This window comes from Puma concolor, chromosome C2, assembly GCF_028749965.1.
Source record: "Puma concolor isolate L17-30 chromosome C2, mPumCon1.1.hap2, whole genome shotgun sequence".
Taxonomy (NCBI): Eukaryota; Metazoa; Chordata; class Mammalia; order Carnivora; family Felidae; genus Puma; species Puma concolor.
Window position 1 is genome coordinate 100,697,714 of NC_141675.1, and position 72,089 is coordinate 100,769,802.

The 72,089-nt window shown below is 40.0% G+C and overlaps 1 long non-coding RNA gene and 1 pseudogene across 1 annotated transcript; one reads left to right on the forward strand and one right to left on the reverse strand.

Annotated features, from left to right (window-relative positions):
- Positions 1-24,146: 24,146 nt before the first annotated feature.
- On the reverse strand, positions 24,147-45,318 carry LOC112849305 (uncharacterized). The gene is made up of 2 exons (XR_003222620.2): positions 45,089-45,318; positions 24,147-26,550 (listed from the first exon to the last, which is right to left on the reverse strand). It is a non-coding gene; the product is annotated as an uncharacterized LOC112849305 (long non-coding RNA).
- Positions 45,319-57,025: 11,707 nt separating this feature from the next.
- LOC147577455 (histone H3.3A-like) lies at positions 57,026-57,549 on the forward strand (annotated as a pseudogene).
- The last annotated feature ends 14,540 nt before the right edge of the window (positions 57,550-72,089 follow it).

Below are 72,089 nucleotides of genomic sequence, written 5' to 3' on the forward strand. Positions count from 1 at the left end.
AAAAAAAAAAAAAAAAAAGTTCACAGTGTGTTCTGCCCTAAAACATCTCTCCTACCTAAAATACAAAAACCCCACACACAGACAGCCACAGATATAGATTTCCTTTTCCAGTTATGTCCTCTACCTTGAAGTTCCCATACATTGAGGAGAGAGCTCCGTAGAGTATGGCAATCACTAGAGAGGGGGGAAGTGATCATCTCTGCACAGGTAGTGGGGAGGCCATGGGACTAATCAAGACAATTTGAAAATTTAACAAGAGGGCGAGAAAAAAATGTACACAGTCTCCAAATCAGAAGAAATTAATTTAAACAAGATACACTAAAACAAAAAGATTTGTGAAGGCCCACCAAATGTTAAGATTCTTTAGGAGCAGAGAAATGAATCGCTTTCCAAATTGCTGTTGTGATTTGCCTGTTAATAAGAATGTGATCCTCCTGGGAAAATGAGGTTATTTATGACATTAATTATTTACTCTTGTGCCTTAACATGATGAAAATGCTTGAGTACATCACATCTTGTTAGTTTCTTTTTTTATAATTTTTAATAATTTTTAAAAATGTTTTTATTTTATTTTTGAGACAGAGAGACCAGAGCACAAATGGTGGAGGGACAGAGAGAGAGGGAGACACAGAGTCCAAAGCAGGCTCCTAGCTCTAAGCTGTCAACACAGAACCCAACATGGGGCTCGAACCCATGAACCATGAGATCATGACCTGAGCTGAAGTTGGACACTTAACCAACTGAGCTTGCCCCCTTGCTAGTTTCTCTTGTATCTCATTACCTTTATGAAACACGTTATCTTTATGCAAAGAGAGAGCAACAGACCTATTGAGCAGGGTGGTTTGTAGCTAACACACAAGTTTTACTATGTTTCTGAAGGGCATGTTGTCTACTCTGCTGCTTTCTGAGGCTCCATAGGGACCTCAGACCCTGAAGACAAAGCAGTTCTCCTTTATGGTTAGTGTGAAAATAGATCATGCAATTGTGAAGATTATTTTGTGTATTGCTAGCGATCATTGAAATGGACATAAGCATCTCTGTACACCTGGCTGAAGCCCTAGAGGCCAGACCAGGTTATGTATTTCATGTCTGACGACAGCAGCTTACAGTTTATTTACAGTTTATGCACTCCCAATTTGAGGCTTTTGGCCTGAGGACACCATCTACGACATAATACCTTAAAAGCAAAACAACAACAACAACAAAAACACCCAAAATGCTCTCTCACGGACTTTCCCGTATTCCATATTATGGAAAATCCCAACACAACACCATTTACAAGACATTTGAAAATGAAGGCGTGGCTCAAGATGTCTGCTCCAAGAAACTACAGTAAATGTCTTGGGACTAGAAAGAAAGATGAAACAACTAACATTCCAGCAAGAAGCATCTGTCTTTTGTAATTCTCTCCGAAGCAACATAAAATGTGCAGAGAAAGGCAGCCATTTCAATGGGGGCAAAGGAGGTCGGCTTTTTGTAACATTTTCCACCATTCCCTTGCAACTAAAACCCAAGTCCCATTACCTTCCAACTGCCTATCAAAGGAGGGTGTTTGCTGATGCAGCCCAAGGAGTCCTAATCACTATCCATGGCAGCCCCCGTGTCCTGGAGGATGATTAAATGGCGAAGCCTAGGGAGGAGCTGGATGTGAAACCTTATCTCTAAGCCAAACTCGCCTTGGGTATTTCAAATTTTTATTTTTATTTTATTTTATTTTTTTACTTTTTTTCAGATTCCTATCCAAAACATGCTTTCTTTGGCAGCCTCCCCAGAGGACTGTGAAGTCATAGCGCATAAACTATCCAACTCCTACCTCTGCAGGATGGTGAAACAGACTCGAGACTTGCCAAGTGCAGCTGTTCTTAGGCAAGGGCTCTCTTTGGCCAGCAGAAACCAGCAGATACACAGGCAGTGCGCACGCACGCACCTGGAGGACCACAGAGCGTCCATCTTCATGCTGTTGTCAAGCTTTCGGGAGACACCATCCATGTTCTCCCAGTCACTCCAGATCTTTAGTTAACTTCTCACAGTCAGCATTGTTCTTTACAAGGAGATTGAATTTATTACTGCATTTTTTAAATGTATGGATACCAGATTAAGATAGTTCCACCGTACCTTTTGAATCTGATCTTCCACTGACTTGACTCCTCTTATTCCTATGTACATTGCCACTATCCAGCTTTTCCAGAAATTTGAAATTTCTCCTCATCCTTCATGGCTGCATTTTCTGCCTGGCTTGTGCTGTTCTTCCTGTGATGAAGACGTTTACCTCTCCCTGCCTTTAGAAAGACCGCTGTCTCTTCAATGCTACTGCATCTGTGAAACGTTACCATAGGTCATGTTCTGAACTAGACATTGCCCCACCATAGTACTTTTTTTTATAGTACTTTGTGGATTTTTAAGACCCTTGGCTTTACACATATTTGGGTACATGTGTCCCCACCACTGAAGTATGAGATCCATGAGGGCAGATGTCCAGTCTCAACTATTTTTATATTTTCCAAAGGGCCTAGCACATCGTCTTTTACAGAGTGAGTACTCAATAAATGTATGCTGAATTTGAATTTAAAAATTCAAAATAATAGGGGGAGGAGCCAAGATGGCGGAACAGCATGGAAGCTTTTTGTGTGTGTCTGGCCTCCATGAAATACAGTCAGACCAACACTAAAACATCCTACACACCTAGAAAACTGATTGGAAGATTAACACAACAATCTGCACAACCTGAGCCACAGAATTCAGCAGGTATGCGACACAAAGAGTTGAACTTGGGGAGCAAGAAGCCGTGAAAGGTAGGGAACCCCTTTTGCAGGCAGAGAGAGGACAGACACTGGGGAGGTGGGGAGCATATGGGAAAAGCACTCCTCCCCAAAAGCAGCTGGAGAGAAAGTGGAAAATTGGAAACAGCCACAGGGACTAAACTAAAAAGGGAGAAAGGAGAAAGGAGAGGTTTTAAATTCCATTAAGACTGTAAACAAGGGGAGTGCAAAGTCTGCAACTCTGCAGCTGGATACCCGGCGGTGCTCTGGTGGAAAAGGTGAATCCCCAGGAACAGAGTGGGATCCAGGAGGTTCTTTGGCCACACAGGGAAAAGTGGTTCCACTGCTGGAAGGACATTTGGTAGAGCCTGTTGAAGCCACCTGGTCCCAGCAGACCCCGGAAGGCAGCCACATTCACTGGTGCTGGAGCAAGGTCATTGAGGGTGAAGCTTGGTGCCAGATGTGTGTTGTGATTTTCCATAATCCCTGAAATGCTGATGCTACACTGTCTTGCAATCTTTTTTGGAGGTGAGCTGGCACCCGGCTGCAGTCTCAGGGCACCAGCAACAGCAGGGTCCAGCAGGCGTTGCTGGGTGCAGCTGACATTTGGCCATTGCTCATTTGGCCATTGCTCAGTGAGACTCTCCCTCAGAAGATCTGAACGGGTCAAAGCTGCAGTCCTTCGGAAGAGGCCAGGGAAAACAGCCACATCTGAGACAAAAGTTGGGAGAGAGGTATAGCCTGGGGCCTGGTCATGGAGAGTGGAAAAGCGGGGAGTGGATGAGAGCTGAAGACGGAGGACCGGTGTGCAATTGCTGATCCAGGAGAACACACTGGGTAGCTGGGTGGCGCCATTTTCACTGCTGCCGCGCATGCGTATGCGCACCTACAAGCACTGCAACAATCCACCCCAGTAGGCTAGCAGTGCCATCTAGTGGAGAGCAGAGCTGTTACACCGAGCCCCGCCCAACTGGGCCAACTTCACTCTTCAAGAGCACAAATGTCACCCCCAGCTTAATTTATAGACTGTAAAGAGGTACATGGACTGACCTCTAGGGGAAAATGAAACAATTTCAGTCCTACTTCAAACTGTTAGCAGGTTCGTCTATTCAATTTTTTTTCTCTTTTTCCTTTTTCTCTTTTACAATTCTTTCCTTTTTCTTAAATACAGAAAGAACAAAACCTCATTTTTATTTTCAGTTCTTGTTAAAAATATCTGTCTTTAATTTTTATTACTATATTTTTAAATTTTGTGTAAATTTTTTCAAATTCTACTTTACTTCCATCATATTATTTTAGTCTACTTCAGTGTACTCACCTTTTTAAATTTTCAAACAATTTCCTTTTTTTCTTTCTTTTTCTTTTTTTCTCTTTTTCATTTCTTTTCTGTTTCTTGAATGCAGAAAGAGAAAAACTTCATTTTTACTTTCAGTTTCTTTAAAAATATTTTTATTTAATTTTTATTACTATATTTTTTGCTTTTATGTCAATTTTTTCAAAGTCTATCTTACTCCCATCATTTTATTTCAGTCTACTACAGTGTATCCACGTTTTCAAATTTTCAAACGATTTCTTTTTTTCTTTTCTTTTTTTATCTTTTTTCTCTTTTTTGTTTCTTTTCTTTTTTCTTAAATACAGAAAATTAAAAAAAATCATATTTCTTTTTAATTTTTATTAAAATATTTTTCTTTAATTTTTTTCTACTATATTCTCTACTTTTGTGTATATTTTTTCAAATTCTATTTTACCCACATCATCTCATTTTAGTCTACTGTAATGTATTCATTTTTTCAATTTCTAAAATGATTTCCTTTTTTTTTCTTTTTTTTCCCTTCCACTTTTTTTTTTTTTTCATTTCTCTAATCTGACAAGCCACTTTCAACACCCAGACCAAAACACAGCTAGGATCTAGCATCATCTATTCAATTTGTGTGTGTGTGTGTGTGTGTGTGTGTGTGTGTTTAATTTTTAATTTTAATATTTTTTTAATTTGAATTTTTTTAATTTCAATTTTTCTACCTCATTAATGCCCTTTCTCCCTTCAAAATGACAAAATGAAAGAATTCACCCAAAAGAAAGAGCACGAAGAAATGACAGCCAGGGATTTAACAAACACAGATACAAACAAGACATCTGAACCAGAATTTAGAATCACAATAATAAGAATACTAGCTCGAGTCAAAAATAGATTAGAACACCCTTCTACAGAGATAAAAGAAGTAAAAAATAGCCAGAATGAAATTAAAAATGTTATAACTGAGCTGCAATCATGGATGGATGCAGCAGTGGCAAGGATGGATGAGACAAAGCAGATAATCAGTGATATAGAGGACAGACTTATGGAGAATAATGAAGCAGAAAAAAAAGAGGGAGATTAAGGCAAAAGAGCACGATTTAAGAATTAGAGAAATCAGTGACTCATTAAAAAGGAACAACATCAAAATCATAGGGGTCCCAGAGGAGGAAGAGAGAGAAATAGGGGTAGGAGGGTTATGTGATCAAATCATAGCAGAAAACTCCTAACCTGGGGAAAGACACAGACAACAAAATCCAGGAAGCACAGAGGACTCCCATTAGATTCAACAAAAACTGACCATCAACAAGGCATATCATAGTCAAATTCACAAAATACTCAGGCAAGGAGAGAATCATGAAAGCAGCAAGGGAAAAAAACTCCCTAACCTACAAAGGAAGACAGATCAGGTTTGCAGCAGACCTATCCACAGAAACTTGGCAGGCCAGAAAGGAGTGGCAGGATATATTCAGTGTGCTGAATAAGGAAAATATGCAGCCAAGAATTCTTTATCCAGCAAGGCTGTCATGCAAAATAGAAGGAGAGATAAAAAGTTTCCCAGACAAACAAAAATTAAGGAGTTTGTGACCACTAAACCAGCCCTGCAAGAAATTTTAAGGGGGACTCTGAGGGGAGAAAAGATTAAAATAAATATAAATATAAATATAAATATAAATATAAATATAAATATAAATATAAATATAAATATAAATATATTTATATTTATATTATATATATATACACACACAAATATATATATATATATATATATATATATATATATATATATATATAAAAGCAACAAAAAATTGGAAAGGACCAGAGAACACCACCAGAAACTCCATCTCTATAAACATCATAATGGCAATAAATTCATATCTTTCAGTACTTACTCTAAACATCAATGGACTCAATGCTCCAATCAAAAGACATAGGGTAACAGAATGGATAAGGAAATAAGATCCGTCTATATGCTGTTTACAAGAGACCCACTTTAGACCTAAAGACACCTACAGATTGAAAATAAAGGAATGGAGAACCATCTCTCATGCTAATGGTCAACAAAAGAAAGCCAGAGTAGCCATACTTATATCAAACAATCTAGACTTCAAAATAAAGTCTGTATCAAGAGATGCAGAATGGCATTATATCATAATCAAGGGGTTGATAGACCAAGAAGACCTAACAATTGTAAACATCTATGCACCAAATTTGAGAGCACGCAAATATATAAATCAATTAATCACAAACATAAAGAAACTCATTGATAGTAATACCATAATAGTAGGAGACTTCAACACCCCACACAGCAATGGACATATCATCTAATCAAAAAATCAACAAGGAAACAATGGCTTTGAATGACACATTGGACCAGATGGACTTAACATATATATTCAGAACATTTCATCCTAAAACAACAGAATATACATTCTTCTCCAGTGTACATGGAACGTTCTTCATAATAGACCATATACTAGGACACAAATCAGCCCTAAGTAAGTACAAAAAGATCGAGATCATACCGTGCATATTTTCAGACCACAATGCTATGGAACTCGAAATCAACCACAAGAAAAAATTTGGGAAGGTAACAAATACTTAGAGACTAAAGAACATCCTACTAAAGAATGAATGGGCTAACCAAGCAGTTAAAGGGGAAATTAAAAAGTATACGGAAGTCAATGAAAATGATAGTACCACAACCCAAAACCTCTGGGATGCAGCAAAGGCAGTCATAAGAGGAAAGTATATAGCAATCCAGGCCTTCCTAAAGAAGGAAGAAAGATCTCAGATACACAACCTAAACTTACACCTTAAGGAGCTGGAAAAAGAACAGCAAATAAAACCCAAAACCAGAAGAAGAAAGGAAATAATAAAGATTAGAACAGAAATTAATGCTATCAAAACCAAGAAAAACAGTAGAACAGATCAATGAAACCAGAAGCTGGTTCTTTGAAAGAATTAACAAAATTGATAAACCACTAGCCAGTTTGATCAAGAAGAAAAAGGAAAGGACCCAAATAAGTAAAATCAAGAATGAAAGAGGAGAGATCACAACCAACACAGCAGAAATACAAACAATAATAAGAGAATATTATGAGCAATTATATCCCAATAAAATGGGCAATCTGGAAGAAATGACAAATTCCTAGAAACATATACACTACCAAAACTGAAACAGGAAGAAATAGAACATTTGAACAGACCCATAACCAGTAAGGAAATGGAATTAGTAATCAAAAATCTGCCAAAACACAAGAGTCAAGGGCCAGATGGCTTTCCAGGGGAATTCTAACAAACATTTAAGGAAGAGTTAACACCTATTCTCTTGAAGCTGTTCCAAAAAATAGAACTGGAAGGAAAACTTCCAAACTCATCCTATGAAACCAGCATCACCTTGATTCCAAAACCAAATAGAGACTCCACTAAAAAGGAGAACTATAGACCAATTTCCCTGATGAACATGGATGCAAAATCCTCAACAAGATATTAGCCAACCGGATCCAACAATACATTAAAAAAATTATTCACCACGACCAAGTGGGATTTATACCTGGGATGAAGGGCTGGTTCAATATCTGCAAAACAATTAATGTGACTTATCACATCAATAAAAGAAAGGACAAGAACTATCTGATCCCCCCAATAGATGCAGAGAAAGCACTTGACAAAATACAGCATCCTTTCTTGGTAAAAACCCTCAAGAAAGTAGGGATAGAAGGAGCATATCTCGAGCTCATAAAAGCCATATATGAATGACCCAACGCTAATATCATCCTCAATGGGGAAAAACTGAGAGCTTCCTCCCCAAGGTCAGGAACAAGACAGGGATGTCCACTCTCACCACTGTTATTCAACATAGTATTGGAAATCAGCCTCTGCAATCACACAACACAAAGAAATAAAAGGCATCCAAATTGGCCAGGAGGAGGTCAAACTTTCACTCTTCGCAGATGACATGATTCTCTATATGGAAAACCCAAAATATTCCACCAAAAACTGCTAGAACTGATCCATGAATTCAGCAAACTTGCAGGATATAAAATCAACACACAGAAATAGGTTGCATTCCTATACACCAACAATGAAGCGACAGAAAGAGAAATCAAGGAATCGATCCCATTTACATTTGCACCAAAACCCATAAAATACCTAGGAATAAATGTAACCAAAGAGGTGAAAAATCTATACACTGAAAACTATAGAAAGCTTATGAAAGAAATTGAAGAAGACACAAAGAAATGGAAAAAGATTCCATGCTCCTGGATAAGAAGAAAAAATATTGTTAAAATGTCAATACCACCCAAAGCAATCTACATATTCAATGCAATCCCTATGAAAGTAACACCAGCATTCTTCACAGAGCTAGAACAAATAATTCTAAAATTTGTATGGAACCAGAAAAGACCTTGAATAGCCAAAGCGATCTTGAAAAAGAAAACCAAAGCAGGAGGCATCACAATCCTGGACTTCAAGCTATACTACAAAGCTGTAATCATCAAGACAGTATGGTACTGGCACAAGAACAGACACTCAGATCAATGGAACAGAATAGAGAACCCAGAAATGGACCCACAAACTTAGGGCCAACTAATCTTTGACAAAGCAGGAAAGAGTATCCAGTGGAATAAAGACAGTCTCCTCAGCACGTGGTGTTGGGAAAACAGTGACATGCAGGAGAATGAACCTGGACCACTTTCTTACACCATGCACAAAAATAAACTCAAAATGGACGAAACACCTCAATGTAAGACAGAAAGCCATCAAAATCCTCAAGGAGAAAGCAGGCAAAAACCTCTTTGATCTTGGCTGCAGCAACTTCTTACTCAACACGTCTCTGGAGGCAAGGGAAACAAAAGCAAAAAATGAACTACTGGGACCTCCTCAAAATAAAAACCTTCTGCACAACGAAGAAAACAATCAGCAAAACTCAAAGGTGACCAAAAGGATGGGAGAAGATATTTGCAAATGACACATCAGATAAAGGGTTAGTATCCAAAATCTACAAAGAACTTATCAAACTTAACACCCAAAAAAACAAATAATTCAGTGAAGAAATGGGCAAAAGACATGAATAGACACTTCTCCAAAGAAGACATCCAGATGGCCAGCCGACACATGAAAAAATGCTCAACATTACTCATCATCAGGGAAATACAAATCAAAACCACAATGAGATACTACCTTATACCTGTTAGAATGGCTAACATTAACAACTCAGGCAACAATGTATGTTGGCGAGGATGCAGAGAAAGAGGATCTCTTTTGCATTTTGGTGGCAATGCAAGCTGGTGCAGCCACTCTGGAAAACCGTATGAAGCGTCCTCAAAAAACTAAAAATAGAACTACCCTACAACCCAGCAATTGCACTACTAGGTATTTATCCAAGAGATACCGGTGTGCTGTTTTGAAGGGACACATGTACCCCCATGTTTATAGCAGCACTATCAACAATAGCCAAAGTATGGAAAGAGCCCAAATGTCCATCAATGGATGAATGGATAAAGAATATGTGGAGATATAGAATATATAATGGAGTATTACTTGGCAATCAAAAAGAATGAAATCTGCCATTTGCAGCTACGGGGATGGAACTGGAGGGTATTATGCTAAGTGAAATTAGTCAGTCAGAGAAAGACAAAAATCCTATGATTTCCCTCATATGAGGACTTTGAGACAAAACAGATGAACATAAGGGAAGGGAAACAAAAATAATACAAAAACAGGGAGGGGGACAAAACAGAAGAGACTCATAAATATGGAGAACAAACTGAGAGTTGCTGGGGGAGTTGTGGGAGGGGGGATGGGCTAAATGGGTAAGGGGAATTAAGGAATCTACTCCTGAAATCATTGCTTCACTATATGCTAACTAACTTGGATGTAAATATAAAAAAATAAAAACTAAATAAAAACTAAAAAAATAAAAAAAATTCAACATAATAAAGAAGGATAAAGGTATAATCATTAAAAGGATAAATAAGAATGAGAGGAAACATTTGCAACATATGTAAGACAAAATATTAGTTTCAGTACATTAGCTTCAACAAATCAAGAGAAAAGCAAGAAATCCCATAGAAATATGGGTAAAAGATATGAATAGCCATTTTATGAGATAGGAACTATAAATGTCTAATAAACATGTGAAACCATACTCAACGTAAGTGGTAAAGGGAAGAGCTATTTGCCAAAAAAAAAAAAAAAAGAAAAATCCAAGACTCCATTTTTTGGGGGTACATCAGATCAGTAAAACCAATAATTTTTGATAGTATTAACTAAGAGAGGTATGGGAAACAAACAGTTTCTGATGGATGTAAAGATCAGTACAGCTGTTTCAGACAGCAGTTTGCAAGGATGACCCAATATCTCTGTTTTTCAGCACCTACTCAAAGTACTATTGTTCATGTGCACAAGGAGGTAATATTACAACATGGTTTGCAACATCAAAAAATGGGAAACAAACTTCGCTATCCTTCTGAAGGGCAATTTCATGCTAGGCTACATAGGAGCTAAAAAGAATGAGGTTGCCTCTGTGGAGGAGACCTCTCTGACTGTCTAAAACAGCACCTCTGTTTCTATTCCTTTATCCCACTTTCTTTCTCCTTGTACCCATCACTCCATGTTATATTACTCACGCACATGCATATTTGACTATTGTCTTTCTTCCTTTCTAACATGTAAGCATAACAAGAATAGAGACTTAGTCTATTTCTCCATCGCTGTATATGCAGCCCCTGGCACATAATTGGGACTCAGTAAGTGGAAACTGAATGAATAATGCGGAGCTATATGTAACAACATGGAAATATTTTCAAGGCATACCGAATAAAGAAGAAAAAGCAAGTTATAGAATAATACATCTAGGATAATATAGTTTATGTACAGTAGGTAAAAAACCAACTTTTTAAAAATACCTTTCTAACAATTCCACTCTCTCCTCATCCCCTTTCATTTCAAGCTTGGCCATCTTAGGCTCATCATCTTAGCAGAAATGTATATTTGGACAGAAGGTAGGAATGTCACAAATATGTTTCTTCCTAACTCTCGCTTTCAACAGTGTAAATTCTCTTAGGGGAAGAAAGAGAATTCTGAGTCTTCTCCCTCCACCCTCTCCACAACCTAAACAAAGCAACAACCCACCTTGAGCTGAGAGGAGAAGGGAAAATGGGGCAAGTGATGAGAACATAGATTCCTTTGGGGGAACTATCTCACCCAGGCAGAGCTCAGGAGGTGAAAAGCAGAGGGGTTTGGGCAGAAGGGAACGGGGATGGCATTGCAGGGATTCTCTTATTTTAACAGGCACTACCAGGAGACTGATTCCTACTCTTCCCATGTTGACGTGGCGAAGGCAGACTCTAGTTCTAAGGAGCCAGGCTGAGGGAAACAAGGGTGTTCTCCACAGATGTCTGTGGGGCAGGTCACTTAGAGGACCAGATGCTTCTCTAACTGCCGCTAAATGTACCTTATTTTTATTTTATTTTATTTTATTTTATTTTATTTTATTTTATTTTATTTTATTTTATTTTGTTTTAATTAATTTGTAAAAATGGAGTGTAGTTGACACACAATGTTACATTAGTTCAGGTGCACAACATAGTGATTCAACAAATATAGACATTATGCTATGTTTCGTACAAGTGTAGCCACCATCTTTCACTGTACAACACTATTATAATATCATTGACTACATTCCCTATGTGGTGGCTTTTATTCCTGTGACTTCTTCATTCTATACCTGGAAGCCTGTATCTCCCACTCCTCTTCACCCATTTTTCCCGTCTCCCGCACACCTCTCTGTCTGGCAGCTGGCAGTTTGTTCTCTGTGTTTACACGTCTGATTCTACTTTTGTTTGTTTGTTTATCTTTTTTTTTTTTAGATTCTACATAAGATGAAATAATGTCTTCCTCAGTCTGACTAATTTCACTCAGGGTAATACTCTCTAATACTCTCTAGGTCCATGCATGTTTTCACAAATGGAATACTTGTGTACCCTGGGTGGGAATGTAAATTGGTACTGTGGAAAACAGGATGCTGGTTCCTCAAAACATTATGTATAGTAAGTACATACTCTCTGATGTAATAATTCTACTCCTGGGTATTTACTCAAATAAAAAACCCCACTAATTCAATATATGCACCCCTATGTTTACTGCAGCATTAGTTACAATAGTCAAGATATGGAAGCAATCTAAGAGTTGACCAATAAATGAATGGATAAGGAAGATGTAGCCTCTATATATAGTGGAATATTACACAGCCATAACCACCACCAAATTTAAATGCAGCCATGTCAAAAAAGAGGAAGGAAGGGGCTGATGGACTGGGAGCAAGGTTTTTCATGCTACCAGAATAAGTCCTCTAAATATTAATGATTTTTCTACATTCAGAGTAGAGGCTGAGCTTTACAGCTGTACCTGTGTAATGTAATAGGTGCATAGAGAAACATCTGGAAGTTTGCAAGCATGAACAGAGGACGTGAACTATGGTTAGTAGTGAAGAGAGGCTTTACCTTGATCTATAATTTTTGGACTTTATACCAAGAATGTGTTCAGGGTGTCTGGGTGTCTTAGTCGGTTAAGCATCTGACTTTGACCACATGGTTTGTGAGTTCAAGCCTGTGTTGGGCTCTGTGCTGACAGCTCAGAGCCTGGAGCCTGCTTCAGATTCTGTGTCTCCCTCTCTCTCTGCCCCTTCCCCTGCTTGCGCTCTGTGTCTCTGTCTCTCAAAAATAGCCATTAAAATTTTTTTTTTAAAAACAATGTGTTCATATACTCAGTGTAATTAAAAATAAGAATTTCCAAAAGATAAAAGAAAAAAAGACAACTCAATGGACTTCTTGCCAAAAGGTAGGGCAAGAGTTATTGGATTCAGTAAGGCTGTGCAGAAGAACTGAGTTTAGAGCTGATGGGCTTCCAAGGAGGAACCCAATAAGCCAGGGGTAGAGCTGGCTAAGTTCGACCTATAGGAAGATGTGATTCTGCACTTTTACTGATTCTTCATGTAGGTAATTCCTCTGGTCTCCCTACAGATTTGTCTACCAGCCTAAAAATACTAGAATTTATAAGAATTTGTAACTCAAGAATTAATCAAAGGTTTATGAGGAAAAAGATGAAACATTAAATCTAAGTTCTGTCATAGATATGCCTTTTTAATTGCTTGGGAAAACAATATAAAAATCTGATATTTATGACTGTCTCCTGCTTTTACAGCTGGTTTCAATTATGTTAAGTTGTGTATAGCTTAAATTTCATTTTCTACGTGCCCTTGCTTTATTTAACTAGTATGGCTTTAAAATTAATTGTGTTTTTCATTTCTTGATGCCTTCTGTTTCTTGAAGTTAATGACTTGGTTTGAAATAATTTTTAGTAAGCTAACATGTAATTATAAAACAACTGAAGTAGAAAAACGTGGACTTTGAAAAACATTTCATTTAAAAATCACTAGTGCACTGATGCCTACCCAAAATGATTTATCTTAAAGACACTGTGTCTGTTAACCCTTTTTTTTTTCCATATCATGATCCTTTTTCTTTCCATATCATGATTGTCAACTTGTTCCTGCCAATTAAATTGTTCCTTTCAAGACTGATTCAAGGATGAAGTCATCCTCTCTCTCAGGCAGTTCCTATCAACCTCGTGATATATCTGATGGTCTTGTGATTTCCACTGCATTGCCATGATGCAGCAGGCATAAAGTAAATGATGATTTAAGCACAAAAGAAATTTAGTAAGGAATATGCATAGCTCACAGAATATCTGTAAGCTGGAAAACCAGCACTGTGAAATGGGCAGTGTAATGAAGGGGAACACTGTTGCTGGACCACAATTGGTGCCATAGCTTACAATACCATTACTGTGAACAAGTGCACCTGACAAATCATGCCTGGGGCACTGGTCCAACAACTGCCAGATGGGCTGGCAAAGTAAGTATTCTGCATTTTCTGGGTCTGGAATGGAAGGAAGCCTCTACATCTCTCCTAAACTCAGAAGGTAGAAAACTCACAAACACAAGAAGGGAGTTCAAAGGCCACGGAATTGCAAAAAATCATAAATGTGTATCACAGGGATTAAGTGGAGCCTTTTTTCATTTCCTGACCCTGAGAAATTTATAAACACTGGATCTCTAAATATTGGGTATTAAATGCCTAATTAAGTGTATTAGCTTTCCTTTGCTACAAAACAAATTACACCAAAACTTAGTGGTTTAGGGGTGTCTAGGTGGCTCATTTGGTTAAGCATCTGACTTCAGTTCAGGTTATGATCTCACAGTTTTTGAGTTTGAGTTTCACGTCTAGCTCTGACAGCTCAAAGCCTGGAGCCTGCTTCGGATTCTGTGTCTCCCTCTCTCTCTGCCCCTTCCCTCCTTGTTCTCTCTCTCTCTCTCTCTCTCTCTCTCTCTCAAAAATAAATAAACATTAAAAAAAACTTAGCGGTTTAAAACAAAAAGAAGCACGTATTAATTTCACACAGTTTGTGTGGGTCAGAAACTTAGAGGCAACTGAACTGGGAAGTTCTGGCTTGGGAATCTCTCATAAGGTTGTAGTCAAGATGTCAGCTAGGACCGCAGTCTTCGGAAGGCTTGACTGGGGCTGGAGGATTCACCTCAAAAAGGGCTTACTCACAGGCTGACAGTTGATACCAGGGGTTGGCAGAAGAGCTCTGTTTCTCCCCATATAAACCTTCTACAGGGTTTGAGTGCTTTCATGACTTGGAAGCTGTTAGTAAGCCAGGAGAGAGCAAAGCCCAAGCTGTAATGTTTTCTATGATATTTCTGCAAAATATTCTACTGCTTATACAGGTTAGTGCTATTCAGTATAGGAAAAAACTACACTGGGGGCATGTAAATGAGGAGGAGAGGATCACTGGAGGCTGGACATCACACTAAACAAAATAGAAACTTGAAAACTCTTGAGTTAATTTCATAATCAAAATGGAAAATCAAATAGACTCACTATCCCTTTGACTCTGAGATATGTAGACACAAACTTGGAGTGAGGTTATCATAATTATTTGACTTGAAGGCCATAAACTTTCCTGAATCTATTAAGTTATGATTTAATGAAAGCCAGAAATTAAAAGTGTCTCACAAAATAAATTATAGAATTTTTTTCCATTGAAGCCAATTTAGAATTTCTTCATCAAAAGATACTTCCTGTTACTATTCCAAAACTGTCAGAATAAATAAGAAACTAGAAAATTAAGGGGATTTTTTCTCCTTGGTGCATTGTTTGGCTGGAATCCTACCTTATTGGAAGCTTCTTAAATTGTTTAAAAACATTAGATTCTTTTTACCTAGAATTATGAACAGTCATGTAGTTTTGGACATGGATGGTAAAAGATAAAGGTCATTATTTTCCATGCTAGGACATGTTCAAGACATTTTCTTGTTTAACTCTCACAAGCTTGACTTATTCCTTTCTTACCCTAGTGCTCCTACAAGATCAGTTGAGAAATGGAGAAAATTTTAACAAGTTTTCCTTTTTTGGCCCTAAGTGAAATTATTTGTATACATGTCCCTTTGGGTTTACATACATATCACTGTACTTAAGATGGTAAACAGAAGAAAGAAAGAAAGAAAGAAAGAAAGAAAGAAAGAAAGAAAGAAAGAAAGAAAGAAAGAAAGAAAAAGAAAAGGAAAGAAAAAAGAAAAGAGTAACTTCCCAATATTCCCAATAACCAGCTTCTCAAGGGTAGAGAGAATGTGTTACCATCCTCAGGAGGTGAGTGAATTCATATTCGAATCCTGGAAGGGCTGGGGAATTTACTCAGCTCAAGGGTATGCCAACCACTTTAGCATTGCAAATGGGCTAAAAACCGAAGGCATCCCTCAGCTGGAAGAGGACATCATAGACGGTCCTACGAAATTTGATAGTGTTTACAGAATACAGGGTGATACCCCCTCACCCCAAAAAAAGAAGCAACATTTGGCTAGAATCTGTGCCAGCCATGTGCTGGAGCCAGCACTTTCTAACTCGTAAGATCAAATACCAAATGTTCAGGAAATTTGTGAACTGATTGTTAAACTATTGGTAGCTGGTGGGAATGCTTACATCGTACAACTCCATGCTCTCTCTTCACTCCCCTGCACTTTGCCAAAGAACCAGTTGTTATGGGCTGAATTGTTTCTCCCCAAAATTTGTATCTTGAGACCTTAACCCCTAATACCTCAGAATATGATTGTATTTGGAGATAGGGCCTTTAAAGAGGCAGTTAAGTTAAAATGAGGCCATTATGGTGGGCTCTAATCCAATTGCACAGAGGAAAGACCATGTGAGGACACAGTGAAAAGTGGACATTGAAAGACAGGGAGAGAGGTCTCAGAAGTCAAATCTGCTGATCTTGATCTTAGAACTCCAGCTTCCAGAACTATGAGCAAATAAATTTCTGTTGTTTAAGCCACCTAGTCTGTGATATTTTTGTTATGGCAGGCTAGAAAACTAATTCACCAGTTTCCTGGGACCTGTAGGAGGTTTACAATGGGGTCCTTCAGAAAAGGTGGTACTATGATTTAGTTTACAACAGTAGGTGGTAGTGGTGGTGATGGTGATTAAAAAGCAGAGTTTTTTCTGGAAATAAAGCTGGTTGGTTCAAGTGAAGACAATGCTCACAGGAAAGAGAGAATTGGTCCAGGGACGTATTGAGGATCTAGAACCACGGAGGCTTTTAAAAAGTAAAGGTGACTGCAGATCAGCCAGGAGGGAGAACTTAAGGTTGTATTAGGAAAAGGAGACAGAAGCCAATACTGATAAGGACACTTGCTTTATGTGCCATAATCATTTCATCAATCTGCCCAAGAAGGCAGTTATTACTGGTTTTATGTATTTTACAGTCAAGAACATTGAGGCTCCAATTATTAAGTGGTGGAGAACCAAAGTTCTAACTCAGGGTTTCCCACGATACTATTACCTCCCAGACCTTCCTTTAGCAAATTGTGAACAGGAAAAGGAAGAGGTCTAATGGTTTAAGGGTGAGAAATCTTCCAGGAGCATGAAGGTATCTCCAAGTTCATGAAGAATGACAAGAAGTTTAAGGGATGAATATCTGAGCAGACAAAACCTTCCTCACTGAAAGGAGATAGGCCGACCTGTGAAATGGGCTTTGCATATAACCTTCTGCTGTACAGCCAGGAAACTATGTGCATGAATAGGAGAACTGCATTCTTGTAGAAGCCAAAGGAGCATTTTTATAAATCAGACCTGAGCCATCATACACAGTCGACAGGTCTATAGCCCTTACTGAACGGTCCAAAGGTAAGGATATGTCTTTGGCTTGGAACTGACCTCAAGGGGGAAAGCGCATGTCCTTCAACTTAACTTTACTCTGATGATCTTTTTTGAACCTCTAGTTCCTTAAACTGGTATTCTCTGTGCATAAAGAAGGGCACTGCGGAGTGAGACTTGTTGCTCTTCAAAAAAGATTATATGCTTCTGGAGGACAGGAAGTTTCTCTTCTTTGATATGTCTCTTGACAGCATGGCACACTGGGGGAAAATACTTTTCAATAAATGTGTTGAACAGACATCTGAAGTCTTTGCTGAAAACAAAATTGGCTTCAGGTTCTGTAGTTCTACCTCTGTGGTCTCACTGAACAAACATATGTTTTAGATCTGAAGCTATTCAAGACATGTGTTCCGACTTATTATTTATAACAAGCTGAAATGGAAAATGCAACCAGAAGGCTTAAAGAATTTGCCTGAGGACTACAAACACATGCAGGCTGTGAGATGGAAATCTGGGGACCCAGGAATAAGCAAGAATTATTCATTCAAGCTATGTGGCTCATGACCTTGTAATGGACTTTTCCCATCCTGCTGTGTAACTCACCCTGCAGAGGATCTGAAACCTTTAGCCCAAACTTTGTTAAAACCTCAAGCACTGTATTTTTGTGTGTTTTGTTGTTGTTGTTGTTTTCATTCTGGCTCAAAATCCAGAAGATATTGAGGCAAGGGCAAACTTTGTTCTCACTCCCCTCTGCCAGGAACTATTGAGGTAAAATTGGCAAATAAAATTGTGACATACTTAAAGTGTATGATGTGATGGTTAGATATACATATATAGATATACATATACATTAGATATACATATACATTTCCTCCCAAGTTAATTAACGCATACATCACCTCACATGTTAAGTTTTGTGTGTGTGTATTTGTGTGTGTGTGTGTGTGTGTGTGTGAGAGAGAGAGAGAGAGAGAGAGAGAGAGAGAGAGAGCATTTAAGTTCTACTCTCTTAGCAATTATATGATACAGTGTTATCACCTATAGTTACTATGTTGTACGTTAGATCCTAAGAGCTTATCTATCTTATAGTTGAAAATTTATATCCATTTACCTACGTCTTTGTATTTCCTCCATCACTTAGCCTCTGGAAACCACTTTTCTACTGTTTCTATGAGTTCAACTTCTCTTCTCTTCTCTTCTCTTCTCTTCTCTTCTCTTCTCTTCTCTTCTCTTCCCTTCCCTTCCCTTCCCTTCCCTTCCCTTCCCTTCCCTTCCCTTCCCTTCCCTTTCCTTCTCTGTTCTTTATTTCTTTTCCTTCCTTCCTTCCTTCCTTCCTTCCTTCCTTCCTTCCTTCCTTCCTTCCCTCTTTCTTTCTTTCTTTCTTTCTTTCTTTCTTTCTTTCTTTTTCTTTCTTTCTTCCTTTCCACATAGAAGTGATACTGCACAGTCTTTGTCTTACTCTATCTGGCTTATTTAGCAAAATGCCCTTCAGTTTCATCTATGTTGTCACAAGTGATAAGAATAGTTTTGGGGCACCTGGGTGGCTCAGTTGGTTGAGCGTCCAACTTCAGGTCAGGTCATGATCTTGTGGTCCGTGGGTTTGAGCCCCGCGTCAGGCTCTGTGCTGACAGCTCCGAGCCTGGAGCCTGCTTCTGATTCTGTGTGTGTGTGTCTCTCTCTGCCCCTCCCCTGTCATGCTCTGTCTCTCTCTGTCTCAAAACTAAATAAAAAAATAATAATAAAAAAATTTTAAAAAGAATAGTTTTTAAAGGCTGAATCATACTCCATTGCATGTATAGACCACATTTTCTTGATGCATTTATCCAGTGATGAACACTTAGCTTATCTCCATACTTTGAATAATGAATAATGGTTATTTCCATTCTTTGAGTTGTGAATAATGCTGCAATGAACATGGGAGTTCATTTTGTCTTAGATAATGATTTTGTTCCTGTTTTTATGTCCAGAAGTGGAATTGCTGGGTCATATGGTATTTCTGTTTTTAATTTCTTGAGGAATCTCTATACTTTTTTCCATGGTGACTACCAATTTATATTCCGAACAACAGTACAAGGGTTTCCTTTTCTCCACATCATTGCCAGCATTTTTTATCTATCTCTTGTCTTTTTGATAATGATCATCCTAACAGGTGTGAGGTGATATCTTATTGTTGTTTTGATTTTCATTTCCTAATGATTAGTGATGTTCAGCACTTTTCATGTATCAGTTGGCCATTTGTATGCCCTCTTTGTAAAAAAGTCTATTGAGGTCCTTTGCCCATTTTTAATTGGGTTATGTTTTTGCTATTGAGTTGTATGAGTTTCTGGTAAATTTTGGATATTAATCCCTTACTGGAAATGTGGTTTGAAATATTTTCTCCCATCTCAAAGGTTTCTTTTTTATTTTGTTTACAGTTTTCTTTGCTGAGCAGAAGGTTTTTAATTTGATTGTTTATTTTTGTTTATTTTTACTTTTTTTTTAATTTTTACTTTTTACTTTTTTACTTTTTTACTTTTGTTGCTTTTGCTTTTGGTATCAAATCCAAAAAATCATTACCAAGACCAGTGTCAAGGAGACTATCCTGTATGTTTTATTCTAATGGTTTCACAGTTTCAGGTATTATGCTTAAATCTTTAACCCATTTTGAGTAGATTTTTGTGTACAGTGTAAAATTAGAGTCCAGTTACATTCTTCTGCATGTGGCTATCCGGTTTTCTCAGTAACATTTAGTGAAAAGACTATCCTTTCTCCTTTGTATAGTCTTGGCTCCTTTGTCATAAATTAATTGGTCCTGGGCTTATTTCTGAGCTCTCTATTTTGTTTCATTGATCGGTGTGTCTGTTTTTATGTGAATATGATACTGTTTAAATTGTTGTAGATTTGTAATATAGTTTGAAATCAAGAATTGTGATGCATCCAGCTTTGCTTGTCTTTCTCAGGATTGCTTTAGCCATTGAGAGTATTTTGTGGCTCCATACGAATTTTAGGATTGTTTTTTCTATTTTTGTGAAAAATACCATTGGAATTTTGATAGGGATTGCATTGGACCCGTAGATTGCTTTGGGTAGCATGGACATTTTAATATATTAACTTTTCAAATCCATGCACATGTCATATTTTTCCATTTATTTGTCTCTTCTCAGTTTCTTTATCAATGTCTTACCATTTTCAATGTATAAATCTTTCACTTACTTGACATTATTCCTAAGTATTTTATTCTTTTGCATGCTACTGTAAATGGGATTGGTTTCTTAATTTCTCTTTCTGATAATTCATTGTTAGTGTATAGAAATGCAACTGATTTGTGTATATTGATTTTGTATACTGCAACTTTACTGAATTCATTTATTCTAACAGGTTTTTTTGTGAAATCTTTAGGGTTTTCTGTATACAATATCATGTCATCTGAAAACAGAGACCTGTCTAATTTGGAAGTCTTTCATTTTTATTTCTTTCACAGTTTCTCTGGCTGGACTTCCAGTGCTATGTTGAATAAATATGCAAGAATAAGGCATCTTTGTCTTGTTCTTGATCTTAGAGGAAAAGTATTCAGCTTTTCACCAGTGAGTATGATGGCTGTGGGCTTACGATAGATGGCTTTTATCATGTTGACTTATGTTCCCTCTATATCCATTTCATTGATAGTTTTTTATTAAGAAAGGGTGTCAAATTTTGTCAAATGCTTTTTCTGTACCAATTGAGATGATCATGTAATTTTTGTTCTTTATTTATTAACATGGTGTATTATATTGATTGATTTGCAGATGTTGAACCATCCTTGTATCCCTGAAATAAACTTAGTTGGTGATGATGTATGATTTTTTTAAATATATTGTTGAATTCTTGGTAATATTATGTTGAGAATTTTTGCATCTATGTTTATCAGGGTTATTGGACTGTAATTTTATTTTCTTGTAGTGTCTTTCTCTGGCTTTGGTATCAGAGTAATGCTGGTCTCATTAAATGAGTTTGAAAGTGTTCTCTTCTAATTATTTGGAAAATTTGGGAATAATTGGTATTAATTATTCTTTAAATGGTTAGTAGAATTCACTAGTGAAGTCATCTGGTCCTAGACTTTATTGTGGCGTTTTTGATTACTGATTCAGTCTCCTGACTAGTAATTGGTCTGTTCACTTTATCTATTTGTTCATAATTCAGTCTTGGCAGGTTGTATGTGTCTAGGAATTTATCGATTTCTTGTAGGTTGTCCAATACATTGGCATAAATTGTTCATTGTAGTTTCTTGTGATCCTTTGTATGTTGGTGGTATCGGTTGTAATGTCTCCTCATTTACTTATAATTTTATTTACTTGAGTCTTCTCTCTTTTTTTCTTGGTAAGTCTAGCTAAAGGCTTATCTATCTTGTTTACCTTTTCAAAGAACCAGCTCTTAGTTTCACTGTCCTTTTCTATTGTTTTGTTGGTCTCTATTTCATTTATTTATTTTCTGATCTTTGTAGTTTTTCATTCTTCTACTAATATTGGGCTTCATTTTTTTTTTTTCTATTTCTTTGATGTGTAAAGTCGTCCATTTGTGATTTCTCTTTTTTCTTACTATAGACATTTATCATTGTAAACCTCCCTCTTACAACCACTTTAGCTGAATCTGATGTTTTGATGTATTGTGTTTCAATTTTCATTTTTCTCAAGATATTTTTTTAAATTTTTATTTTTATCTTTGACCCATTGGTTATTCAGGAGCATGGTGTTTAATTTCCACATACTTGTGAATTTGCTAGTTTTTTTCTTTTAACTGATTTCCAGTTTCATACCAATGTGGTCAGAAAAGATAATTGATAAGATTTCAATGCTCTTAAATTTATTAAGACTTGGTTTGTAGCTTAACATATGGAGAACGTTCCATGTGGGCTTGAGAAGAATGTGTATTTTGCTGCTATTAGATGGAATGTTCTATAAATGCCTATAAGGTCCATGTAATCTAATGTGTAGTTTAGTTCCAACCTTTCTTTATTGATTTTCCATCTGGATAATCGATCCAATGTTGAAAGTGCGTTATTTTTTTTATTATTAATTTATTTATTTTGAGAGAGAGAGAGAGAGAGTGAGAGCTAGAGCAGGGGAGGGACAGAGAAAAAGGGACAGGGAGAGATTCCTGAGCAGGCTCCGCACTGTCAGCACAGAGCTCACTGAGGTGTTCGAACCCACGAACTGTGAGATTATGACCTGAGCCGAAACCAAGAGTCAGACGCTGAACCAACTCTGAGCCACCTTGGTGCCCTTAAAGTGGATTATTCAAGTCCTCTAGTATTATTGCATTTCTGTCTATTTAAGGGCAGTCTTAAATGCCTGTTTTTGCATAGTAGTTAAAAAAAATTTGAAGTTTGTGACACAGGTGAATCTGTTCTTGTCCATTGTTCAACCAAACAAAAGTGCTATCAGGTGAAAACAGAGAGCTGTTGAAATCCAGTGTTCATGCATTTCCCAGCTGAGAATATTAAAAACCAGGTTGTAAAAGATCCCGGTCAAGGGAAAAGTTTGAATCACCTGTTCCAGGGGAGTCCTTGTGATAGCCATGACTGTTCATTCCAAACATGTTTGCCTATCATTGCTTATAGATGCAACACTATTCATGAAATACTTGAGACACTCAGTAGGTGGACAGTATATAAGTATAATATATTGTTATAACTGAGAATTTTTCTACTCTTTTTGTCTTTTTCATAGAGTCAGTATATATATATATATATATATATATATATATATATATATGACTGTTGAGCTTTAACTTTCATATGTTTAGTATCAACTTTAACGATTTCAATTCCCTTTATTTTGTGAGTTAAGAGAATGGAAAAAAAATTATAAGTCTGGCAGTGGTTTCTCTATTTTTTTCCGCTTCTAGATGATAAGTAGGGATAAAACACTAGAATCTGCTTATGAAATGCTGCTATTACATAAATCTACATGGTTTAGTGCAAAGAATCCCAACTGAGAGCCTGTAGGCCTGTGTTCTAGTATCAGGTCATATGTATTTAGCTTTTCCATACTTCATTTTGCTCATGTGTAAAATAAGGAATTTAGATAGATAATTTTTTACTTAACCTAATTCCCCTCTAATATCCTAGGTTTCTGTGGCACCTAGGTATAATTGCAGGATTTTAGTTTAGAAGGAAAGGCACTGGAACCCAAAATCTGGGGTCTAGATCTGACATTGTACACTCTGTAGTTTTATTTCTTCATCTCTAAAAATAAAGAATAATAGCCATCAGTTGATCCCAGGTGTGACGCCTGATTAGATATTATCTTGCCTAAGAAATTTGCAGGTACAAAGGTCTGTATAAGAGGAGCTCCTCCCTAAAGGTTTAAAACATATTGAAAAGCTAGATTAAATACATGTGCCATCTTTGTAGGAAAGTGCAAGTAGATTAAAAGAATAAAATACGGAAAGAGCCGATGCATGCATTAGCAGGAGTTTAAGAGAAAATATAACCAATATATGTAGAAAAAATGCTCAATATTTCTACTAAATACAAATAAAGACAGCAATAAGATACCATTTTCCTGTCATTAAGTAAGATATTGAAATATTTTTATCAAATGTCGGTGAAAATATAGGGAAGTGGTTACCACAAAACAATGCTAGACAGAGTGTAAACCGTCATGGACGTCTTGAAAGATAAGTTGACAGTGTTATTATAATTTTAAATGTGTACGTCTTCTGATCGGTAATTACTTTTTTATATTTATTCATACGCCTAAGAATTGGTCGAATATATTTATTGCAGCAATATCTGTAAGAGCAACACATTTGAAATGACTCACCTGTAAGCCAATAGGTAAATGGTTAAGCAAATGATAACACATTCATACTGTGGAGTTCTACGTAACAGTTAAAAAGAATGAACCAGATATCTGCATACTGACATGGGACTACCTTTAATACACATTGTAGAGTAAAAGGTAGTTACAGGACAGTTTGCATTATTTACACACAAATACGCACTAATGAAACTGTGTTTCTATAAATACATTACATATTAAAGAAAAGGCAGGGAAAAGACTTAGAAAAAGATACACAATGAACTGATAATATAGTCACCTTTGAGAAGGGAAGTGGTGAGGAGAGGGATGTAAACTTTAAAAGGTTTAAATTTTTTTCAAGTAAGAATACATTCATGTATTATTTAGAAATTAAAGACAGGTTTGTTTGGGTTTTTTTCCCCTCCGACAATGAAAGAGGATAAATTAACTTAAGCATTTTCTGTTCAACTAAATCAAACCCAAGTTATTATCCTCTTGGCAATGTTTTACTTCCATGCATACCCCATTTTCTAGAATACCAACCAATTCACTGGGTCTGAATCCTTGACAAGCTCAGGATTTCATTAGCCTTATCCTTTGATTTATCCAACACTGCAGTCAACTGGCTGTAATATTCAGCTTGTAGAGTATTCAGAAATGAATATTCAGACACTTAGTTAAGGTAGTTCTGAAACTGAAATTATCATGAAATTATTGCATCTTACTGCATTTGAAAGCATAAGAGCACAGAAGGTGGTGGCATTTCCCCAGAGATGGATAATTATCTTAACCACTGCTCTTACTAATGTTCTATTAGTATTGCTAATTTGCCTTTGCATATGAAATGCTCCCTCAGAAAATTCCAGAAGTTAACTATGATTCTTCCACTGGATGTTTTTAAGGCTATCTGTTCCATTAGAAGTTAGTAATTTGAGAAAACTCAAATACACATTCAACAATGTTGTTACTTTTAGGAAGAGAATGAATGAAGAATCTGAAGGCTGGGGATACACAGAGACAAATTTTGCTCCCTCAGTGATCCTAGAAACTACAGAGAAGAGATATTATTATTATGCCCCATTCTGCACATTAAAAAAATAAGACTCAGAAAAGTTGAGCAATTTGCCCAAAGCAACACAGCAAGTAGTAAGTACAGTTTAGCTTTTTTTTCTTGACTCAAAGTTGAAAACTTTCCACGCCATTATCATCCCTGCCTTCTTGAAATTAGATTCTGAAATATGAAGACATCTATTCAGATTGATCTACTGGGTCAACTAATATTTCACCCAACATTTGTTGGGTGCTTGCTGTGGATCTGTTTCTGTTCCAGATTCTTCCATAATAATCACTTAAATGTTACTAGGACTCTGTGAGACACCTATTACTATCTCTGCTTTACAAATGAAGAAATGGTGGCCTAGAGATGAAACATTTGACTCTTGCCACATCACCAGGAAGTGGTAGAATAAAATTTGCAGTGCATAATTTCTGGCTCAAGAAAGTACTCTTCTCATCAACATTAGGATTTTAGTATTCCCAAGAAAGAGCTCTCATCAACAGACCACATGAACCTTGAACCAGGCTTGCCCCTAAATAGACACATGCCTTTCAGTCTAGTTAACTCCCTTTGTTGTGGGACACTTGTCAAGCAAATCAGTGTGGGGTAGAATGTTTTTATGTATGGCTTGGAACCATCTGGTGATATTAACAAAATAAGCTATTTCTAAATAATGTGTGTGAGCCAACAAGAGATCCATTCTTTCACTCCTTCTCAAGGGACCTCCCAGCCTCCTCTGTGAGAGTGAGTGTTAGGGCTCTCCTTACACTGGCCTAGAGTAATTTGTTTTAATAATGTCTGAGCTCTCTGAGGTAATGGTCTCATGATCTCAACCAGTGCTTTTAAGGAAGAAATAAATGTGAATAAATAGAACATTTCTATTTTTTTTAAGTTCAGAAATACCTAGAAAATTAACTATACCAACAATGAATTAGAATGCATGTTACCATAAACCTCAAGGAAGTGATTTGACTGAAAATATTTAATTACAGGGCGAATTTCAAAATGGCAGACATCTGGGAGAAAGTGACAGCAAGAGAACCAGAACAGATTTTCCTAGCCTGGTGATTTGTATAAATCATGACGACATTACTTATGAGTGTTTATTGCACACCAGGCACTTTGCATGTGGTAACTAATTATATCCTTATAAAAAGTCCATTGAGGTAGGTTATTAGTTCCATTTTACAGGTGAGGAAACTAAGGCTAGAAAGTGGCAAGGCTAGAATTCAAGCCCAAATCTCTGAAAGTCAATGTCCCTTCTACACCAGCTCTAGGCAGAGGACAAGAGCATGGAATCACATTCTTCCAGAATGGGGTCTTCTGAGTTATCTTCATTGTTTCATATGAGATGTAAGTTCTCAGGAACTCAGTCACAGCCATGATCGAACAAAGGCAGTGTGTTCCAAAGGTGATGAGCAGGCCCTTGCTTTGCTCATTGGGAGGGGAATGTTGATCACTGAAAAAAGTATGGAATGTTTGAAAAAAACAGAAGATGTAAATAGCATAAAAGAAACATCTCAGCCATCTCCCAGCTTATGAAATGAAACCTGACAAATAAACCCACTTAAAACTTTTTACGTAACCCACCCTGATTTCATTTCCTTCCTTCCCCTTCAGAGATAACCACTGTTCTGACTTTGGGGTGCATCATTGTCATGAAATTCTCTATAGCTTTCACATATGTTTGTATCCTTCTAAAATATATGATTTACTTTTACATATTTTAAATGTTATATAAATGGACTCATATTTATGTATTCTCATGAAATTTCTGTGTTTTACTTCTCATTACATCCACAATATTCATCCATGTTAATGCGTTTAGCTCTAGTTCATTCATTTTCACTGCTAAATAGTATTCCATCTTATGAGTATATCACAATTATTTAGACATTTTATAATTGATGTATTTCCCCTCATTTTGACTGTGACAAATAATGCAGCAATTTCTTCCATGTGTCTGTCTCATTATGTATATGTGGAGAGTTCTTCTGGGGATAATCCTCAAAAGGAAATTGTTAGGCAATAGGTTTACATTATCTAATTTTAGCAAATGCAAGCAATTGTTCTAATTGGTTGTGCCCATATACACACCAATAGTTTTATTTTTCTTTTTTTTTAATGTTTATTTATTTTTGAGACAGAGAGAGACAGAGCATGAACGGGGGAGGGTCAGAGAGAGGGAGACACAGAATCTGAAACAGGCTCCAGGCTCTGAGCCGTCAGCACAGAGCCCGACGCGGGGCTCGAACTCACAGACCGCAAGATCGTGACCTGAGCTGAAGTCGGACGCTTAACCAACTGAGCCACCCAGGCGCCCCAATAGTTTTCTTTTTCTACATTATCTTTAATACTTGCAATTGTTGCCTTTCACCTTTTGCTAATCTGAATGTTTGAAGAAATACCTCATGACTTTAAAATGCATATCTTTATTAGTGAGGTTAAAAGGCTTTTTCTCTGTTCATAAGCCATTTGTTTCTCTACTTGTTCCTTTTTTTTCCTATTGATTTATAGGTGTTTTCTGTATATTATGGATGTACATTTTTTTTTGTTTGTGTATGTATTGCAAATAACTTATCTGTGATTTATCTACTTGACCTTAGCACTGGTAATACCAAGCAGACAAAAACAATCACAATTTCACACTTTTTGGTGCTACCACTTTTACTTTCCAAGGACACTCAAATGAGCTCTATTATGCAGACTACTGTGATTTTAAGCCATCAATGTTACTGGTACTTGTAGCAAAATTTTCTATAGAGATCTTGCTTTTAGACACATTTGAACGTCCATGTAATTCTCCTTTAGGACAAAATAATCTTTATGTGATTAGCTCAGAAGTTTTTGGATGTGAATCATTTTTTATAATGCTTATTTATTTATTTTGAGGGGGTGTTTTGGGGAGGGGTGGGGGGGGGGGGAATCCCAAACAGTCTCCACACTGGCAATGCAGAGCCCTATGTGGGGCTCAATCTCATGAACAGTGAGATCATGACCTGAGCTGAAATCAAGAGTTAGACACTCAATTGACTGAGCCACCCAGGCGCCCCGTGAATCATTTTGATCTAACTTTATGTGGCTGGTTTGTTTTTTTTTTAATGTCCCAGGAGATGAAAAAAGTAGTGTTTCATGCAAGGCAATTAATTTTAGTACCTTTATTTTCCCCCCAGTGGACCGAGCTGAAAACTGGAAAAATACAGACTATGCTTATGGGTAAGAATTCCCCTCAAAGCAAAGATCAAGATTACAGGTGTCCTCTAACTTAGAGGGACAGCTGCTCATAGGTTGGTTCCTTGTTATCTAGTACCTACACCTACCTCTCCCATGTGGGTATCATTTCCTCCATATCAAATTGGGAGGCAGTGTGCTTAGTGGTTAAGACTTTGGGGTCAGAAAGACTTGAGCTGAGATCAGAAAGCTTCATCACTTTCTACAGTGCCTTTGTAAGTAAAATACTTAAAATGTCTGAACCCCAGTTCCTGTGTCTGAAAGTGTGACAAATGCTACTGTTGTTCTGAGCCTTCTTGGAGATTAAATGAGTTCATGTCTGTATGGTACTTGTGCTTAGTAAACATTCAATTAATGGTGGTTACTATTACATGGTCCTAATGAAACCCTCATTCCATTGAAAAAATGCTTTAAAAATGCTATAATTTCTCAAAGGAAACATACCTCTCCTCACCCCTCTTTAGAGGGCACTTTGAGGACTAAGAATCCTTCTGGAAAGGTACAATTCCTGTGAAGGGAACTGAACATTAGCTCGCCTTTCTCAGCTTCCCAAATGGAACTGTTCGTCTTATTGAACAACCCAAGAACAGAGTTTATTAGGCTGGACCTTCAAGGTCAATATAACCTGAAAATATAACCTGTTCATATTGAGATGATAGAAAGCTAACCATGTTGCCCCTGGCAGAACATTTTGTTTGGCCACAATGTTTTTCAGAGCTACAGAACACTCTAGTTGTTCTGTTGTATACAATGCACTCATTCTTTGGCTTTACCCAGCTCTATATTTAAGCTTATTTGTCTACCCCATGGATACTTGTAACACACACACACACACACACACACACACACACACACACACACACAATATACACACTAATGCTTAAATTGAGTGACCGTTCATAAACAGAACGCAACTTTTTGTAAAATAATTGACAGACTTGTTTAGACTTCCCTTGCCAATCTCTGCCAGAGACAGACAATTTACTTAGAATTTCAGAAGTACTTGTCTGGTTTTCCTAAGAAGGATTCAGCCTCTCTTCATGTTAGGAAGTTTCAGTCTTCTTCAAGCACCTATCTTAAAAGAACAAATAAAGCTAAAAATGTTTTGGAGAAATAGTCACCCCAAAAGGCTACAAATGGGTAAAGCTAACTGGAAATCCTAGCTTGCAGTCCTGGACTATATAATTTACTAGCTAGGGGACCTGAAATGAGTCATTTAATCCCTCTGACCCTCAGTTTACCTGATCTATAAAGTGAGGCCGCTGACAGAAATAAACTGGAGAGTAAGGGCTTGGACTGATGGTTACCCAATCAAAGTCAAAGGCAAAAAAATGTTCTCTGAAAAACATAACCTGTGATTTTCTAGAATACCTCTCTTAGTTTGTATATGAAGATCTATATCCTTTTAAACTTCTAAATTTGCCGTTCTCTCAAGAATAACAAGGGGTTTCAGGAGAACTGCTCCAAAGTCACATGCGAGGGCTTAACAGTCTCATGGGTGCCAAGGCAGGGCCTCAAGGTATCTGCTTCTGAGGATCATCTGCCATGTCACCGGGGCCCAGTAAAAGAGGGAAACAGCAACTTCACCTCATTTTCCCTACTCTGTGCTGTCTGTAAACAAGTGGCATGAGGGAAGTACAAGGTCTGCTCAGTGCCAGGGTCCTATTGCTTCTTCCTGACACAGAAAGCTATTTTCAAAGGCAGCTGCTCCTGGCAGCAGTCAGGTAGGGCAGAGCCTGCCTTTGGCTAACTAATCCAGAATTATTGCTGACGTTCTCCTGGAGGGCAGAGGCCGGGGCAGGAAAATATCTTCCTAAGGACTGTGTCCTCACAGGCACGTCTCCTCTTCCAGGGAGTGACCACAAGAACAACATCCCTGAACTCAGGATTTTCCCAAATGCATTGTGCTGTGAACTTGAGTGGACCCTGTCTGGAGAGAGACCACTACTCAGACCTGAGGAGTCCTAGAGGACCCATTTAAAAAGTTCCCTTCCTTTGAGTTAAAAATATTACTGTTTCTGCAGTGTCTTGTTAAATACATGTTGGAGTGCTTTGTTGAAACGTTAATTTGTATTTTCTTTTTGTGGTATGTTTTCCTATCCCTCTCCAAGAAAGGTAGCTTTACCCTCTGCGCTCCTGCCTTACCTCCAAGAGGTTTGTGTTATGGATGCAGGAAGCAAAAATGACTTATGGAAAGTATCAGAAGAGCTTCCTGGCTTTCACTTCTCCAGGGACTGATGTCCTTGAGAGGATGGTGCTAGGGAGGGGGAGGGAAGCGAGGGAACGGAGACTCCCCAAGAGTGGGGAGAATGAAACTCTGTGGAGAATCTTGCCTCATAAAACAGACACAGGCTGGAGGCAGGACTCAGGAATGCGGCACCAGAGGAGGCTGGACCCTAGCACAGGACTGCCTCAGCTACCATTTCCTGACACAGCAGAGGAAACTACGAGCCACAAGATTGCAGAGAGCAACACAACCTGAACAGTGTATATCAGCAGGTCAGGAGGGACTGACCATACTTTTCCCTCTATTTCGAGGAACCACATCAAGCTCCTAGATTATAACTGGAGCCTAAGAAGGAAAAGATTTCTCTCTACTAATAACAATAATGACAGAAGTAGAATTTTTCTCTAATTGCAGAAGAGAAGAGGCTCAAACTTGGATTTAATTTGAAGACAGTAAAGAAATGGCACCCACCCTTTCCTCATGCCCAAGTTTGTGGTATAAAGTTCATACAGGTTACAAATGCAAATGACCCAGGGAACTAAATTATATAAAATACACTCACTTATAACTAGTTATCAACAATTCAGTGAAGATTTGTTCGTTCATCAGAATAGAAAATTAGAACTTGTTCTCTAAAAGTGGGACAGATGAGAGGAAAATTTTGAAAAGTTGAAATGGATAGCAAGAGACAAAGCTCACTGCCAGCAGTTGATAAGAGCATTGGGCCATTTTTATGGGACTCTGGTAAATGACCCTTCCCGTACATCCACAGCTCAACTTGTCTCACGAGTTTCTTCTTCAAAACTAAGCAACTGTTAGCATTGGGGAAAACAAAACAAAAAGAAACAAATCTGATCAATGCTTAGGAATTCTTATGTGTGCTTGTCCTTTTTCTCAATCTTTAGGGAACAATAGTATGTGTAAAACTCTTCCTTTAAGATGGAGACCCCAAAGCTGGGGACCACAGGACACAACAGTAAGGGCATGAGTGATAGTTGGCAGAGGCATCCACACCTCCCCCAGGGGAGGACACCTGGGTCCATCTCCTCATCTCTAAAGCTGAGGGAACTGGACGTGATTATATCATTTAAGGGCTTATTTTATGAGCCCTCCAATTTATTGAACATGTTTCATTCAGCAAATAATGGCTATGATGGTTTCCTTCAGTCTAAGCGATCATACAAGACAGGATATTCCAAATATTTAACAGCCCATATGGATATCAATGAACCAGAACGGCCGATGGGTAAGGACGTCGCATCTGGTGCCAGATGAATATTAATCAGCTTGGTGAATATTAATCTGCTGTTTTACAGAGAAACAGACTCAGAGAGTAAACTGTGCTAAATAAACTGTATGTATTTGAACGACGAGGACAGCCTCAGTGTTGGGGAGAGATGGCATTTCTTCCACTGTCTGTGCATTGGCTCTCTGGGAGGGCGTGCTAAGCAGACCATTTCCTGCCCCCAAAGCACCCATCTTTTAGCCTGTGAAAAACCTAGGTGAAGCCTGTCTCTTAATGGGCTTTGAGAAGCAGCATCACATTTTCAAAATGTGTATGCCTTACGATCTGCAGCATTACATAAGGAAATAATATCTGCACATCCGTGTTGTCACCACTGACGGACATGACTTGCAGGCAGAATGGGTCCTGGCTGCTGCTGACGCCGAGGAGAGGAAATGAAGGCGGTGTGGACGGAGGGGGCTCATAAGTGCGTTCCCACACCACACTTGTCTCGGGGAGCATGACCCAGAGTAAATGCTGAAAATGTATTGTGCGCCTATGAATGTTTTGAGGATAAATGTTTAAACCATAGCTAGAATCATACACAATGGCACTAAAGTCATTAGCTTCGGGGAACCCCTTTCTGAAATGCGCAGCATCCATAAGCTACATTGTAATTCTAGTGATCCATATTGAACACACACCTACGTCTTTTTTTTTTTCCCTTATTTAAATGTGTAAAATGCCCTGAGCCCCTAGGCATTTGTACTGAGATACATTTCCGATCGCATGACGTGTAGTCCCTGCTGCATACGAATTAACTGCCCTCGATATTACTAGTAGGAACAGGCTGTGATATTTCTGTGTAATTTCCATTCATATCATATTAACATGTCCACAATACAAAAAATAAAAATAAGTACATAAAATAAAAAATAAAACTCAAAAAATTAAAAAAAATAGTAAAATAAAATAAAATGGGCCTTCTATGACTGGGTGATAGCTAGGGTAAATTGGTTTTTGCCAGTTTTCTTTCCCTTTTCAAAAAACTTGTTTGTTCTTGCTACATCTTTACTAATATGTGGGTACCGTAAATACCTGATGGTGCTGTATGGAATCTGTTTCTCATCCCCTTGCTAACCTGAATGTCTATATATTTCCCTAAACTACTAGCAACAAGAGAATTATTTTGCAACATTTTATTTACCAAAATTCTGGTAAGGATGAAGGACGATAAGGTTTTCCTTATACACTCAACAGCAAACTCCTTTAAAGCATTGTTAAATATCTCTGTTCCCCAAAGTTCTCATTTTGGCTACTCAGTAAGCAGGGTGTTCTCCTTTTCTTTTTTCTTTTTTTCTTTTTTTCCCCAAACATGGTCCAGTTTCTGTTTTGCAGAGCAATTCAGTTCTCCTAAATTTGAGATCTTTCCTCAACTAGGTGCTTAACAAAGCAAAAAAGTCTACAGTGAATAGGACTCCTTCCCCATAGAAGGCAGTTTAGCAACTATTTATTACTACTTAAACATCAACTTGAATGTCTCACTCTGCCCTACTCTCATCTCATTCGCACAATGCAAGGATCACAGTGTATTTTCCCAGATTTATAGAGCAATATCTCTTAGAAGAGTTGTGATATAGTTTTCTCTACCTGATTACATATTATGACTTCCTGTCAGGGCCATTAGCTGTCAGAAAATTCCAGGAACACCAGGGTCAAGTGTCTCAGAACAGATGCTCCTTTCCTGAAGGTTGCCAGAAACTTTTAATTTTCTTAGATTCTAAAACAGTCTAAATAGCAGGAAGTAAAAGTAATTCTGAAATAATTCTGTTCTGCTTACTATTGTTGCATAATGAATTACCCCAAAACTTAGTGGCTTAAAGCAGCAATTTTATTTTGCTTATTATTATTATTATTATTTTGAGTCAGGAATTTGGGAAGAGGTTGGCTAGATGATTCTGGCTTGAGGTCTCTCAAGCAGTTGGAATCAGATGTTATTGGGGCTGCTATCATCTGAAGGCTAGATGGGGCTGGATGTTCAAGATAACTAACTCATAGGGTAGGCAGATGGTATTGACTGTTTGCTGGGAGTGTCACTGGGACTATTCGATATAGCACCTTCTTGTGGCTTTTCCATATGGTTTGGCTTCCTGACAGAATGGTGTCCTCATAGTAGTTGGACATCTTACATGGCAGTTCCATGCTCTATGTTTAAGTATTCTAGTGAACAAGAGAAAGCTACTTTGCCTTTAATGACCCAGCCTTGAAAATCATACAGTATCACTTCTCCCATACTTTACTAGTAGAAGCAGCCACAAGCCCTGCCCAGATTCAGACCAAGAGGATTTAGACTCCCTTCTTGATGGGAGAGTGACTAGAAGAGCAGGAAGAATAGGGGGGGGGATATTGTTGCAGCCATTTTGGAAAGTTCAAACTCTCTCGTTACATGAGAGTCACAGTTCAACCATGCTGCTTTTACAGACACAATGTGAGTGGATAAAAATGCAATGTGGAATGGAGTTATCAATATCTTTTCAGAAGAGTCAATTCCACAACCGTCTTTCATTGCCACCATCTTATACTAAATCACTCATGCACTGTCAGCAATGCATGTCTGAAGAGACATGATTTGAGTTCTGTCAGTAGAAACTCTATAGGCATCTAAGGATATACAATAGTTTTCTTCCTTGCAATTTAAGTTGGTAATTTTACATAGAAATGAGAGTTATTTTGTTTTAGTTAAAGCGATTGATTAGATCCAGCCCTATCTGGGCATGGACCTTGTATTCCGCTAGTTTGGCCCACCCAGGACCAAGGCAGTATTAGATCATTAATACTAATACTAGGGAGTCTATGGAAATCTGCACAATACAGCCATCCACCCTACCTTTAGTATTTTTCTCAAGCTACCCTGTGACCAAGCCCACAAAAGACCACATGCTCAGATTAAGCTAAACTAATTGTCTATCAGAAGAATGGTTTAGACTTGATTTTACAAAGCTTTTCTCCCCAGTTTGTCCCATGCTACAAAAAAGTATGTATAGTTCTTACTGGTTAATCCATTGAATAACTCTTCAGGCATTATTAATCATCAAGTAGACTCCATGGTTAGAATACAGAAAATGGCAAAATTTGTGTGTGTGTGTGTGTGTGTGTGTGTGTGTGCATGTGTGTGCGATCATTGCATATGTAATGCCTTTTTTTCCAGTGGGGAAATTTTAGAATTTCCTCTTCTATCATACCCAGATTTCTGAGTTATGGAGGTCAACACTGTTTAGTATTTGAACACTATTTTTTTCCTAAATGAAAATATAACTCCAAATCACATTGAGCAGTCTGTTTATATTTCTGCATAACTGAAGAGTTCAACTTTATTTAATGGGATCTTTGAGCTTAGCCTAGTGGGAAAAACAGGATACTGTCTCTGGCAAAGTTATGTGGCAGTTTTGCAAAATAAACTCCCGATAAGGCTGTAATCCCTTTGTTGGCTTAACCATGATTAGATGTGAGACTCTGGAAAAGTCCACACAGGACTTTCATGTAACATGGGTAATAAATGTATTACTCACATATTCAGAAGGGCACCAGAGGGAGAGATGATAGGGCCTTTGCTAAATGCATGATTTCAGCAAACCTTCAAAGTCGAAGTAGATGTACCTCTAATTCTAAGAAATCTGAACACCTTGCCCTCTTCCTACTCCTCTGAGGGACAAATGCATGCGGTTGGCACATCAATAAAGGAAGAGGTAGTGTATCTTCCAGGCCAACCTGAATTACGGGGCAAAGATGCACCCTCATGATGTAGTTGAGTTTAAGTTCAGATGGACTGAAAATCATGTCCAGGGAGCAAATAGCAGATTAGAGGGATTCATTCTTGGCCCACTAATCCTACCTATTGGTTGGTAGGAAAATGGAGAGGCTTCGATCAGTCTTTGTAGTTTTGACTCAAATCTGTGAGGTTTTATGTTACTGGAAAATATAGCACATGGGTGTGGTAGGGAGGACTCCCATCCTCGAGCTGTATCAGCACTTAAAGAAGTGATTTGTAGAGCCACAGGCAGCCCCACATGGCCAAGACCACATTCACTGGTACTCTGTAGAATCTTTTCTCCCCACCCCTGGGAATCCTTTGGTGTGCAGATAGGGAGTCTGGACCTCAGATGCGGCATTCCACAGCAGAGGGCCCCAGTTCTATCTACAGCAAGAAAAACCTAGAAGGAGTTTTAAGATCCTGATGCCTAGGTTACCTAACTCAATTAAATCAGAAATGCTGGGGGCCGGGGCCCAGGCATTAGTAGTTTTTCAAGCTGTCAAGAGGTTCCAATATGTAACTCAAGCTGAGAACACTGTTCTCAAGTGCTACATTCAATGTTGGAGAATCACCACTCTTGATCTCCTAACCTATGGCATGTGGACTTTGTTGGAAGGCCCCAATAAGATCTTCCAATAAGTTGGAAGGCTAATGTACTACGGGTAGGAGTTTGGGAACTTAAGATAGGGCTGAACTTTGTTGTAAATTCAATACAGCTGGCATCAGCTGAACTCACAAACCCCATCAATAACTTTCAGTTCACAGACGTTAGAAAATAACAAAAAAGTCCCCGTAGAGCGGAGTGTTGCCATTCTCTCTCCTGCCTTCTATAATGGTGTTCTATATCCTTCCATTCACCACTCAGCCCCAGATTGCTGTCTGGCTATGCTCTTATTTTTAGCTAAGAAAAATAAACTTGTGGGCTGCTCTGACTATTCTATGCCCCTCTGATAAGGCAGTCAGCAGCTGTATTCACAAAGATGTGGAAAGTGGGTCTGTTCTAATAATCAATCAAGGGCAATCATGCTTTGAGCTGTAAAGACTCACTGTGAAGGGGCCACTGAGTGAGGGTGATAAGGTCCATTGCATTTCCTTTTTGAAACTGGATGAAGGGATATAAAGAAAGGGAACAAGGATTCTTTTTTTTTTTTTCATTTTTTAACAATTATTCATTTTTGAAAGGCAGAGAGAGACAGAGCGTGGATGGGGGAGGGGCAGAGAGAGAGGGAGACACAGAAACAGAAGTAGGCTCCAGGTTCCGAGCTGTCAGTACAGAGCCCAAGGCGGGGGCTCGAACTCACGGACCGCAAGATCACGACCTGAGCCAAAGCTGGCCGCTTAACCGACTGAGCCACCCAGGCACCCCAGGGAACAAGGATTCCATAGAAAGTGATATACATAGTTTTATTACAACTTATCTCCTAAATCAGAGATAAAAAGCTCGGAGAACAAGGGCCTTTAGATTTGGAACCTTGGGGGGTGCCTGGGTGGCTCAGTACCAACTTCGGCTCAGGTCATGATCTCGTGGTTTATGAGTTTGAGCTCCATGTCGGGCTCTGTGCTAACAGCTCTGAGCCTGGAGTCTGCTTCAGATTCTGTCTCCCTCTCTCTGCCCCTCCCCTGCTCGTTCTCTCTCTCTCTCTCTCAAAAATAAATAAATAAATAAAAAATAGAGTTGGAAGTTCTTCGGTGCCCTCTCAGACTAGCTCCTTGAGGCTGGCCTCTGATAAGCTCGATAATGGGCAGAACTTGGGTCTTCAAGTGCCTTTGCAGTAGGTCCTGGAACACATTCATTATCCTTACATCCATTTCACCCGGGAAGTCAACTTTCTCACTTACAGAGGGAGAAAGAGTAAACAACCCAAGATCCAAAAAGTTTATATGCCACACAGGCTGAAAATCCTAGGCTAAGCAGGTGAGGCAGAGTTTCAAGTGGAAGCAGTTGCTAAGATTCTTACCTCTCCTCAGAAGCCTGGAGAAGGATTCTACTCTGTTCTTCTCCCCATGATAGTGTCAAAGGCATAAAACTGTGGTCCTTGGAAAACACACACACATAAATGTTTTCATACGTGGTTGAGGCATGTGCTGTTCTGATTAAATATGGAGTATGACATCTGCCTGGGGAAATAATTTCTTGAGTTGTGTTTAGCTTTGCAACTGTTTGTTCAAATTAATATTAGTATTGTTTGTTTAGGAAAACAGTTTCTTGTGCAAAATGATTCCAATAAATTGATGAAAATGGATTGGTATATATATCACAAGTATGAATTTTATAAAAGAGGGCAATATACATTCATTAAGAAAAAAGGCACAAAGGGTTTTTGTTTGAAATTTCTTAGGGATGATTATTAAAACAAGCAGAGTTTAAGATTTTTCTCAGTCCTTTGTTACTGTAACATCCTCTAGTCAATCTGATGCACTACAGGCTAGTGAAAGTTCTAATCCTGATTCTGTCACTTACTGGCCAGGTGACCTTGAACAGGGTATTCAGCTTTTCCAAGTCCCAAACTCCACACCTGTAAATAGGATTTAAAATAGTATTTACCTCAGGGCACCTGGGTGTCTCACTCGGATAAGCATCTGACTCTTGATTTCACCTCATGTCAGATCTCATGCCTTGTGGGTTTGAGCCCTGTGTTGGGCTCTGCACTGTCCATATGGAGCCTGCTTGGAATTCTCTCTCTCTTCCTCTGCCCCTCACTGACTCATTCTCTCTCTCTCCCTCCCTCCCTCCCTCCTTCTCTCTCTCTCTCTCTCTCTCTCTCTCAGAATAAATAAACATTAAAAAAAACCCACAAAACTTAAAAAAATTAGTATTTACCTCATAGGGCAGATGTGAAGATTAAACCAGATAATAGAAGTTAATATTGTTAGAATAATTTAAAGATCTCACTTCAGTTTAATGCAGAAACTACTTTTTATTTTTAGAAGGAATTTTGATTTGATTATAAAGACCAGTGTAGTGTTGACTGAACTTGGATTTTTCTTCAGGAGTATAATACATTAAATTTTACAACTGCTTTTGAAAATTAGAATGCACTATGTGTATGTGTTTCTTTGTGAGCACTAATTACAACATAGCACATCTTCCTGAAGAAAAATTGAGTGTTATCAACTGTTATATAATCCAACTCATGAATTTGGGGCTCCCCCCCCCATTTTGCTATAGATCTTAGAATCCTGGAGTGTTAGTGCTAAAAAAGGGGGGGATTTTTTTTTTCAGGTGTAGCTGCTGAGTCTGACATACTGAAGCCTTCAAAAGGAAGGAGTCCCATGAAGACATGACCTCTCTTGCTACCCCTCATTTCTGTCTCTGTTTCTCTTTTTCTCTCTCCTCAGACAATTCCACTCTTCAAAATGAGAGATTCCATTCCAAAATGAGAGATTTTATCTTCCTCCTTCCTACCGCTTTCCTGCACATTCTAGGTGCCTCAGTCTGGACTGGTTGCTGATGGAGACTCTACAAATCAGGTGAGGAGTTGACAATGTTTGGGTGAGGGTTTGGATTCTAGCTAGTCAGTGAGAGAAAGCAAAAGTGGGGCTCCATTTGATTTTGTTCTACCTATCACCTAGAATCCTGGCTTATTTTCTTATTGATTTGCCCTGGAAGCAAGCATACCTTCCGGAATGAACATTCATTTTAGGGGAAGACAATCTAACCTAAGCTCATCGGATCAAGATATTCCTGTTGATATCAGGGGTTTGACTCTGCCTTTTGTGAAAACTTTAATAACCTTGATAACATGATCTGCCAGCTGCAAGTGGCTGTCTTTGCAATTCTGGAGAGTCAGAAACAGCTCTAGAAGGACAAAGGGCAGGAATGAAAATTAATTTTCAGTTTTCCATAAAATGCATGGTTGACTAGCGTAAATTCTCACTAATCAGACTTAAAGGCTGAGAAACGGGGAAAAGGATGGTCATAAATGGCTTCGACCAACTATGGTTCCCCTCTGAAGCCGTGTGTAATGTCCGTATAAACAAGACAAGGTTTCAGATGATAATTAGGAGTGGGAAATGGAAAGTGGGTAGGCGGCTACCAGTCTGCCAGAGTCGAAGGTCTTCTGGATTCCTACTTGTCTTGCTTCTGGCTTCACAGCTTCAGAGCAGCTTGTAATCTTGGGGCTCGCTGAATTCGAACCTTCAGCCCATCTCTGTCAGATATTTCACTATTTGCTCATAACTTAGTTTCAATCACTAACACTTACACTTAACACACTGACCTTCCCTACCTGGGATGCTGTCTTCTAGTTCTGTTTACATAGAACTCACTGAGTAACCATCCAACACATATTTATTCTACATCTACCCTGTACCAGGCACTGTTCTAAGAAGTTGAAATACCTCAGTGAACAAAACTGGCAAACATCCTTAAGCCTCATAGAGCTTACATTCTGTCGAGGAGAGGCAAACAATAAAAAGTAAACAGTTTGTTAGAAGTAGGTAAGTGCTATGGGAAAAGCAAACAAACAAACACCCAGAGTGAAGTGAAGGGATTGGAAGTTCCAAGGCAGGGGTATTTGCAATTTTAAGTAGGATGTCCTGGGTAGGACTCTCATGCCTCATCTCATGCCTCATCTGACTTTACTGGCAAGGTTCTATTTGTTCTTTAAAAAAAAAGAAAAGAAAAAGCTGACCTTTCTCATTCTTTGGGATCTTCTCACTTCCCCTGGATCTAGGTAAAAGCCACCAGAGTGTTTTTGATTCAGAGTTTCTCTAACTTTCAAAAAGTAATAATTCTCTGTTCTCTGAAGCTAGAATTTATGTGTTATTTTGTTCTAGATTGCTGAAGATAGCATGTTAAACAGCTAAATCATTCAAGATTGTAAAAATAAATCTGCTTCCACCAGCAGTTTTAGAGTTCAATTAGTTTCTATCAACATATCCCTCATCAAAACATTTATGAATTAAATAGTTTTTTAAAATAGATATGCTAGAGTGAAATAGAGATATACCTTGAGCATTTCCAATGATGGACATCATCCTAATTTTATGCTTAACCACATAATTTTTCTGATCTGGAATTTTGGTCTTCTGAGTATAATTGTTTTCCCAAGAAGGTAGTATAGAGATGATTACTCAGTTGCAAGACTGAGTTTTTATGTGGATGTCCATCCCTTACCTATTATATTCCACTTCCTTTCATCGACTCTGACTGGGCCAGCCCTCACCTGGCATCCTGTTCCTCTCCAACCCAGTAGTCACACAGCTGCATCCAGAGCTAGGTTCCTAGCTGTTCTACCCTGTTCCTGTTCCTACCTGTTCTACCCTGAATAAGTAACCAGATGCTCCTCCTGAAGCAGAGTGGCCCAGGCTTGTAGGTAATGCATTTTTTTTTTTTCTGAGAACCTCAAGGGCCATTTTCATATAAATACAAAGCCATAGTGTTACCCCAACTGGCTTCATCCTCTATTTACTAAATACCATCTCATTTCTAAAAACACTCCCTCTTGGGATGCCTGGGTGGCTCAGTCAGTTGGGTGTCTGACTTTGGCTCAGGTCATGATCTCGTGGTCCGTGAGTTTGAGCCCCATGTTGGGCTCTGTGCTGACAGCTCAGAGCCTGGAGCCTGTTTCAGATTCTGTGTCTCCCTCTCTCTCTGACCTTCCCCCATTCATGCTCTGTCTCTCTCTGTCTCAAAAATGAATAAACATTAAAAAAATAAAAATAAAAAAATAAAAACACTCCCTCTCTTTCCTAGGACTTCTTATTAGGAATATTCTTCCTTCTATAACCTTTGTGGAAAGTTAGGAATACTTGTATGTTTTGAAGAAATCTGGAATTTGTGTGTAGAGATAAGAACCAACGTAATTCAAGTTCTGGTCTATTATTCTGGTGCTGGGTAATTTAAAAAATATTGGACTGCCCTCTGAGTCTTCAATCATCTATGTGGTGATAATAGAAAAAACCGTTGCTATTTCAATAGGTCATAGAGAAGATAGTTGAGGAATTCATTGGCAAGCTTTGGGTGTTGCTTTTTACAGTATTTAATTGTGAAATATAGGTGATTCATTGCCAGATTATTGCTACAAGACCACAATACTCTCAAAGAATTTTTATATAAGATTTCAAGTGGGGTTGTTAAAAACAGACTTCTAAAGAGAGACACACATAAATCAACAGTGTTCATATGCCATGTGGGGGAATCCTGGTATACCATTAATCCTTCTTGGAATGTGCTGAATTTATGGAATGTGGAACAATTTTGTTGGAGCCTGAGTATTCATTCCACATATGCCCCACGACCTGCCTGAGACTAGAGTTTCCTTCAATATTTAGTGTGAGACTATACTATTATCATGCAATACTCCATCATATGGATTGATAGCAGAGAAAAGCAATTAGCCAGCCAATGAAAAGGTTGAACATTTGTGCAAGGTTTATTGACAGAACGATTATGTGTCAAACACCGTGCCAGGTGCTGGGGATACGGATATGAATAAGCACAGTGCCTATTTTGAGAGGCTTGCAGTCCAGGCCAGGAATTGCATACGTGATACAGGAACACGCTACTCCTTCATGTAATATCCAGGGCAGATATGAAACTTTTTTCCTTCCAAGACTAGATGCTCAGCGGACATACTGTTCCACACAGCCCTCCAGGAAGCTGTCACCAAACTACTGGTGTTTGCATGTGAGGTAATACTAATACTATGTCATTACAAATGAGAGCTTAATAATGATGGGGACTGACTGTGCAGCCGGGTGCTACGCTATGCCCATGTATTACCTCATGCCGTTTCTACGACAGTTCCAACTGGCAGCTATTATTATTATTATTCCCATTTTTACAGATAAGAAAATTGAGTCTTAGAGAAACTAACTCACTTGCCACATTGATATGCCTGGTAAACATCAAAGTCACCATCTGAACCTAGGACGTCAGAATTAAATGTTTATACCATCTAATACTGCCTCTTATATTTCATCTCTGATTAAGCCCAACCACCGTTTTAATAGTAAATTCTTCTTACGTTTTTTTCTCTTCTTGAAACAGAAGAAATGAACTCTCTTTGCTATTTTATTTATTTATTTATTTATTTTTAAATATTTTTTTAATTTTTTAAATTTATTTTGAAAGATAGTGCGTGCCAAGGTGCACGCATACATGAGTGGGGGGCGGGGTGGGCAGAGAGGGAGAGAGAGAATCCCAAGCACCATGGAGACTGACACCGGGCTCAGTCTCACGGACCCATGAGATTACGACCTGAACCAAAATCAAGAGTTGGACGCTTAACTGATTAAGCCATCCAGGCGCCCTGAGTTCTATTTAGCTTTTTAGATTTTATTTTTCAAACCTGTAAGCCTGTTAGATATTTGTTTTATTCATGCATGCAAGAATTACAGAACAAGCACTAAGTTCCAAACTCTGGGCTAGATATTGGGAAACACCAGTGAATAAGGTGGAGGAGTTTCCCGCTAGGTGGCCCTGATGTTTTGTACCTGTCTGAATTAGCATCCTGCTCCTTACCTCTAGAACTCTGTCCTGGAAACTTCATTCTGTGAATTTTAGGAACAGGTCTATCCTGGGAACACTGCTATCAGGAGATCTGCTGCAGCAGGTTTGAGCTATGTGCCCACCACTGCCACTACCTCATTGTGCCAGGTGCCATGTCCCACAGCCTCAAAGAGAAGCTGGCTTTGACCATCATGACTGTGACTTCAGGCTGATGGGATCAGAAGAATAGTGGATCAGTTTATACTTTAGGATGTCTCAAAGACTGGGTATTGGAACTTCAAGACAAGACCAAGTCTTTAGAAGTATACACCTACAAATTTTTGAGTCTGGAGACAGGAGCTTCAGGCCACAATTATTATTGTCGTGAGGTCCATGAGGTCACTCTGAGCCTCAGTGAGACAGAAAGGAAGTTTCCTAGGCAGGTAGGCAGATAGAGAGTGAGGCCTCGGATACAATGACTCAGCCATGTGAAAAGGAGTTCTTAGGTAGGCAACTCCGAAGTGGCAGGAGTTTCCTGGAGCACAAGATAAAAATCCAGTTACCTGTGGTTCAGCTCCCTGGAAGCAAGTGTATTGTGAAATTTGGAAAAGATCAACCAAAGGCATTATGCACGAAGATGTACATAGGTTCATATATTCCTAGATTCATATGTGTGAAATAGGAGGTACAAAGGACAGCTGTCTCAGATGACCAAAAGTGACCAGCAGGCTTAAGAACCAGCAAAAATAGCATCTCCTGAGGCAGGGTTTTCAGTTTCCTGACATTTTAAAGGTAAATAGCATGGAAGTAAGTCAAGTATATACTCCTGGCCCTTAAGAGATAATATTAGGACCAAATCAAAGGTCTCACATAGGTGAAAAGTCAGCCCATATTCTGTGAAGATGGAGAGAAGACCGGGTAATGTAAAGGACTGGTATGTACTCCCTGTGAGGAAGGTGTTTCGTGGTCACTGACACTTCCTTTAGTCAATGTGGTGAATTTGGTTCCCTGGGACAGGAAGGAAAGGGATGAAACACTGTATGTAGGATATAGAATTCCTTGGATGGTATAAGTGACTCATTGGAACCATTCAAACTTTATACCCACATATCAGTTTAGTTCTCTTTTTATTAACTCCCCTTCAAGATCATTCCTTCTACTGTAATCCTGGGAACCCCAAGGTAAGAACAGGACCGTCAGAAAGACTGATCAGATGTGCAGTTAATGTTCATTATAAACCACAATCCTCACCACCACAGTACCGCCCAGGAACAAAGTTGGCTCCAAAGTGTGAAGCAGCACCTTTTGGACTGAGATTTAAAGGTTATCAGGCTCTAAGGGAGAGAAAGCAAGGTCATTGTAATGTGGATTGCTTTTCTATTCTGAAGTATAGTAGAGAGGCCAAGGTTCAACGGAGGTGAACTTTCCCAAATATGGTACTTCCAAATCAACAATAAAGGCAGTGATGAACAGCCATGACAAAGACAATCTGAAGCAAAGGGAAACAGGTTTATAATCCTGGGTTCTGCACCCAGGGGGCTAGATTAGCTGAGGGGACAAGTAGAGCCCAGTGGCTCACAAAATTTGTTAAGAGGAAGAATTGAAGGTATCTGTGTCAGTGGAATAGAATATCAGCCAATAGATGGGAGGGGATCAGGCTACCAGCAATATGCTTTTCACTTCTATGTACCTGGCATCCCCAGGGAGCCAGCATTCTAGGGCTCAGCTTGGTTAAATAGGCTTTGGACACGAACCCTGTCAAACTATCAAGAAGAGATGTTCTATGTACCTACCACAGCCCCACCTAGTGGAAGCATCCTCAGTTGGTACCCGCAAGAAATACATAGATGAGGTTCCCACATGTATCTATAGGGCACAGAATCAGAGTAAGCATGGCTGAGTCTGAAAAATGTGGATAACTGCTATTGTACCTTCGAACCTAAAAAACTGCAGTTAATCTTTTAAGGCTCTTTCCTCTGTAGTACTTGTTCATGGCTGCTGCTAAGTTTAGATTCTTAAAAAAAAAAAAAAAAGTTATATTGAGTGTGAGAAATAAAAGGCCACCTACCCAATCAAAGGAGGGACGCAGAGACTCCAAGCACAGTGAAGATAGGTTTAATCAACGTTCTTGCAAGAGCGGTTGTCTGACGGACAGGAACACTTGGGGCAGTTACAGCAGACAATTTATCTCCCAGCATGCAAGTCTCTTGCCTGATTCCTCATTGGTTGAGTACTACAGAGGTTATAGTCTTACCTTGAGGTCGCCTATACCCAAGTAAGGCAAAAAGTCATCTGATTGGAACAAATGTACATTTCCTGATGTGACTCAGTGACTTTCAGTCCTTCCTTTGTTTTTTGGCGCATGCTCATTGCAAAGCCCATGAAAATAAGCTCAGGAAACCAAGAGAGGAAGAACCAGTAAGTGAAGTGTCCAAGGGTTTGGGACTCCATTATGGGAGGGGAAGAGTTCCTATAGATTTCCAATAGGAAACAGTTGTAAACATACTGTTATCTAGACAGCACAGCTTTTATTTGGTATTTCTGAAAATGAATCATCTCTCTTATTTCTCACAGGGCATTTCCCCCAAATCAGACAGTAAGTTAGGTTCTATCACCTGTGTTCCCTCATTTACCCCTAACAACTCTGGGAAGCTGGTTCTATTTTCTTTAGTTTGCAAATGGGAGAATGGGTCTCACAGAAGTCAGGTAGCTTGAGTTCACAGACCTAGTAAGTGGGCAGCCTGGATGTGAACTATAACCTCTGATACTAACTCAGTGCACATGTAGGTGTTGGTAAAAAATGAAACAATCTTAGTGATGAGGGAACGTAAGGCAAACTGAGGGCAAAACACAAGCTAACAACACCCCCCTACCCCCACCCCCCAGGTGGGATATGTGTGATATTCCTCAGGCAAGCCTGGCTGCCCAAGAACAAAGGAAAGGAAAGAAAACAAATGGTTAACTGATAGAGATCACAGTCATGCAGGACATGAGTCTTCATCAGTTTATAAATATCTTAGAAAATTACAAGAAAAAGGCAATCTTATCAATAGCCTAATCTCCAGAAACCTATAGACAGTTTCCTAGAACCCCTAATATCACCCTCCCCTCCACAGTGATGTGGGGAACAAAGGCAAGAAGGAAATGGCAGATAAAATTTCCTTATAACCTGCAGCCCATTGACAAATATTGAGAAAAATACAGAATGTAACATTTCTCTAGGAACCCCCTACCATCCTGATGTTAATGCCTTACTAGAGGATAAACTACTTAGCTTGACAATAGCAAGGTCTCAGGTCTCTTTAGCATAACAAAGTCCTTCTGGAAGTCTCCCTTTTGCCTTTATCTCCCCCAACTCCATAGTATATAACCAGTCACTTTTCACAACCCCAGTGCAATTTTTTCTGCCCACGAGTCCTGTCCTTGTGCTTTAATTAAATCTTTTTTTGCACCAAAGATGTGTTTAAGAATTCTTTCTTGGCCATCAGCTCTGAACCCCCAGCACTCCAAAACCCCATCATTAGTGAGAAATATTGACTTGTTTTATTTGGAGGTATATGATGCAAACAAGATGCTTTTTGCAGATTCTAGACAGCGTCTCTTCTAGCACCCCCTGGTTGACCACCCTGGGAGAAGATTGACTAGAGAAGCAGAGCAAGAAATTATTTCCATCCACATGTGTAGGGCATACACAGCAGACGTTCAGCAAGAGTAAGTCAGGGCCTCTGTACAGAAGGGACTTACATTTCAGGCAGGCCACTGAGGTGAAGTTTGGTATAGTAAGACAGAGAGAGGGACCCAGATTCACTTACAGTCAAATCCTTACTTGCTTTACAAGTGAAATGATGATCTGAATTGGTTTGCCAGAGCGGTCCCAGTTTACAATGGCTGAATCCTCGATTTGGACAATAAATATATGTGGTCACCCTACTTGTAAACTGGTCATAATCTGGCTCTTACTACTAGAGTCACATCTTTTGCCCTTCCTCCATGGTCCTCTGTGGCTTCAGCCATATTGAATTGTGTTCAGATCCTGAGACCTTTATCTAATCTCCAGGCCATTGAACTTACTGTTCCTTTCCCCAACGTCACTGTCCACACCCACAACCCTCTACTTTGCTGGATTCCCTTCTACTTGTCTTTGTAGGAGGGCTTGGTTATCACTTCCCCTAGGAGTTCCTGCCCCACCCTTCCTCCCCCAGCTGGGGTTAGCTGCCCTCCTACTTGCTCTTATTTCCCCATCCCAGTACTCAGTGCAGCTTACTGCAACTTCCTGTCTACTCGAGCCTGTCTCTCACTGGCCTGTAGTCACCAGGAAGCTAGGCCAGTACCTTATTTGTAACTGTATTTCCAGTAAAGACCAGAGTGCCTGCTTCATTGCAGGGGTTCAATAAATGTTTGTGAGCTAAGGCTGAGGCCCATTTTTCAGAATTGAGGGTCAAAGTTAGGGAGAGTTGAGAGGCCACAGTAACTGGGGCTAGAACTCCAATGGTTGGGCAAGGTTAGCTTAAATTTCTCTTTCTGGGCTTGTCTCTTTTGGATCAGGGCAAACCTTTGGATGGGGATTGCAGAGCCTCACTTGAAAGGCCTTGGAAGCTGGGGCCCAGCAGCACCTGAAAACAGAGACAGAACACTCACTGATACCAACTTGGCACCAAATTGGGAAGATGAACCCTCAGAAGAGGCATCCCCCGCTCTCTGCATGTGGAAGTAGGGGATGGGGTAGAGACAATATGTTATGAGGAGGAAAACACGGATAAGAAGAAACTAACAGAACCTCCCTCTCTGGCCTCTAGGTCCAGTTCTCAAGACTCAACCTCTTTTACTTTGTTATTTTACTCATTCCAACCTCTCCTAACCTTGCACACCTGATACCTGTCCTTGCCTTCTGTGCCGAAACCCCACCCCTAATATCAGCTTCTCATCTGGCTCTTCCAACAAATGCTTCCTATTTAACTCATCCTTGCCTTTGCAACATTAGTCTTTGCCTTCTTTTCTTATATAATTTTTTTAATGTTTATTTATTTTTGAGAGAGAGAGAGAGAGCGCGCCTGTGCACACGTGGGAGAGGCAGAGAAAGGGAGACAGAGGATCTGAAGTAGGCTCTAAGCTGACAGCAGAGAGCCTCATGTGGGGCTCAAACTCAGGAACTGTGAGATCATGACCTGAGCTGAAGTCGGACGCTTAACTGACTGAGCCACCCAGGTGCCCCAGACATTGCCTTCTAAGAGGTCATTGTAAACACCATCAGTCCTCAGGCCGATCCATTTTCTAACAGTGGACCTCACAGTGGTCCACAGGGCCTTGGTCTCTTTCCCTCTTAAGCCAGCTGATTATTTGTTTTTCTGGTCCCTCAGATTCCCATCCAGCCATGCCTCCTGCTAGCTCTTCAGCTGGGACTGGACCAGCCTTCAGCTGGGATTTTTGTAACATATTCCAGTACTTTTTTTTTTTTTTTTTCTTTAACCAATATATGCCTTACAGGGTCAAGAGATTATGTTGGAAGGGAGGGTCAAAGTAATAAGAAAGATATGAACAATATTTAAAAATTAGTTACCTATTACTATGCCACTTTAAATATTACTCTATCTTCCCTAGCATCCCAAAATGTGCTTCACCATCCACACACACTGGCACACACTGAAGAGACCAGTGTGCGAGCCTCCAGCCAAACAGCATCACTAACCATTACCTCATAACGCAGGAAACTGTCTGCCCATCACCTGGCACAGAGCCTTCTTCTTTCTTTCTCTCATCCCTGAGGGCTACACACAACCACATCCAAATGCCAACTTTACTTTCCAACAGATTCAGTGAAATTGGAGGCTTGTGGTTTCTTTTCAGAGGAAGAAAGGAACCACGGATAAGAAATAGCTCCCCAGTGAGCGAGGCAATGGGTGAATTACCTGGTTTCTGTTTTTGAAGTTTGATGAACTCTTGTGAGGTAGACACAGAAGGAACAAAATTTTACTGACTTGCCTCTCATAAAAAGGGATATTTTGGAAGTTACTGGGTTCCAGACCTAGATCCTGGATTACTGGCAGTTAGCTATTAATTGTTTACGGTTTAGCATCTTTATGACGGTGTAGGTGCCAGGCTGCATTTAAATGACACTCTTAAGTGAGCCTCAGAATCTCCTCTGGAGCTGTACTCACTACCCCTGTGGGCCGGAGACACATCTCCTAAATTTATCAAACATTTATCATACTTTGCCTACTGAACATCCAAGTGCCTCAGGGACTCCTGCTTAGATGCTTATACCTTCTACTGACAGGTATTGGGCCACAGGCAAGAGAGCCCAGGTAATGGAGAACCCAGGTAACATGTTGATAGTGCATGATCTTCCAGAGAAATTACAGGCTGAATTTAAAAGATTGAATTAAGTAGTGACATTTCCCGTTTTATCCAGGCTATACAAAGATCTTTGACAATAGGAGAGTTTTCTGGATAAGGGGATCTTCCCACTCCATCGGGTTGTATCGCAGGCTCCATCCTGGAGCCACTGCAGGCTTAGTCTCCCCGCTGTGATTCTCCACCTTTTGTTTCGCGCTGAAAACACCTGTCCCTCAGCAACGGTGGCTCCTGGAGGCAGGGACTCTTACTTGGGATTAAGGAGAGAGCGGTGCATGTTCTCCTAGGATGTGTGGGTCAGAATCCCAAAGGAAAGCATTTGAACCTCCTCCCAGGGTTATTCTTATGCCCCCCAAGGTGTGAGCCCATTTGATAATCACTACAGGACTTAGGGCTCTGGAGTGTGGAAGAACACAGACTCCTAAATCAGCCACGTGTCCACCCAATTCGGACAGAAGTCTCCCAGACAGATGATGTCAGTGCAACTGGAGAGAAGACTTGTTAAAATCTGTGCTCTCACTGGCTGAGAAAACTTTTCCCGGAACCCTCAGGAACCGATGGTGGGAATGTAGACTGGAGCCGTCATTCTGGACAGCAATTTGGCAGTACTTGGTGAAATTAAGTGCGCCTACGCCCTATGACCCAGCCATCCCTCTCTGGAGTCTACACCCCAGAGAAACTCAGGCCCGGGTCCAATAAGGAATGTGTACAAGGGTGCTCCATGCAGCACTGGGTGCAGGAATAATAATCATGACGGTGATGATAATGACAGCTAACACTTGTAATACTTGTTGGGAGCTTATGTGGGCCCAGTGCTTTGTTTGTTCTCAGCCCTCTTCATGGTAGATACTACTACTATCTCTGTTTTAGAATTGAGAAGCTGAAGTCTGGGAGGTTGAGTGAATGGGCTCAGTTCCCACTGTTGGTAAATGGGAATGATACCAGTCAGTCTGGCTCCAGAGCATCCTTAACCTTTGAGTTTTATAGTCTATCTCTGTGTCCATCGTTGAGGAATAAATGAGTGAATGTAAGATACTGTTAACCAGGGACACGGAACTCCTAAAAACATAGAGCTGAATGAAAAAAAGAAGTAAAAAAAATAATGAGTTCCCTATCCACTGCTTGCTCCCTCTCTCTCTCTCCCTTTCTCTCTCCATATATTTATATACACATATATGTACATACATATTTAAAATGTGTACAAAGGCAATATAACAGGGGTGCCTGGGTGGCTCAGTTGGTTAAGTGTCTGATTTCAGCTCAGGTCATAATCTCGTGGTTTGTAAGTCCAAGCCCCGTGTCAGGCTCTGTGCTGACAGCTCAGAGCCTGGAGCCTGCTTTGGATTCTGTGTCTCTCTCTGTCTCTGCCCCTCCCTCTCTTGCACTGTCTCTCTCTCTCAAAAGTAAATAAACATTAAAAATTAAAAAAAAAATACAATATAACATCACAGAATTTCAAGTGTATCAATACACACACACATCCAAGTACATGTTAGTGAGTATCTGGGATGAGGGCAAGTGGGAGCCAGGGATGAAGCCAGGGATGAAGAGGAAACATACAAGCAAAACTAAATAAAACAAGAAAAGGCCTTGCCTAGATGGTAATGATTGGGTGCCATGAGGTGAGAAGGTGCTCAACTCTGTTGAGAACTCTGTTCTCTTCTCCTGGGGTTCCTATTTCCTCCCCATTAACTCCCTTCATGAAAATAGATGCACCTTTAGGGAGGGTCAGAGAAGACGCTCTTCCTCATTTTCTTCCTCAGGGCTTCCTCTGGCAATATGTGTGCTTTCTACCGGGTTTTTATTTCACCTAAAAACGCAAGTCTACTTCCTTCCATTTTGCAGTTGAAAAGAAAAGCTGTTCAGAGAGGTAGTGACCCTGCAAATTATCAGTGGACTGGCACTTGACCCAGGTCCCTAAGTGTGGAGGTGCGGTCCTGTGGTTTATAACACACCCACTGTAGTGGTCCTAGCACCTACCAGTTTCCTCTGTAGAACAGTCATCGATTCCATGAATCAGAAGAATTTCAGAGGAATTTCCCTAGCATTGTTTGGTGAAGACCTCAAAGCAAAGACAAATACATTCAGGGATGAAAATAAAATTATTTTAATTAAATTTGCCTAGGGTGACATGGGAATAGAGCATTATTGCAAATCTTTTGAGAAAATTATTCATTGACCTCTCTCACGTATCTCTGAAAGTGACTGACCCTAACACTTGGCATCATGTAGGACATGCCCACCGCCAGGGCATGCGTCTCTGTGAATGAACGTCTCAGTCTGTTCTGGCCGGAGCATCTAGAAATGTGAATTCCAGTGTTTCTGAGCAAGTTAAATCTATGCTTAGCTCACATTACCGCATATCATTATTTCCTATCCGGATGGAGAATTAATTCATAGTTAATGTTGTAATTGGACAGACTTCAGGGAATGATTCAACAGGCCAATATTTGGCAAATGTACAATGACCATAGAGTACAGTTACTCAGCCGTCCTGTTTTGAGAGTCACGTTGGCATGGGAATACCACTTCTTTCAACCCTTGAATGTTTTATTCCCACAACACTTATTTATAAGTTGCCTGCTGTCCATCTGACAGTGACGGAAGACACAGCTCTGATTGGGGGACAAATTGGCCGTGAAACTGACAAGACAAAGGTATGTGGACACACACCGACAGGACTGTGCAGCCCGAACAGTGGTTGCTGGTTAGAGCAGAGCTCTTCATAAATTACATGAAAAGCCTGCATCATGTCCTAAGGAAAAGGTGAGTGCAGATCAGAGGGGCAGAGAGGAAGAGGGTCAAGAAGGCAGAGTAGAAGCCCCTGAGTTGTAAAGTCAGAAGGGAGGAAGAGAGTGAGGTGGGTGGGAGAGGTGAGGACGGTGGAGAATGAACTTTGAAGGGGAGGGAGGGATAAGTCAGGAGGTGAGGGGCCAGGCTTCTGCTGCACATGCACGGGACTGATGCTGCACGTGTGGCTCATGCTGGCTTATGCTCCCTGTGGGTCTGAAAGCCTGAGTTCCTGGATGTGTGCTTTTAGCTCTCTTTAATTACTGGAGGCAGAGAGGGGTGCCAGGTAGCAGAGGAAATTTTCCAGGGGGGCAGCCGTCAGGATGCACAGACTCAGGCAGTTCATGGGAAGATGCTTAGGAAGCTAAGCATAGATTTAACTTGCTAGGAAACACTGGAATTCACATTTCTAGAATGCGCAGAACACTCCCATCAGTGAGCCTTTGCACAAACCATCCCACTCACCTGGGTGGTCCTCCTCTTTCGTCTCCAACGCTCTAGACCTGTGCTGTCCCAAACAGGGTCACTAGCCATGTGTGCACTCGAAGTGCAGCTGTACTGTTGGTATGAAATACACACAGGGTTTCAAAGACTTAGTGTTGGAAAAATGATCTCATCAAGACTTATTTTTGTATTTACTACAGGTGGAAAGAATAATTTTTTGGATATATCAATTTAAATAATTAGTTCACCACGTTCTTCTTTCTTTTTCCAGTGTGGCTACTAGAAAACTTAAAACCACCTACGTGGCTCCCATTGCCTGGGCTCAGATCTTGCCACTTCACAGCAGGTGCCTGGACCTGGGTACTTAATCCCTCCATGCCTTAGTTCTCTTCTCTTTCACATGTGTACCTGCCTCTTGGGAAAGTGCAAGGCTCAGATGCAGTCTCTGCTGCCTCCTTGAGGCTGTCCCCTCCATCCTGCTTCATGAAACTTCCTTCTGGCAGGTCACAGGGCCCTGGCTAACTGCAGGCACTGAGCATACTTGGTTTTAAGATGTGTAAGTCTTTTCCTGAATTCACAAAATTTCTCATGGAGTTGTGCCTAATTACCTCCTAATTGCCTCCCTGACCTTTCTGCCAATGCCCAGGCATCACGGAGGTGATGATGTCTCCCCTCCCACAAAGGCTGCAGAGTGCTATGGTGATCTAGCAAAGAAATGCACAGCGCCATATCTCACAGCTCACTGTGATACAATGCTCTTCTGGGGGTTACATGGGAGAGAAGAAGGTTCTCCTTGGTGTATAAGTAAACTTATCTTTCATTGAGCTATATATAATAAATTTGGAAAAATACAAAATTCATATGTGGACAAATCAAGGAGTTTATAAAATTTTTGCAACTTTCATAAAATCAAGAAAGGATCATGAAAATCTTTCCAGCAGTCCCCTTATTGTCCCTCTCAGTCACCTCCCCTTCCCTAAAGATGACCATGGTCTTGCTGTTGATCATCATAGAATATTTTTGACATTTCAACTTTATGTACACGAAATGGTACTCTTGTGTTGTACTTCCTTTACTCAACATTATGTTTGTGAGACTCATCCACGTTTTTACTGGAGTGGTTATCCATTTGCATTGCTGAATAATATTTCATTTGTATAAATGTATCACAGTTTGCTCCTTCATTCTATTGTCAATGGACATTTAGACTATTTTCAGTTTGGGACTATTGTGAACAACACCGCTTTGACTATTCCATGCACTAAGGATTGGAATTTGGGATTATAGGAAATGCATGTGTATGGCTGCAATAGATACTCCTAAATCCATTTCCAAAGTTTTTATACCAATTTCCACTCCCAACAGCAATGTACAAGAGTTCCAACTACTCCATATTTTCACCAACATTCCCGCCCCCCTCCCATTTAGAGTACAAGGAGTGGTTTTAATTTGCATATCCCTGATATCTGTACTCCTTTTCATATGCTTATTGGCCATTTGGATATCTTCTTTGTGTAGTTCAAGTCTTTGGCCACCTGCCTCTCCCCCTTGACATTCTATTTGGGTTACACCTGGGTTGCAAATATCTTTTCCCGGTCTGTAGCTTGTCTTTTCATGCTCTTAATGGTCTTTTTATGAGCAGTTCTTAAATTTAATGAGTCTAATCAATCTTTTCCTGTAAGAGTTAGTTATTTTTGTAATCAGTTTAAGATACCTTTGCCTAATTGATATAGCCAGTTTAAAGTTAGGAAATGCCACCAAACCATACCACAGTGCTGGTGACTAAAAGTTAACAAGAATTTGCCATGGTAACAATTCTGGAAACCATCTGACAAAACCAGACCACTTGTGTTATCATTCTAAATGGCGTAAGTTCTGTGCCTTGATTCAATTCCCTCTTTCTCCACTTCCCCAAACCCCATACCCAGATTCAAATGCTTGCTCTGTGGTCTTTCTTTCCCTATTTGTCCTTCCCATCTCCACCCACACACCCCGCTCCAGGGTTACCTTTGTGTTCTATTTTAAACTCTAAGGCAGGTCTCCTTTGTATTTAACAGTAACAAGAATTTCTATTAGTTACTGAGAGTTTACTATGTGCTAAGTGCTTTCCATGTATTTCCTCATTTAATCTCTTGAAAAACTCCTCATCAGATACCTACTAGCACATTTTCAGATGAAAAAAAAAAAAAAGGTTTAGGAAGATCAAGGTTTCTAACTAGAAAGCTAAGAAGCCAAGATTCAAACTGAGGTTCACCTGACCTTAAAGTTGGTGCCCAGAGCCTTCACATCACGCTGCCCCCCCAGCCCTTAGATTAGCTGTTTAGCCTTTAGCCCCACATCTTCTATCCAGGATAGAAAGGCCATTTACAACTGCTTTTGACTGACAAGTCAACTTCTGAGCAGAAGTTCATAGCCTTCAGTCCAAGGGGGAATCCTTCCTTTTCACTTCAGCCCAAGATGGAGGTGAGCCAGCCCCTCTCTTTGCATGCTCCTCCTCCCTCTAATGCACCCCATTTTCCTCTCTCCTGCCCCATCACCTTCTACTTGTTAGGTCCACCGCAGCTGCCTCCTGCCCAGCTAGAGCTTTCTACACCCTGCAGGACAGGGCAGGCAGCCAGCCAGCCAGTCTAGTGTGTGGCACCAGGTGGAAAGACAGAAGGGGTCCTCATGAGTCAAAACTTTCGGAAAATTGTGAACGGGAACTCAGCAAGAACAAGGGGAAGCTCTTTGAGGTGACTTAGACAGCCAGGTTGGAGGAGGCAGGGACATTCTTTTGAAATAATTCTTTATAAGAGAGAGAAACAAACCACAAGAGACTCTTAATCTTAACGATAAAGAACAAACTGAGGGTTGATGCAGGGAGGGAAGTGGGGGATGGGCTAGATGGGTGATAAGGTATTGAGGGCACTTGTCGGGATGATCACTGGGTGTTGTACGTAAGTGATGAATCACTAAGTTCTACTTCTGAAACCAATATTGCACTGGATGTTAGCTAATTAAAATATAAATAATAAAAAATAAATAAATAAAACAGCTAAAAATAGAAAAAAAATTCTAATTTAATTCTTCAGAATATAAAAGCATTGCTATTGCTACGGTGTGAAGACAGATGCAAAGTCCCCTCCCTGGCTTCCTGCAATCCAATCCAGACTAAGAAACATGAATATAAGCAGGAGGCTCCTGAGAAAACTGAGCTCACATTTGTCCTGCATTTCTTACTCTTAGGTACCTTTGTGCCATCACCTCATCCAAATCCTAGAGGGATCCTTGTGTGGTCAAGAAGGTAGGTGCAGGTGGTCCATTTTACGGTTGTACAAGCTGACCTCTAGGGAGGCTGATAACTTGCCTATATTAGTTCAAGTCAATGACATCAGGCCAAGAACTGGAATTCAAGACTCCATATTTCTAGTCCAGTGTTTTTCCACTGGATCTTGCTACTTCTATAGCAAGGGTGACTAACATTTAAATGCAGGAAGGTGTCATCGGGGTGGGAGTGATGGCAGGAGAGAAGCTCAGAGAACAGGGAGGAGGCTGCCTCTCAGCCCCATAGGAGGAGGAAGGGGGCTGGAAGGGCTGAGAATTCCACACCCCACTCGCACTGGGGCTGGGGAGCCCCAGCAGCTGAGGAGACCCAGGGAGCTTCTGAGTGCTTCTCGTTTCCTTTTGCCCCAACAGTCTCAACCTCCTTCTCAAACTTTCTTTGTGAGGTTTACATGTTTGCAAGAAAGGTGAGAAAATGTTAAGTGTCCCCACATGAAGGGAGTTAAAGAGACCCATGGCTTCAGCTCAGCAGCTTGGACTGTATTCTTCTGAAGATACTGCCAGAGATCAAAAAGGCAAATGAACCACACATGCTCTCCTTGCACAATTCAGCATGTGGTTTAACTGGACACTTCCTCAGGAAAGAAGCTTGCAGCATCTGTAGATCAAGTGATTACAGGTGACTAAGAACATAAAACGTAAGATTTTTTCATGTTTGAATTATAGCTGCTTGTCATCTAACCTAACACTGGGGGCTCTATGTATTTATGCTAGTATTAATTGAAATATTCAAAAGCGGGGCACCTGGCTGGTTCAGTGGGTGGAGCATGTGGCTCTTGGTCTTGGGGTTGCAGGTTCAAGCACCATGCTGGGTGTAGAGATTAATCTTAAAAAAGTATGTACTCAAAAACAGAAACTCTAAAATAGGCAGCTATGTAAAAACAGCAACAACAACAAAAAAACCAAATGAATTGCTCACCCCTTCATTACACTCAATCCAGGAAAGAAACGGGTCTCCAGTTGTTTGTTTTTTTTTTTTTAACAGAGAAAAAAATATTATTTTTTTAAATTTTTATCACAATTTTTGCTATCCCTAGAATTTATTCCTTCTCTGCCATCTCTTATTTATTTTTTAAATAATTTATTGTCAAGTGGCCGTCGCTGGCTAACGCCAGTACGACCTCTAGCTCACTGAGCTCCAGCCGAAGGAGAAAGGGGGTCAGCAAGGAGGTCTCAGTACCATGACTTGTACAAAGCAGACTGCCCACACATCGACCGGTGGTAAAGTACTGAGGAAGCAACTGGCTACAAAAGCCAGGCTCACAAGACTGCGCCCTCTACTGGAGGGGTGAAGAAACCTCATCGTTACAGGCCTGGTACCTTGGCTCTCAGTGACGTCATCAGAAGTCCACTGAACTTCTGATCCGCAAACTTCCTTTCCAGTGTCTGGTGCGAGAAATTGCTCTGGACTTCAAAGCAGATCTGTGCTTCCAGAGCGCGGCTATCGGTGCTTTTCAGGGGGCAAGCGAGGCCTATCTGGCGGGCCGCTTTGAAGACACCAATCTGTGTGCTATCCATGCCAAACGTGTAACAATTATGCCAAAAGACATCCAGCTAGCAGGCTGCATACGTGGAGAACGTGCTTAAGAATCCACTCTGATGGAAAAACATTTCATTCTTGAAAAAAAAAAACAAAAAAAAAAACGCTTTTTTTTTTTTCTTTTCTTCCTGTTATTGGTAGGTCTGAACTTTAGATATTTTTTTTTCCATGGGGACAAAAGGTACCTAAGTATAAGATTGCAAATGGAAAAATAGGGGACAGAAATCAGGTATTGGCAGTTTTTCCACTTTCATTTGTGTGTGAATTTTTTTTTAACGTTTATTTACTTTTGAGACAATGTGAGAGACAGAGTGCAAACAGCGGAGGGGCAGACAGAGGGAGACACAGAATCCGAAGCCGGCTCCAGGCTGTGAGCTGTCAGCACAGAGGCCGATGTGGGACTTGAAATCAGCAGCCATGAGATCATGACCTGAGTCGAAGGTGGAGGCTTAACCAACTGAGCCAGCCAGGTGCCCATCAGCCATTTCTGTTTTAGCTTTCATTTACTTCAAGAATGAAAAAGGACTTGCAGGCTCAAGTTCAAGGGTTGCCCATCCTCTTTCTAGTTAGAAAGTGAGACATCACTGGTGCGGTTGAGCCTGGTAGGTCAAGACTGAAGTTGTTTCAAAGAGGTAAAGGAGGCACTGCGGGAGAAAGACAAGAGCTACAGTGAGAAAAGTTGTGGGATAAAATAGGGGCATCTGATTGAATCAGTCAGTAGAGCACCCAACTTTTCATCTTGGGGTTGTGAGTTCAAGCCCTGCATTGGGTGTAGAGATTACTTAAAAAACAAAAAACAAACAAAAAAAACCCATAAAACAGCTACAATAAGGCTGTTATGGGATTGCCAATTGAGAAAGCCAGGAATGCAGAGTTCAGCTCACAACAATAAAGAACAAAGAAGCCCAAACAAGAACATTAAAGATTGTTAAACACGGATCCTAAACCAGTGCCACATATGAAAAAGAAAAGAGAGTATTCCTCTCTAATGACTCTGGTATGTAAAAATTATCAGGCTTTTTTTCCTTTCTTTCTTTTCTTTTTTTTTTTTTTTTTTTTTTTTTTTTGGCTCATCTTGCATTTATCAAGCATCTGCTCAAATTGAAGGAATTTGCCTAAGGTCATGCAACTTAGAACTGGAATTAAATCCAGATCTTTCTGATCCCAAAGGCTGTGTCTTTCTTTTTTTTTTTTTTTTTTTTTTACAAAATCCCATCTATGCCCTAAATGATTTCCAATCTAGTGGGGACTGTAAGTAGTTTTTTTTTTCCTCCCTTCTTTTTTATATTTTTCAATTTTTTCTAGTGATCATGAACTGGTTTTATCATGAAAAGCAAACTCAGTATGCTCTATTTTTAAATAAAAGTACCCACCAGGGAATTATTTCCAGTCTCAGAAGGAAACAACATTTCAACTATCTCAAACTTTTGCTCATGCTGGTTTATTTTACGTCTAAATATTTCTTCAGATTAGAATGTATCGTATATTTGAGGAGTGCCTTACTCTAACACATACCTTCATTTGGAACCATCTTTTTTTTTTTAAGCTTGTTTATTTATTTTGAGAGAGAGAGAGACATGGGAGAGGCAGAGAGAGAGAGAGAGGGAGAGAGAGAATCCCAAGCAGGCTCCTCACTGTCAGCATAGAGCCTGATGCAGGGCTCGATCTCATGAACTGTCACATCATGACCTGAGCTGAAACCAAGAGTCAGATGTTTAGCCAACTGAGCCACCCAGGTGCCCTGGAGCCATCTTTTTAGGCTCAATTCCATTTTCCTTTTTCTCCCCATTAGATGAAACACAGATGAAATTTCTAGCTCTTTTGTTTTTCTTGGATTGACATAAATTCCCTAGTGAAAGAAAGTGACCAGAGTAAAAGGCTTAATTATTGAGGTTACAGAGTAGTTAATAGCAGTGACTGAAGAGTTCTGATCTTTGAAAGTCTGTGCCCATAGAGAAACTTTCTCTTTGTCATAAAAAAGCACTACAAAAGAGCAGACCTAAAGTAAATTCAAGAAGAGGGCTACAGAAACAGAGAAGCCAGGCTTGACCTCAAAACTTGCCGTCTTCACAACTTTTCTTTTTTAACTAGCCTCGGCTCTGGGAGATTCTTCTCATTACATTCATCTTCGCATGTGAATTGAGCAATCATGACTTCATGCTGTTGGGATCCACAGGTCCTCCAAGAAGACACTGTGTGCCTGGACCGTTTAAATCTTGCACTCTGAGACAAACTCACTAAAAAGAACGCACAGAAGAAACAAAAAGCAAATATGCCTGAACCACATATATGAGCGTGATCATTCGGTCAAAGGAAACCACTATCTCTGCCCCTCTCTAGTCTTCCACCAATAGTGTCTGTACATTATACTTGCTTAAAAACAAACAAACAAACAAGCAAACAAACAAACAAAATCAGTTCTATTCTGTATGTGCTAGCTCAGCCCTCAAGGCACAATGGAGAGAGAAGTATTATGGCCTTCCAGTCTTTCACTGGATGATATTTGGAATCATGAAGCGATGGGCAAATGAGAATAGTCCTTGTGACCCAGGGCTTTGCTGATTTCCCCACAGATGATAGAGACTGGTAGCAGTGGCCCAGAGAGGTCTAAGGAGCACAACTTTTTGCAGACTGAATAAACTAAATCTGAGGGCACAAAGCACTTTGAAAGTGTCCCAAGAAAGCTAAGCATCTGGGAACATGTATGGCCATTTCATTAAACAAATATCAAAGATTCAAGGCCACATACAGAAGAAATGCTGCTGTAGCTGCAGCTATAATGAAGGTGCCTAGAGAGCACCCTAGAAGAGAAAAGTGGTCAGGGTCTGGGTAAACGTCCCATGCTCTTGTGATCTTGGGGATAAACAATTCTGAGTAAAGAAATCTCCAGATGACAACTTAGAAGTTTTCTGCAATATGACAGAAGGCCAAAGAAGAAGGACATATGGAGACTTACTTCGGCTTTGGCAAGTGAGGCCTTTGATTAGGACATTTACCCAATTCAAAAAGTATTCTTTGTCCCTTTCCCCCTTCTCTCTCTCCCCCTTCCTGCCCCCCCCCCCAATTCTCTCTCTCTCTCCTTTTGGGAAGCCCAATCTAAGATGTCTTGGGCTTTGATCTCAGTTGTAGCCCATGCCAATAGAATGGTGGTAGAACACACTACTTTGCTCAGGTCTTGCTCTTAAGCTTTATTCTGCGAGAATTATAGAGGGTTAAACCTTTTCTAATGTTTCTTGTGAAGTTGAGAAATATGCATACATAAAGGTGTAAACTGTTATTTCTCCTTTGCTGGTCGCACAAACACTATCTTTTAGAAGTTATTATGTTAAGAAAAAAATGAACAGACTCTGCTTATAAAATGGCGCACTCTTTGCTGAGCTGAGAGTTCAGAATAATAGAAGGAATACACCAAATGCTATATCTTGGGTAATAGAATGGAATATGGAGTTGGATTAAAAGCATTCGATACTTCTTCATTTTTACATGCAATTCATTGAGTGACCGTGATTCCTATAAATTCTGGTAGTTTAGGGTCTTGTTTGGGTGGAATTACTCTTGAAATTCATATTGACAGAAAATGTTGGTGAGATGAGACAGTCTCTTAAAAACAGAAAATGTAGGGGCGCCTGGGTGGCGCAGTCGGTTAAGCGTCCGACTTCAGCCAGGTCACGATCTCGCGGTCCGTGAGTTCGAGCCCCGCGTCAGGCTCTGGGCTGATGGCTCGGAGCCTGGAGCCTGTTTCCGATTCTGTGTCTCCCTCTCTCTCTGCCCCTCCCCCGTTCATGCTCTGTCTCTCTCTGTCTCAAAAATAAATAAAAAAAAAAAAAAAAAAAAAAAAAAAGTTGAAAAAAAAAAAAAAAAAACAGAAAATGTGGAGCCCTGGGGACACTGGCACTTGTTTCTAGGGGCTTCTTTGTCAGCTTCATAGGAAAAAAAACGAGGAGTGGCAATTTTTTTATAGGGCTAATTTATTGCATCCCATCTTTGGATTCTTTATTGCCCTTGGGAATTATTTAGGATGTTGATTACTTGATATAGTGGGAGATTTTTTTTTGAACCCCACATTTACTTTAAGAGTGTCTGGCTGCAGGAATCAAAGAGAGATGAAATTGGCTGAAGTTCTAATCTATACAACAAAAAGTGTTTTCAAAGAGTCAAGTTTGACACGTCTTAAGTTTGCTAACTTCCTGTAATCTCCCGTATTGTGAGTTCACACCAAAGGCGAAGGAAATGATGGCATTTCCTTTAACTGTGAGTGGGATTTTAGGAGAGATTTTTGTGGTGGTTGCTGTTAAAAATGCTCATATATGATAAGTACATCTCCCAAATGTGATGGCATAATGTCTGCTGCTGTACTTGAATTTCACCAGTGTCCTGGGTCAGTTATTTGTGCACCTGTTAGTAGATTACAGTTAGGTGGGCAGCGGGATACCATTTATTTTTATGTCCCCAACTCCTAGGTCAATTCTTTTCACCTAGTGGAAACTCCTTAAACAATCTCTTACTTAAATTAATGATGGCCTCTGATATTTAACTCAGCTCCAGCATATACCAAGCTCAAGACGATGCAAATGAACCTAAGGAATAGGACACAGAGGGTCTATAGTGGGGTGAATGGTGGCCCCTCAAAAACATATGTCCATGTCTTAGTCCTTGGAACCTGTGAATGTGACTTTACTTGGAAGAAAGGTCTTTGCAGATGTAATTAAGTTAAAGATCTTGAGATGATATCATCCTAGATTATCCAGATGGGGCCCAAACCAAATAGTAGTTGTCCTATAAGAGACACACAGAGGACAGACACACACAGAGGGGAGGGAGAGGTGAAGATGGAGGCAGAAGCTGGAATGAAGTCAAGGAGCACTAGTAATTGCTGGAAGGCCCCCAGAAGCTAACAGGGAGCCATGGAATGTTTCTCCCTCAGAACCTCCAGAAAGAACCAAGGCTGCTAACACTTTGACGATGGGCTTCTGGCCTCCAAAATTGTGAGAGAATACATTTTCGTTACTTTAAGCCACGCTGTTCGTGATAAATTTTTTATGGCCGCCACAGGACACTGTTACAGGATCTATGGAAAGTCCAGAGAAAGCAGAACTTTTTTCAAAGTGATGTCAGACCATCGCTGTGGAACTGACAATTCTCATTCCATTGTATGGATAGGTAGACAGGCCAAACATGGGCAGGCCACAGTGTTCACCCCAGGCACTGTACTCTACTGTGAAGTTCACTCAATAAGGACTTCCTGCTTCAGAGTTCTGATCCAGCTTTACCTTGGACAAGATACTCTTTCTTCCTGGACTTCAATTTTTTTGTTACAAAACGGAGATGCTCTTGCCGCATGCTACATATTTCACAGAAATTTCTGAGGCAAAGTGGAGGGGTATGAGTTGGTAGAAGGAGACAGAAAATAACTTGGGTGGCACAATTTGAAGCTTGGCTAGTAAAGCAGTGAACAGTATGTGATGTTTAGATTATATGGTGGCCTCCTACCAGTGGGTTGGTGACTCCTACATAATTTTGGAGAGGGGGAACTTGCTCACTTATTTTCCAGTCAGACCCAGACCAAAGCTGATGCATTACATTTATAGGAGGAATTAACAGTCTTCAGCTGATAACACATCTGTGTCAGCTAGAGTGCCTATAGCTGAGTCAGTATAAATTGTAACCAAGAATATTGTAAGCCAGAAAATTGGTCTATCCGAAGGAACAGCAGTCCCAAGAGAGACCACCTGGGGCCTTAAGCTTTCACATGGAAGCTTAGAGCTTCCACTTCGGCCCCATGAACTGACCCATCCTAGATGTTGTACAGCTAGCTTGGACCCAAGCAGCCACTGTTGAAATGATAGGGATTCTGCAGAGGTTCCCCCCTGCTCATGTTAAAGGACGGGGCACAGAAGCACCCAGGACAGGTGCGGGGCCTTCCCTTGAGGGCCCACAGCAGAAGACAACTCTGAGTTCTCTTGAGATCCCCATTCTGGCTCTTGTCTGGGTGCCGGGGAGTTGTAACATGAATTGAGCAACCCTTTCTTGATCACCCAGGTTATCCAGAGTCTATTAACAGAATTCAGGTTTCTGAAGGCTACGAATTCCACAGAGCACCCATGGCAGATACACAGACGTCTGTGAAACAGGCAAAGCTTATCCCACATGGTCCCTCCTAGCACAGAATCTGGCATCTCATAGCCCAGTTGGAATATTGGCTCTGTCCTTACTCACTGTGGGATGTTACTTTTCTAAGTCTCAAGTTTCCTCACTTGTAAACTAATAGCACCTAACACATAGGATTGTTGTAAATATTAAATTCAATAATATAGATGAGTGGTTTCGCACTGGAAGTAAAGGCATAAAACATGGTAGATAGTTGGCTCAGTCGGTTAAGCCTCCGACTTCAGCTCAGGTCACGATATCACGATCGGTGAGTTCGAGCCCCGCGTCGGGCTCTGGGCTGATGGCTCAGAGCCTGGAGCCTGCTTCCGATTCTGTGTCTCCCTCTCTCTCTGCCCCTCCCCCGTTCATGCTCTGTCTCTCTCTGTCTCAAAAATAAATAAACGTTAAAAAAAAAAAATAAAAAAAAAACATGGTAGATAGTTGAAGAAGTTAGCTCTTTTAAAAAAAGAAGACTGATTTCGGTGTCCCTTTCTTCTTCTTCTTCCTTTTTTTTTTTTTTTTTTTTTTTTTTTTAAATTTTTTTTTTTCAACGTTTATTTATTTTTGGGACAGAGAGAGACAGAGCATGAACGGGGGAGGGGCAGAGAGAGAGGGAGACACAGAATCGGAAACAGGCTCCAGGCTCTGAGCCATCAGCCCAGAGCCTGACGCGGGGCTCAAACTCACGGACCGTGAGATCGTGACCTGGCTGAAGTCGGACGCTTAACCGACTGCGCCACCCAGGCGCCCCTTTTTTTTTTTTTTTTTTTTTTGGTGTCTTCCTAAAGGCTCATTGTCCTCAGCCTTTCAACACACACATTTCTGACATCTCGAGACTTATTTCCCATAACTGACACGACTGCATGCTTCAGACAAAGAAATAAAATACACTTCCTTTTTTTTTAAATTCATTTCCTCTGAAGGAGACATTGTCAAAGCCCTTCCTACATCTCTTTGGCCCTCATCCTTCCTCTACACACTGACAGCTTCTTACTGAAAGCTAAAAATGCTCAGCCTGGCAGGAGGGACAGACCAAGAATGTCAGGGCGTTAATGACCCTGGGAACAATCCTGGGGCACTAATAGGAGACAGTGGATAATGCTGATGTCTAAATGTTCCAGTTAAAAGGCAGAGCTGAGCAGAATAGATTTAAAAAAAACAAAACCATACTACACATATTTTCAAGTACACATGGTATGTCACTAAGAAAAATCTGAGAAGGCCTAAGTCATTGGAAGAGTATGCCATGATTATGGGGTAGATGACTTGATATCATTAAGATTTCATATCCCCAAGTTTGTCAATAAAATATCAATAAAAATTCCAGCAAAGTGTTTTTATAGAAACGAGAAAACTGATTCAAAATTATATGTGGAAGTGCAAAAGAAGTAAAATAATTTAAGCAATTTATAAAAAAATAATAAAGTTGTGGGACTTATCTAACTTGAATCAAGATGTACTAAATAGATAGATAGATAGATAGATAGATGATAGATAGATAGATGACAGGTAAAGAGAGATCAGAATAGAGTCTAGAAATAGGCCCACACATATATGGTCAATTGTTTTTTAACAGTTTTTTTTTAATGTTTCTTTTTGAAAGAGAGAGAGAGACAGACAGACAGACAGAATTTGAAACAGGCTCCAGGCTCCGAGCTGTCAGCACAGAGCCTGACACGGGGCTCAAGTTCACGAACCCTGAGATCATGACCTGAGCCTAAGTCGGACGCTGAACCGACTGAGCCACCCAGGCTCCCCTGTAGAGTCAATTGCTTTATTACAAAGATGCTGAGTTGACTTAATAAGAAAAAAAAAAAGTCTGTCCAAAACGTTGATGTTAGATACTTATATGAGAAAAGCTAATAAACAATTCTGACTTCACAACATACACAAAAATAAATCTGAAATAGACCAAAGGTCTAAATATAAAATCTAAAATTACAAAACATCAGGAAGAAATGTAGGAGAAAAGGTTTGGTGGTACTGTGGCATGGGCAAAGAGTTCTCAGATAGACTGCAGACAGCATAAACCATTTTTAAAAAGTTTATAAAATTGGACATCATCAAAATTGAAAACATTTGTTCTTCAAAAGGAAGCAAAAAGGCAAGCTACCAAATAGAATAGAATGTTTGCAACACACAGCTCTAATAAAGGACTTCTTTCCAAAATATATAATCTGAGCTATTTTTACTCGTAAATACCTCTGACACCAAATGTGTGGGTTTTTTCCACACTAACAACCAGTTCTCCAACTCTTTGAATACCAACTGTGTGTGCTACAATTTGTATCTGACACTAACCCAGGGTTAAACCACAGGTTTAAGGGCTCAGTCCCACAAGATGACCCTAGCTTCAGACTCCTGTCCCAAGTTCCTGGTTGCCACCTATATCTGAGAACTGGCTATAAACCTCCTCACATTTAATAATTTGCTACAATGCCTCACAGAACTCAGGAAAGCACTTTACTTACTATTACTGGTTTGTTATAAAAGACACAACACAGGAACAGCAAGTTGGAGGTATTGGGGCTGGGGTGGAGGGGAGAAAGGGAGTTTCCGTGCCCTCTCCATGGATGCTACCCTCCCACCACATTAATGTATGTACCAACCCGGAAGTTCTTCCAGTCCCTTTGCTTAGATGGTTTTTTTTGTTAGTTTATTTTGTTTCTTTGTTTGTTTTATTAAAAGCATTTTTTAATATTCATTTTTGAGAGAGAGAGAGAGAGCACAAACATGTGTGAGTGGGGGAAAGGCAGAGACAGAAGGAGACAGAGAATCCCAAGCAGCTACATGCTCAGCACCACAGAGCCCGAAGCAGGACTCAATCTCTCAACCGTGAGATCATGACTTAAGCAGAAAGCCGGGCGCTTAACCAACTGAGCCACCCAGGGGCCCCTGTTGATTTGGTTATTTTGTTTGTTTATTTGTTTTGATTTCATAATGAAGATGTGAATAAGAAAATACCTGGAACCCAGGAAATTCACTGGGGCACTTTTATTGACTTCATACGTGGTGATAACCATGAGCAGGCAATTTAAGCAGTCTCAGTTTGACAAGAGCATGGCAATTAGGGATCAGATCCCTCAAGGCTGAAGGTCTAGGCTAGGACACCAAGCAAGCAGCTAAGACCAGATGGACTGATCAACAAGTGGTAGAGGATGGAGGTAATAATTACCAACCATGACTTTGGAACCAATTGTACCAATGGAGACTGTGTCCCGCCCCATCAACCTTCCTGTTGTCTTTTTTTCTTTTCTCTTTTGAAGTTCTAACGAATCACTTCCTTGAAGGATTCATGACAGGACTGAGTCAATCCAACATAAATCCCAAGGGAATCCTAGTGATGCTGCAGCAGGTACTGCTGGAACCAGTCTATGTCCCCTCAGCACTCATCAATCTCTTATGTGCTGAAAGCTTTCTTCTTCAAACCCCTGAGACTCAGGTCATTCAGCTCCATACAAGTGGGACACTAGAAGTGCTTGGGCGAGACCATGCCCTGGAGCATCCTTCAAGCAATGATGAACAGCAGCTGGTGAATAAATACCCCAGCTCCTTATACCTTGGTTGAGAAAAGTCTGAGATGTGCTGTGTAATCCTGGAGGTCCCCCATGGGGTAAGCCCCAGTTGCTACAGTCATTAATTGCTCATTATTACACCCTCTATTGCTTTTCTCTTTTCCCTGTTTCACTTCCCCATTCCCCTACCCGTGATTCCTTTGATCTGATATCATATAAATTACTATAACGTAAATCTTTGTCTCAGCATATGCTTCTGGGGGAATCTAATTTAAGACAAGCTACTACCCACTGGAACTTATCTGACCTGGATGTTATTACATCAGTTATTTTACGTAATTGTTACATACACTCTAGTAAAAATGTTTACAAATGGTTAATATACTATTCCTTCCACATAATGGTTTAAAGTTACAGCCCTAAACATAACAAATTAAAGAAATGTGAAAACGGAAGGCCGTGGGTAGCTTAATGGGTGGGGAAAACACTTTGGAATAGGAGGGACTTTCTTGTTCTGTTATGGGTAGGAGTGACCTTACCATGCCGATGGTCACTTCTTGAAATACTTCTCCTTTTTATTTTTAGTCATCTTTGTGTGTTAGCATCCTGTTTCTGAATGTGTCTGGTAATTTTTAGAATTTATTGAAAACACAGAATTTTCACTGAAAGTCTGTGTTCAGGCTCAGATATATCTTTCCATTGTTTCTTCTCGTGACATTCTCTTTTTATAAGGAAATGTTTATTTGGACTCGAACTAGAATTCTTTGAAGCGAGAGTAAAACATTCTGTAACATGGTAACTATTCTCCTGGGTAAAAGAAAAGTGTATGTTTGGATTGGTTGGTCTCTGGAGCAGCTTCAGCGCAGGAGCAGAGCTAACCGTGGAAGTGGGTCACATTGAACGGCTCGAATATCTTCACGGTGCGGAAATGCCAAATAAATATGAAAAAGCAGGTGTACTTTTACTAGAAAAATCCTCGTTTACCACATGTGCAAGTCAGAGGATTATGAGGATCAGTGACAGAAAAAGATAGTTTTGCCGTCTGTTGAGCAGACATCTGAGTCTTTAAGGGCTGAAATCGCACTTCTGTGTAAGGTCAAAGACTCAAACTTTCAGGTTTGTGTGTCTCTTATTAAGGGGAAAAAAAGGACGAACTCTCTCCCTTGCACATTCGACCAAGTCATTTTAGACCACAGTGTTTATTAATATTCAGTAATATGTGTAGGCTTGAATGGATAAAATTAGCCATGTCGATTCATTTAGAAATAGGCTTCTGTAAGCTTCTGTAAGCACAAGCTTCTTTTTCCCAAGACCGTAAGTGTAGAATTGTCTTTGCAGAGAGAGATCTTTTTCCTACCAGTGATTGGCATGTGAGATGGCAGTCACCATCTTACTCAATTATTTTGTCTTGTGAAAGGCTGCATCCTTTTGGGTTTCGCCTATCAGCGTCTTTACCTGTCTGTTTCTTTTTCTACTGCACTTTACCTCACCCCACAAAATAATAAAACAAGTTAAATATCTGTTAAATATCCCTTTTATCTGTCAAAGGAAATAGTCTCGTGTGAAAGATACAAAATTCTCTGGCTATCCTTAGTGTTGCCATAATTTGCACACTATCGAGCCTCATGTGGCTATTTAAGTTTAAATTCGTTACAACATAATACAGTGTAATAACTCAGTTCTTCAGTTGCAACTAGCTGGATTTCAAGGGCTCAACGGTTGCCCGTGGCTAATGACCACCTTAGCAGACAACACAGAATATTGCCATGTTTTTGGAAAGTTGTACTGGATAGCACTGGGTCCAAGGCTCAGTGGAATAAAGATACCATACAGAAAACCACCTCAAATCAGTTGGCTGTAACTATTATTTTTATGCCAGTTTAGGAATTCTAATTAAGTATAACTGAAAGGATTTTGTTGTTTTTGTTTTTTAATAGCGCCTGTTTTTCAATCTGTGAAAAACACACTCTTGGATAGACACCTGGAGAGTAATGATCCAAAAGTTATATGGTCCTGGGACTAGTTCAGATGTTACCACTGCTACCAGCAAAATTTCCTTCTTAATCTCTGCGTGTAGATTCTTTCCTATAAAATGAGACAATTAAATTGTCTGCTGTGCTATTTTCATCATCGATAGGCAGGGGTTGTGTACTCACAAAGTTTAGAACAGTGACTGGTATACAGCAGGTGCTCACTACATGTTCACTGAGCTAAACAGTGAGATAATTTACATGAATTCCCTTTGTAAGTTTAACCTGCTCTTCAATACCTCAGTATATAAGTAGATGGGCGATTTTGTTTGCCAAAATTTGAGAGAAGGTGCCCTTGTCCCTGTGAAACTTGGAAAGAAGAAAAGATGTCTACAGAGGATTTTTAGAATTTTAAGGAAATTTCAACAAAGGTCTGGTGAATTTTTGAAAACTTTTTGACTCAGAGTGATGTGATTTAAATGCCTTGGCTGCAACTGGCTTCAGAACAAGAGTAAACAGGTCTCATTTTACATGGGTGACAATCATATAAGAGATTAAAAGTAGATAACGCAAATGAGTTTCTCAGGGTCCTTTAAATCATAATCTTCTCCTCGTAGCCCCTTTGCTCCCCACAGTCCTCACTACCTCAAAGTCTGTATTGCAGCTGTAGTTTTAGGAGAGCTTGGAGAGCCCTAATGCTGTGGAAGCTTCTTCTTTTATCATATATAAAGCCGTATCTTTTTATGGACACTCACGGAGCGAAGTGCAGCAGACCAGTGACCAATATACACATCAGGAGTCAGATCTCTGTCAAGCAGCTTCCAAATTAACGGGGAAACAGACCAGCCAGCCAGATGTATGTGCAGTAGAATTCCAACTGAAGGAACCCAGAAGTCAGGCCACGCTGGCAGTTTGGTGGAAGGTTTGGGCTACTCTGGGAAGACTTTCTGGAAAGAAAGACTGTTCAAAACAGATTAGCACCCTGACAGATTAGGAATGGGTTTGAGGATCTTTGGGGCCAAAAGACTATGAGGACTATATTGTTCCTTGCTTTTCTCTGTGAAGCCAGAGCCCAGAGGTGCCGAGCTCCAGGGGCGAGCTAGCCAGGCACATGGCCCAGTCCCAGCTCTATTTTGACTTCACAAAAGGATGAAAGTTGGCTCTCTGAATTCACTCAGCATAGAAGAGCTGGCTTAGTTCTTTGCCGTTCATCGCATGCTATCTCCCCCTAGGTGGTTTCACATATACTCATCTTCGTAGGTCATATATGCTGGGCCTATATTCATTTGCATGCTTCACAAGTTCTATTATGTGACTCAACATCCCAGAGGACAGACTAGAGGTGGTGCAATGACCCAGCTGTTTCTTTTTCCAAGTCTGACTTCAGTATCTTATCTTTTTCTTTTTTAATGGGAGTTGTGCCTGTGTGGGGAGATTTAGGGAGGTCTTCCTTTTTTGGTCTGATGTTAACTTTTTCTGGTATTACTGATATTCTCAAAATGCACTCTAAAGAAGGTAGAAAATATATGGTTCCAAATGCTGATCTGATGCAGATCCAGTTCTGTAAATTCAATTTAAAGTAGGAATTTGGGGCGCCTGGGTGGCGCAGTCGGTTAAGCGTCCGACTTCAGCCAGGTCACGATCTCGCGGTCCGTGAGTTCGAGCCCCGCGTCGGGCTCTGGGCTGATGGCTCAGAGCCTGGAGCCTGTTTCCGATTCTGTGTCTCCCTCTCTCTCTGCCCCTCCCCCGTTCATGCTCTGTCTCTCTCTGTCCCAAAAATAAATAAACGTTGAAAAATAAATAAATAAATAAAGTAGGAATTAATATCATTCTAAACCCTTCCCCTGTCACTTTTCTTTCTTCCTTTTTAGGATAATCACTTAGGATCGTGATTCCAGATTTTGAGTTCCTTCAAGCTGTCACAAGCTCTTTTGCAGATAGCGGGCAACATTTCAAGCCCCCTCACCACAGTGCTAGAATGTTGTACTCCCTTTGACTGTTTAAGACGCACAGCCTGATGGTGGCCATGGCCACATAAGTGATAGGTCCGTCTGGAGTCCTGAGCATTGCCTCACCCTCCTTTCCTGAAACACATACAAACACGGTTCATTCTAGACTGTATGGTCTAGGCTAAAGACCCTGAAGGGCAGGGCGTCCAGAGGCCTAGGCTGGAGTTGCCTGCAACTGGCGTGTGTACTTAGGAAGGCTCTTCGCCCCGTTGTTTCCCTCAACTGCATACTGATGGAGCCGGATTAGGTCATTGCTAATGCCCTGCCAGCCCTGCCGCTGCTTAAATCCACAAAGCCTGGGGAATACTAAAGCAAATAACAGTAGAAAGGACAGAACTCATAAAACAACTGCATCTGTATGAATGCAAGAAAATTCCAAGCAGCAGACTTTAGACTTCTCAATTGATACTTCTCATCTGGTTTGGAAAGAAGCCAGGAAGTAAATGATATCATAAGAAAACACTTGCCTAAGAGTGCTCCTTTTAATGAATTCCTTAAAAAAAAAAAAAAAAAAAAAAAAAAAAAAAGTCTTAAGTGTTTCTCCAGAAATAAGAGATTTATTCTTTCCCACATTTCCTGATTCCAGGAAGTTTCTCGGTTCTCTCTGTTGCTGAACATTTGATAATGTATTTGACCTATTGTATGAGATTATGACTATTATAGAGTTATTTTCAGATATTCTTTTATTTTAAAGCCTTTGGGCCCTCTTAAATATGATTTTTTTAATGCTAATTGTAGATTTGTGTCTGTGTATCCACGACTTGGAATTTATGGTGTATGCCAACAGGAAAATGAATCCATTTCCCAAAAAAGTGACATTTCAGAAGTTTCTCTATTGTGTAAATTAAGTCCACCAGTACACTCTTTAGCCTCTTCCCCAAGTTCCACACTGAATTTCTGGGTCACCTTGCTCCTCATCGTGGCCTGCCCTTCTCTCCCTCCTCTGCCCCATCAACACATGCACCAACAGCTCCTGGACTAC